We start from the raw sequence: 70,706 nt of genomic DNA, 5'->3' as shown, positions 1-70,706 counted from the left end.
ACGCGGGCCGCACTTTGTTAATATTTATGACTTTATCAGACATTGTCGTTTGTCAATATTACATATAAAATAGCCAGGGAGGCTCGCGGGCCGCAAGTGACAGGTTCACGGGCCGCATGCGGCCCGCGGGCCGCATGCGGCCCGCGGGCCGCGGGTTGCCGACCGCTGGTTCAGGTGATGAAGTGAAAAGAAAGTAATATAAAACTATATCACATAGATCATAAAATGGAGAATAAGTACCTATGTACACAAAAACATTAATATGGTACTGAATTATACAGAAATGGTATAGTTTCTTGACTTTCTTAGAAAATACATCATCCCATAATGAGGGCGCCACTGGACGGTCGGCGCCCTCTTAATGTGTAGGTATTAGGTATGGAATTTGAGGCTACTCAAAAAATAGGTTGCGGGTCGACCTAGACGCTTTTTGTAGGGGCTGGTCATACACCAAACCATCAGTATCGCCGAAAGATAAGTTAAAGTTAGACCAAGCTCTGCAGCGATCAGTATACAGGTGATTCCTGTAGGTAACAGGAGCAATAAATTAAACAGTATGCTATACCTACTCCTGAAACTGACGAACATTTGTTCAGCAACTTTTAAAAATAACTTGTTATGATTTTAATAACAAAACTTCCGTGAGACAAAGACATATTAAATATATTAAAAACGGGTTACTCACGTATTATACGTAAAATACGTGAGTGACCCGTTTTTAATATATTTAATATAACTTGTTATGATTTTTATAACACTTTAAAAGTTTATTCTAAGACGCAATGTATTGCACATTTTTTATGTTTAAAGCGTAACAGGCAACGTCAAACACACTGATGTCAGCGTACATTGAAGGCAATATTTATTTTGTATGAAAAAGAGGGAAGTCTAAACGATTCGTAATTCTTAAAAGTTGTTTATACAAGTTTTATATAATTTTAATTTTTTACAAGCAGAAATGTCTGCGACCGATGCTATTCCACTCCCACTTTTTTCCACTTTTAAATTTATTCTAAAAGTTTTATACTTTGAGGAGTATAATATATGTTTTATTATTTGCTCGTGTTACAGGCAACACCCTGTATAAGTAGTTTTTTAAAATCAGTATGTGAGAACACCACAGAAAAAAGTATTAAGCAATATTTTCAATTTTTGCAACGTGCGGCGCGCAGCACGAGGTTAAATTTTATTTATTTTTTACCTAATACTCATCTTTTTAGGGTTCCGTACCCAAAGGGTAAAAACGAGACCCTATTACTAAGACTCCGCTGTCCGTCCGTCCGTCTGTCACCAGGTTGTATCTCACGAACCGTGATAGCTACGCTAGCCTAGCCACGAACAGTTGATATTTTCACAGATGATGTCTTTCTGTTGCCGCTATAACAACAAATACTAAAAACAGAATAAAATAAAGTTAAGTGGGGCTCCCATACAAATGGAATTTGAGGCTACTCAAAAAATAGGTTGCGGGTCGACCTAGACGCTTTTTGTAGGGGCTGGTCATACACCAAACCATCAGTATCGCCGAAAGATAAGTTAAAGTTAGACCAAGCTCTGCAGCGATCAGTATACAGGTGATTCCTGTAGGTAACAGGAGCAATAAATTAAACAGTATGCTATACCTACTCCTGAAACTGACGAACATTTGTTCAGCAACTTTTAAAAATAACTTGTTATGATTTTAATAACAAAACTTCCGTGAGACAAAGACATATTAAATATATTAAAAACGGGTTACTCACGTATTATACGTAAAATACGTGAGTGACCCGTTTTTAATATATTTAATATAACTTGTTATGATTTTTATAACACTTTAAAAGTTTATTCTAAGACGCAATGTATTGCACATTTTTTATGTTTAAAGCGTAACAGGCAACGTCAAACACACTGATGTCAGCGTACATTGAAGGCAATATTTATTTTGTATGAAAAAGAGGGAAGTCTAAACGATTCGTAATTCTTAAAAGTTGTTTATACAAGTTTTATATAATTTTAATTTTTTACAAGCAGAAATGTCTGCGACCGATGCTATTCCACTCCCACTTTTTTCCACTTTTAAATTTATTCTAAAAGTTTTATACTTTGAGGAGTATAATATATGTTTTATTATTTGCTCGTGTTACAGGCAACACCCTGTATAAGTAGTTTTTTAAAATCAGTATGTGAGAACACCACAGAAAAAAGTATTAAGCAATATTTTCAATTTTTGCAACGTGCGGCGCGCAGCACGAGGTTAAATTTTATTTATTTTTTACCTAATACTCATCTTTTTAGGGTTCCGTACCCAAAGGGTAAAAACGAGACCCTATTACTAAGACTCCGCTGTCCGTCCGTCCGTCTGTCACCAGGTTGTATCTCACGAACCGTGATAGCTACGCTAGCCTAGCCACGAACAGTTGATATTTTCACAGATGATGTCTTTCTGTTGCCGCTATAACAACAAATACTAAAAACAGAATAAAATAAAGTTAAGTGGGGCTCCCATACAACAAACGTGATTTTTGACCGAAGTTAAGCAACGTCGGGCGGGGTCAGTACTTGGATGGGTGACCGTTTGTTTGCTTGTTTTGCTCTATTTTTTGTTCATGGTGCGGAACCCTCCGTGCGCGAGTCCGACTCGCACTTGGCCGGTTTTTTTGTATTTGCTCAAGATTTGACGTTTGAACGATATTCCCGGTGGTCGCTAGACAGATCGTCAAATGGCGGTGTTTTATTATATGCCTAGGAATTTTATGATGTCAAGTATGCTGTTAGTTTGGAATGCATGTAGAGGTACGAAAACTATACTCGCTCTCTATTCTTTTCTATTCTAAAGCTGGTCAACCAAATCTTGTCAGTAAAAAAAGGCGCGAAATTCAAATTTTCTATGGGACGATATACCTTCGCGCCTACATTTTTCAAATTTGCCGCCTTTTTCTACTGTCAAGATTTGGTTGACCAAGTATAATTGATATGTATAAAAAAATTGTTAATAACTAAATTAATTGTGTATAAATTAATTATGTACATTTAACAATGCATTGAAGAAACTATGCATAATCTAAGAGTCTGACCAGCGAATCGTGTCAGAAGCTATACTGGGTGCTAGTACTAGTATAAGACAAAGATATAGTAACGGCACCAGTCATGGGACATTTAAGGGGAAATTTGGAGTATTTGTGATATTTCCCTGATACATGTAAAAGTTCTACCGCTTAGCTTGTTAAAAGATGAATATCCTATCCTTCTTTCATGTTTCAGGCGTGTTGTATCAAAGATACTGCAGTCAGTTTCCACATAATTAATAAATTAAAAGTATGTGTTTTTTCTCCAGTCATGGACACCAAAGCTCCAGTAATGGAACCCCGGTAATGGACGTGGATCCAGTAATGGGCCCCCTATAATGGGCATACCCTATCAGTATAAGATATTGGAATAGGGAATAAGTTTTTGGCAAAAAACTAGTTATTAGTCATTTTTGTCATCCGATTTGCATACGTATCCAAAATTTCAACTCAAAGAAACTATTGATACTAGATAGGAATGGAATCAATTGGCATAGAAAAATAGCATGTGAAAAATAAAAGTTTTCATTTTCATACAAATTGTATGGGAAAAGTTTTCCTCGATTTGTGGCTTTTCTAGCCGGAAATTTTTTTTTAGTTCCATAGCAGCTTTTGATTCTCAATAGGAATGGGATCGATTGGCATCAAAAAAAAGTTTGTCAAAAATTACCTTTTTCTCGCACCCTGTATGTTTTTTTCCAAAATCTGTAAAAGCCAATCTTCATTAATTTGAAATCGAGGGAAGGTTTTCTAAGAACGTTTTCTCGTCGCAGCACAGGATCTGTTGGCTGCCCTCACTGACCCAAAAAGAAAATCCATCCTGTATAGAAACTACAGGGCAAGTTAAATAAAATTTTGTAAAAACGATATTAATTTATCCGAAGTCCGAGGAGACCTCCTGACATAGTTCGTACGAGTAACTACATTATACTTCTGTATTGTTTAAACATGAAATTACGCCATGGCAAGCATCATTATGTAAATTATCCCATCATAGGAGGTATGCAGTTTTACAGCTCCTATAATGGGATTAGGCAAAATACCACTATTTTTTATACATCTCTAGAGTCACAACATAATGTGTTGTATACCTTATCTCATGGTAGATGCAATTAACAAAACACATTCTAGTTTACACCAAGTAATAATTAATTACAATTTAATATATGAACTCACCTCTCTTAGCGAAGTTGTTAAGAATTCTTACTGGTTATTTTTTCCAGTGACACGACAACTTTTGGGTTGGCGCCAATTTCTTAAAAAGTAACCGAAATTAATAAAAAGTCAAACTTAAACAGCTCTATGACTCTTATTTATGGTAAAATATTGCCAGTGTTTATAAACTACTTTTACATACTTATTTTAGAGGATTTGTGGTTTTATGTCCCATTACCGGTTCCACGTCCATTATAGGGTCCATTACTATAGTATGATTCTCTCTGTCTATGTTTGAAATCAAACAGACCTTTGACACTATATTTTTTTAAATGCTTTATAGTGCAACTTTTTTTCCTATCAAATAAGCTGTCAGTTTCAAGCTGTCATTTAATTTCATCTCATTCAAGCAAATCTTGTCAGTAGAAAAAGGCGGCAGATTTGAAAAATCGCGGGTTAGCAACACTACGTTTGAATTATTCGAAAATCGCGTGTCATTTATATCTTATCTGTGGAACTGTTTTGTTTACATTTCATCGTTGTTCGATGTACATTGCTGCTTTTTGTTAGTTTCCTAGGGATACCATACTTTAGTTTGCTTTACATTGCTACTGACATATCCGGCTTGACAGACTATAGTAATTTTATTGCCAGGTGCGGTTTGTACTGAAATTCCCGCGTTTTTTTTGTGACACGACTCACTGGTCGGACTCTACCTATGTATTTCTTTTTTTATCAATGAGAGAGAAAGAGAGAGAATTATTTATTTTATGATGTTTTGATGATTCATTTGAGAACGGATCTCGTTTTGCGAAAGTACAATCTAATTTGAACCTTAAATCTGATTGCTAAGGATGAAATTATATTACCATGTATGTGTTCGATAAATCGTACAATGTTACCTGGAAAAGGGTTAAACCAAAATTATGATATGACCTTAGTTTAAAACATAAGAGAATCTGTGATCATAGACGACTGTCGACTGGTCTGGCCTAGTGGGTAGTGACCTTGCCTGTTAAGCCGCGGTCCTGGGTTCGAATCCTGGTAAGGGCATTTATTTGTGTGATTAACACAGATATTTGTTCCTGAGTCTTGGGTGTTTTCTATGTATTTGTATATTATATATATCGTTGTCTAAGTACCCACAACACAAGCCTTCTTGAGCTTGGGACTATCTTGATGTGGGACTTAATCAATCTGTGTAAGAACAAGAACGTGCTATAATATTTATTTATTTATAGAGGAATTGAGTATCATATTGTTGTACAGTCGCCATCAGATATATCGGAGCGGCCGAGGTGCTCATAAATATCTGAACACGCACTCTAACGCCTTGACAATATTCATATTCATATTCCTTTATTGATAAAATTACAAACTTTACATGTCAATAGAGGCGTGTTCAGATATTTGTGAGCACCTGGCCGCCCCGATATATCTGATGGCGACTGTACACGTAAAGTCGAATATTATAAAAATATATTCACACGCCTCTAAAAACAATAGGTACACAACTCTGTCAAAAAGGTCGTGTAAATATATTTAGTATTTAGAGTAGGTACATGTAACATATGATGTTACTTTACTGCACTAGAGCGGTAATTAGCACTTTACATGCCTTTGTCGAAATCATGTAAACTAAGTACTGCAGTAGAACGTTGTACGATACACTACTACGATGTACAACTTTTTTTATTTTAAGAATTCATGTTTAGTATTATGTACAGTAAGCTACAGAGATAACTGACCCCGCTGCATAGAAACTTGTTTATAGGGGGTCATTTATCTGAGTTATCTCTGCAGCTTACTCTAACTAGTCAAAATCATGACGCCGAGACTGATATATCGAAATTCTAATTTTATAACGGTTGTGTTAGTTCCTACAATAGGGTTGGCAACTGTCAAAGGTTTGTATAGATGGCGCCAGCATAGGTTTTTACCTGTCCCTAGTTTGGTTCTATGAGATTTGGGTTAAAGGCCAAAAAAATCTTAAAAAGGAACTAGAATTTGACACTATTCTTAGGACTGACAGATAAAACCTATGCTGGCGCCATCTGTAAAATACTTCGACCAGCTAACCCTATTCTGCCCTGCTAATAGTAAGTGCAGTACTTGCATGAAAATCATTGTTTAAATAAAGAACTTATTCAAAGAGAACAAGATAAACAATTGCACGGCAGTATTGGGCCGTATCTTTTGTCTAAGATTGGTCTAAAGCAGCGGTCGGCAACCCGCGGCCCGTGAACCTGTCACTTGCGGCCCGCGAGCCTCCCTGGCTATTTTGTATGTAATATTAACAAACGACAATGTCTGATAAAGTCATAAATATTAACAAAGTGCGGCCCGCGTCAACTTCGTTAACTACTATGTGGCCCTTGGCTGCTAAACGGTTGCCGACCGCTGGTCTAAAGTAACCCTTTAGGGCGTCCTATGGTTATCGCTGCCGCCATCGCAAGTCACTCAATGTCTTAGCCGGTGCTTAGCCGTAACGGCTCATAATCCTTCGTATGTCTAAGCACTGATCAGTGCGCACGAATTTAAATCCATTGTTTAATCTTTTAGACGCCAATGACCGATATATCCGCACCGTTGGTTCAACGCCAAAGACCGATTAATCGGTCACAGACCACAGAGCAACATCGACCTACGTGCATATACATAAAGTTCAACTTCAGTTTTGACACTTCAATGATGTGGCGTCTGAGTGACAGCTTTTGTGTTTGACACGGCGTCGAAAAGGTTAATAGAATAGGTTTACATACGAAGAGTTAATATCCAAGTACCCAATTCTAGGTATTTATAAGTCTATGACTGATTTTTGTATTGTGGTGGTGGGCACTTATTGTTATAATTTTTTATTAATGTCAATAATTTAACCGAATTCTGTTTGGAATATACTTTCAATAAAACACCGTATTAAATAATGTATTTTTATTTTGGTACTGTGATTATTAAGTTTACATAGACATTATAAATATTTACAATAACATTTTACCTAATTCCGTATCCCTATAAAATCACTGATTATTTTTACATTTCTTCAAAATGTTACACTATTTTTTTTCCACTTTTAGTGGTAAAATGCATGTGATAACGCAATCTACGAAGATAGTGTCATTATATGGAACTTGCTAACTATGTAAACAAAAGTCACTAGTAAATTCATAATTCTGAGACAATTTCAATACGGCGGTTTGTTTACATAGTCAGCAAGTTGCGTAGAATGACACTAGGAAATTTCAGAATTTCGTAGATTACGGTAGGAGAAAATGCTTAACGTTTTGGACGCCAATGACCGATATAATCGCACCGTAGGTTCAACGCCAAAGACCGATTAATCGGTCACAGACCACAGAGCAACATTGACCTACGTGCATATACATAAAGTTCAACTTCAGTTTTGACACTTCAATGATGTGGCGTCTGAGTGACAGCTTTTGTGTTTGACACGGCGTGGAAAAGGTTAAACATGTATGTAATACATTGTATTATTTTATTACTAAAGTGTCATTCAATAGCATTTGCTAACTATGTAAACAAAAGTTACTAATAAATTGACATTCAGTGTCAATTTTAGTATGACGGTTTGTTTACATAGTTAGCAAGTTCTATTGAATGACAGTTTACACGTACATATAATATTATAACTGAACAATCTATACATCTCATAAAACAAACTAAACAAAGTTCCCGTCGCGTCCGTCTGTTTGTATGTATTTAATGTTGGTTATAAGCTCAAAAACTACTGAACGGATTTTCATGCAGTTATCACCTATAAATAGAGTGATTCTTTAGGAAGGTTTAGGTGAATAATTTGTTAGTATACCCGTGCGAAGCCGGGGCGGGTCGCTAGTGAACTATTATAACATTTTTATAGATAATTTATATGGTAAGAGTTCCTCCTAATTGCACTTTTAATAATGAGCTACAATAGGGAGTATTACTGCAAAGTTTTGCCGCCAGAGTGCAGTACTAGCGACGTAAGTGTACCATAGAGTAACTTACCTTAAACTGTTTTTTGACAAGTTTTCATAGACAATCAAATATGACATCGATACATCAAGGCGGTTTGTTTAAAAAGGGCCTACTGGGAAACGCGAAATCGAAACTCAGCTATCTGCCTCTTTATCGCTCGAATATGCTAGAGTGATAGAGAGGTTAGATAACAAAATTTCGACTCTCGTTTGCGGTAGACCTTAGATTGTGACTTGTTGTGGGAGTGGCGCCACCTACGCAGAGTTTTGTGTAATATTCCCTATTATTTTAGAGCCTTGAAGATATCACAGAAAATTGAAGTCAAATTAAAAAGTAAAAGACGAGTCGTTAATTATTTAACTAGAATCTGTCTAAGTCCCGTCTGCAGCGACTAAATGTGACCTAGCCACCATAAATGTGATATTTTCAATTACAATTTTTCCGATTAAACTGTGTAAAAGAGAGTGCAATTCATGGAAGTAGAAATAGCCATTTAAGTGTAAGAGATACACCACACTAGCGTCTTCTTAGCTTTGGCGTCTAGTTAACTCTATGGCTCTCGACGCAAGGTTGACGCAATCGTGCGTTTTTTTTTTTTAAAGTTGTCCCTACACTTTTTTTTCAAATTTGGGATTTTTTATGTTATTTCTACTCAGAATCACGAGCTCTTTCTATCCTAATAGGAGAAAAAAAGTGTCCCAAAATTTCCATACATTTTTCGATCTTTCCATTCCGCGACCGCCATACAAAGTCTATGAAAAATGGTGACGGAATGGAAATAAAAACCTAAGGACACTTTTTTTCTCCTATTAGGATAGAAAGAGCTCGTGATTCCGAGTAGAAATAACATATAAAATCCCAAATTTAAAAAAAACGCCCTTCACGCAGCGACGCCACTTTCCATAGCGCTGACAAGACGCCCTCAAAAGACGCTATGGAAAAGTCTAGTCAGCGCTATGGAAAATAGCGTCATTACGCAGTTGCGCCAAAGCACAGAATAAATAATTGTACTAGGTACAGAAGATTCACTCTGTAACAAAACGCGTCTAAAACGACAGATATGACCGCTAGGTGTCGCTCGCGCGAGCTGACGTCCGTGCGCGGCAACTACTATGGCTAGACACCAAAATTGGTGTGGGCCGCATGTACTTGTAGCACAGAATAAATAATAGTACCAAGTACAGAAGACTCACTCTAACAAAACGCGTCTGTTACGATCAGCACAGATATGGCCGCTAGGTGGCGACAGCGCCACGCGCGGCTTATGGCTTTCCCCAAAATTGGGGCCGAAACGGATGTACTTTTAGCTACCTGTAGCAAAGCTACGAAATCGCGGAGTGAGACACGCCTGGCCAAAGCCATAGACACAAAATAGATACAGTACAGAAGTCAATCACATGTATGTACTTCACTTTTCATACCTACGCTCGGCGATCGCTCTAGGGTTGTCAACTATGATTTATGCACAAAAAACTATCGTGGTAGTGGCACTCGTATCTAGTAGTGGCCGGGGCGGGGTGCATAGGTACCTACCTACCTAACTGTTCTGTTTAACGTTAAAACGAACCATCGAAATACAAGCAGACACCTACTTACCTCTCTGAAACCACTGGTTGTTTAAAAAACGACAATTCACCTTTTATTGTTGAATTTAAACAACCGTCCATTGAACAGTTATAATAACATCTTTTTTGTTTCTCCATTATTGCACAAAAAAGTTCACAGACGCGTGTCTCAAGCGGTTGACACTCGCGCTCGCACTGGTCCCAACCGGTCCGAGATATCGTGTCCGTGAGCAGTGTCTATGTGTGCGTTGCTCGAGCGCACTTTGTATGTAGATTGATTTCTGTACTGTATCTGTTTTGTGACGCTAGTGTGACGCTTAACAACACTGCCTGTAGACAGTAAAGTCAGTGGAACGCGTAGAAAAGCATCAGGAATGTGCAAACTGCGACCACGATGCCCACTATGAGGGAATCGCGCCGCTTCCGGGCGTTTATTCGGTATATTAGGCTGTTCAGCATTGGGAACCTGAAAACAGAGGTTAATGTCATTTTAAACTATATTCTGCGGGGTAAATACGAGTAAAATCAAAACTAGCGCGGTTAGAAGATGCTGATGACTTAAGTACTTAAGTAGATGTGTTTTTAAGTGCCTATTGTATATTTAATTATTTAAGTACTGCGGAATGGAGTATCGAGACAAACCACTGTGGTTTAACGATGCTTTTGGATCTAAATATTATGTAATTGTGATTTATCTCTAATAAATAAATAAATAAATAAGCCAGTCTTCCCCGAGACCACGGGGACAACGCCGTCCTCGAAACGTCGGAGGTAAATCTTGAAACTTAGATATGCGATTAAGTCCCGTTGTACAATTTAATAACGTGTAAAAAACGTGAAAGTTTAAATCAGTGTTGAGTGAAATCAATGTGGTGAACACGGGCATTTGAAATGTATTGCAGGGAAGACAGACATACAACAAGAAATCCCGTATTTGTAATGTCTGCCGCTGCGAGGTGAGGTGCTCCCCCGCCCCGTATATGTTGATCTGTTTCCACCATAGAGAAAAAAATACATAGAGTGCTCACTCCATACATCAGTTTTAGTACCAAAAAGACTATTAGCATCTAGCATCGAGTAGCGGAACTATCAGTACTGCTACTTGACAATAGATGTAGCACCGACCGGAAAGTCTTATGCTGTTGAGATAAGACTTTCCGGTCGGTGCTACATCTATTGTCAAGTAGCAGTACTGATAGTTCCGCTACTCGATGCTAGATGTAGACACTGAAATTAATAGTCTGAACTGATGTACGGAGTGAGCACTCTATGTATTTTTTTCTCTATGGTTTCCACTAGTATGTGGGAACTGGATGAAAGTATGTTGTTGTATTATCCGATACCTGTTGGTGATGTCGTTGAACCTGGTCCGCATCCTCTTGAAGGTCTGCCGCTGCGAGGTGAGGTGCTCTCGTGCCTCCATTGCTATGTTGATCTGTTTCCACTAGTATGTGGGAACTGGATGAAAGTATGTTGTTGTATTATCCGATACCTGTTGGTGATGTCGTTGAACCTGGTCTGCATCCTCTTGAAGGTCTGCCGCTGCGAGGTGAGGTGCTCCCGAGCCTCCATCGCTATGTTGATCTGCTCGTCTACTAGTATATGAGAACTGGAACAAGGGAGACGCACATTTTATAGTATGGTCAGGGACTGTCTCATTTCAAACATAGACAGAATCATTCTGTCTTTGTCTAACGCTAGTACCCAAAAGAAAGGGATGAGTATAGTTTTTTTGCTCTTATTTACTGACAAATTGGGTTTGCCAAACTATATTTCTCTGAGGCCGGTGGCGGGAGGCGGACTCGAGCCTCGCAGTAATTCTTCACGTTCCCGCCTCGCGCTCACTCGCGCTGAGGTTTAGATAACTCTTGCTGGTAGTAAAGAGACAGGTATATTAATCTGCAGCTACCTGTGCAGATGGTTGGCCTCCTTGGTGTACTGGTCGCGGCGGCTGAGGCCGGCGGCGGGAGGCGGACTCGAGCCTCGCAGTAATTCTTCACGTTCCCGCCTCGCGCTCACTCGCGCTGAGGTTTAGATAACTCTTGCTGGTAGTAAAGAGACAGGTATATTAATCTGCAGCTACCTGTGCAGATGGTTGGCCTCCTTGGTGTACTGGTCGCGGCGGCTGAGGCCGGCAGCGGGAGGCGGACTCGAGCCTCGCAGTAATTCTTCACGTTCCCGCCTCGCGCTCACTCGCGCTGAGGTTTAGATAACTCTTGCTGGTAGTAAAGAGACAGGTATATTAATCTGCAGATACCTGTGCAGATGGTTGGCCTCCTTGGTGTACTGGTCGCGGCGGCTGAGGCCGGCGGCGGGAGGCGGACTCGAGCCTCGCAGTAATTCTTCACGTTCCCGCCACGCGCTCACTCTCACTAAGGTTTTAGATAACTCTTGCTGGTAGTAAAGAGACAGGTATATTAATCTGCAGATACCTGTGCAGATGGTTGGCCTCCTTGGTGTACTGGTCGCGGCGGCTGAGGCCGGCAGCGGGAGGCGGACTCGAGCCTCGCAGTAATTCTTCACGTTCCCGCCTCGCGCTCACTCGCGCTGAGGTTTAGATAACTCTTGCTGGTAGTAAAGAGACAGGTATATTAATCTGCAGATACCTGTGCAGATGGTTGGCCTCCTTGGTGTACTGGTCGCGGCGGCTGAGGCCGGCGGCGGGAGGCGGACTCGAGCCTCGCAGTAATTCTTCACGTTCCCGCCACGCGCTCACTCTCACTAAGGTTTTAGATAACTCTTGCTGGTAGTAAAGAGACAGGTATATTAATCTGCAGATACCTGTGCAGATGGTTGGCCTCCTTGGTGTACTGGTCGCGGCGGCTGAGGCCGGCGGCGGGAGGCGGACTCGAGCCTCGCAGTAATTCTTCACGTTCCCGCCACGCGCTCACTCTCACTAAGGTTTTAGATAACTCTTGCTGGTAGTAAAGAGACAGGTATATTAATCTGCAGATACCTGTGCAGATGGTTGGCCTCCTTGGTGTACTGGTCGCGGCGGCTGAGGCCGGCAGCGGGAGGCGGACTCGAGCCTCGCAGTAATTCTTCACGTTCCCGCCTCGCGCTCACTCGCGCTGAGGTTTTAGAGAACTCTTGCTGGTAATCCTGAAGAGATAATTATAATTTTTTTACTGGCCTTTTTCTTTCTATTCTGATAATAAGTAAGTATATGCCTAGTTTATAGGATTTTAACCATTATTGCCTTATAACACTTTAGCTTTTTTTGTACACATCAATAATAAATATTATAGGACATTCTTATACAGATTGACAAAGTCCCACAGTAATCTCAAGAGGGCTTGTGTGGTGGGTACTCAGACAACGATATATATAATATACAAATACATAGAAAACACCCAAGACTTAGGGACAAATATCTGTGCTCATCACACAAATAAATGCCCTTACCGGGAGGCGTAGGACCGTAGGTAACATACATACCATATGAATATGTAGGTAGGTAAAATACATACCATAAGGATTTCCCTATGTCTCTTTATAGTGTGCATTGTTGCCGTGCTGTTTGGGGCTATTTCACCCATTTTGTCGTTTATTGATGATAGCTGAAATATATAACACAAAATTAACTTGTGAAAAGTACATGTGGATTCAGAAATCATTAAGATGCGAGTTCAGGTCTTTCTCCAAACTCGCCGAGTACTGAGCGGACGGCGTGCGTGCTCGGGATCGAGAGTATAATTGTTATTTTTAACAAACAATATAGGTAATTTTTATAGAAGTAATTTTATGCCAGGGTTTTTTAGCTTAATATTGTGCGTTTAAGTCACATTCCCTCATTCATTCAATACTCATTTTGAGATTAGTACTCTGTGTAGCTGTGTGTGTAATCATTCACCTGAGCTCTCCTGATGATACATGAATCTAGTATAACTGGATCAGGCACAGTCTCTAATTTTTTTTCATTCCCCACTGTAAATTTAGTATGGATTATGGTGAGCAACAAATAAATTCGACCAATCATAGTGTCACATTGCGTATGTTTTGTCTCTCACGGATGCACGGGTATATAAAAAAAAGACGTTTATTCAAGAGTTTGAACAGGTACATAATAAAAGTACACAATAATGCTTACAAACTAATTGAAAGGGAATCACTAATTATCAATCTATTAGGATCCTACCATCTATGTGGCGATACCTATTATAGGTATTACAGGGATTATTTATTATAGGGATTAGGCATTGTTTTTATTTAACAATTGCAGCGCCATCTGCGTCAGTCGAGATTTACTGTCAGTATATACCTTATTCAACAACTGTTGTAGCTCCATAGACATGGTATCAAACATGTCCTCACTGTTGATGAGCGGCACCGACTCGGAGCTCAGACTTGAGGTCACCGGGCTGATGCCCAGCTTGCTGAACGCCACCAGTTTCATGTCTATGTCATTTTCTAGCGTCCGAGCTTGTTTACGGAGCTCTGAAACGTGTGAATAATATTAGATAATTGTCAATAACTTTTGTACTACGATCATTATATTTATAATTAGAGATGCCACGAATATTCGGCGCGAATGTTGCCTACTATTCGGCCGAATACCGAATATCTGTTGCACCTACTTAGATAGAAAACTTGCACAATAAAAATAAGCAAAAACTATGTAGGTATATTTAGAATGTGTCCTTGGAAAGTTCTTAAATACGAAGACCCTCTTTTGAGCATTTGTTGATTAAAAAACATTTTATTTTTATCATGAGTCTGTTTTGTTTGACTCTATTCATTAATGCTGTTCAACAAAAATATATCTTAGCTAACGTCATATTGTTGCGCTTTGTTAGCGATCAGTTTTCATAATAATTGTGATTCAAAATGTTCGCATGTCATGCCGAATATTCGGTAATCGGCCGATAGAGGGGCCGAATATTCGGTATTCGGTATTCGGCCAAAACCACTATTCGGGGCATCTCTAATTATAATCAACATAGAAAAATGTCCTCACCATAAGCAGATAGAATAAAGAAAATGCCACCTAAAGTTTCATAAACTTTTATAAAAACATACACCTACAAGTGGCAACCATAGGGTGAAGAGCGTCCTCAACAAAGTAGACCCAATATGCGTTGGGACAACATCAAAAGGACTGCGGGGAAGAAGTGGCTCCAGGTTGCACAGAACCGTGACGAGTGGCGTAAAATGAAAGAGGCCTATACCCTAAGGGTAGAAAAGGGTTTGAGAAAGAAAGAGACACAGACAAGTTAAAGGAAGAATTTGATTGATGCTAACCTCGTTTTTTAGCATTAGTAAAATAAATTTGGTATACAATTGGTAGAAGAATTATGATTTCATGCTAGTTAAGGCAAAGTTATGTACAGCATAGAGAGGTGACCCCATCTGCATAGACTGATTGTATGCAGGGGGGGTTACCTCTCTCTGCAGCTAACTGTACTAAGCCAATTTAGGGTATGTAATTTTGGCTACTCTTACTTTCGATCAACTGCAACATTGATAACGGGATTTGGTGATGACATACTTGGCAAGGGAGGTTACACCAGTGCAAAGAGTACAGTAAGTATATTAGCACCAGTGTCAACCCGTGGAGCGCCCCAGTATTACCGTAGTATGGAACTCCTATACTAACTACTAGTTTGTCAAAGGACTGTCTCATTTCAAACATAGACAGAGAAACTCATACTATCTTTGTCTTACACTAGTACCACAGATTATATAATAGTTCTGCTAGTACTAGCACCCAAAAGAAAAGGATGAGTAGTTTTTTTGTTCTTATTTACTGACAAATTGGTTTGACCAACTATATCACATGTGTGACAGTAGGGGACACGGGTTAAGAGAATGAAACCTTTTTGATGGCCATTACTTTGACAAGTGTTAATGTTTACTCTTTGCTATAAAATCAAAACAAATAAATAAACCATACGGTGCCTAAATATAACTACAAAACTGTTCTGGTTTGTAATATTTGTGCTGAATGTTCTTATAAAATTATTTGAACCGGTAAGATTTCATCAAACGACCAAGTGATTCATGCAACGTCATAAGATAATGTCAACTTATTGCTGTTTACAATAAATTTACACTAAAGAACAACGGTATGTACCTTCCCACGACGAGCCTCCGAGAGTAGCCATTTTTCCTTTTTAATAACACTATTATCACTTTTTATTTGACTTATCTTAAACGCTACTTTAAAATCCAATTTCAGGAGAAAATTTATTCATTTGCAGCTGTAATTGAAGAAAGTACTCGTATGTTTTTTTAATTTTTTGACAGACACGAAGTGCAAGATGACGTTTCGTAAATTAGTGTTGCCTTATGTGAAATAAATCGTAATTTTAGCAAAACAAATTGTTGACTTTCCTTAATTTTATTTGTATTTTATTATTACTCTACTTTTAGGAAGAAAAAAAATTAAAAGTCAATATTAATAAAAGTTTAATAATTTTAGCGAGTGCTATTTTTGTACGTGTGATATACCTAGTGATATCTCTCTCGTACCATAGGGTACAATCATGGTAGTGCGAAAGAGATAACAACATCTTCTTACATTAAAATTAACTGAGGAATACGGATCCTTACCTATTTACGTTTTGAACTACGAAACAAAATGCTTCTGATTTAATTAACGACAGTTGATGAACTTAACCAAACATTGATAAAACGCCGATTTTCACAATCTTTTTAGGGTTAAAAAATGTATAGTACCATTGACCCCCTGCCATCTTGTATTGAACTGATTCAGCTTGTCATTGTCTATCTCTTTTCTTCGTTAAATTTTTAGCATGTTTTTGTTGGGTTTTGTTACGAAAAATGCATATTTTTTATACAGGCACTTTATATGATCTCGATTTAGTAAACAGTCGGTTATAATATTTGGAAAAGCACCATTACTGCAGATATTTTTTCAATATTGCGAAACTATCGTTTTCCCTTTCACTCGTCATCTCCCCCACCCACCCGTTTGTTCTTTGTTTTCGATTCGTCGACGTCGATTTCCCCTTGGCTGTTTCGCAAGCAGTGCACTGCGGTGTAGTGCGATACATAGTGAGGTGTGTGTTCAATTTTAAAGTGTAATTATTACGATTAACTTTATTCTGTATAGTGTATAACTTTTGAGCTAAGATTTGGCATTTTAATATTTCGTCATACATAATGTTCCTGACTTTTTCAGTACAATTTTAGTGGCGAGGACGAAATCAGCGCAATAGCCAGCCAAAATGGCTGCTGCTAACAAACCTTTGCAATTTGATAAGATATGTCGGGCTTGCTTGCAAATCAAGAAAGACATGAGGCCTTTATTCGAGCAACTTACTGCAACGATGCTGATGGGCATTTCTAAAGTGCAGGTGAGATAACGAATTGTGATACTGATATTTTGGGAATGCGTTGCTCTCTTTCGCACCCGTAGGGAAAGTGTATAACGTTGGTTGACCGACAGAAGTCCACGCATCGCGTCATCTTTGTTTAGAATTCAACCAATTTGTACTACTGTGGCAGCATTGCTCATTCTCCAAATTCGATTGAGAAATATCTTTCTGTCACTCTCTGGCGCGAGCGTGGACATAGGTGCGAGTGAGATGGTGTAACGTCGATGTATGATAACATAAGTATTTTCTGGGAGATGGGGGACCGAGACGGGTATTTAATTGAATAACTTATCTCGTGTTGTCATCCTTATCACAACTGAGTGATAAGTTGATAACGAGAATGGCGGGAATTAATTTGTTTGAAACTTTTGGAAGGTAAAACCATTTTAAATGAAGTTATGTATATTATAATTGTAAAATATCCTGTTTTCGATGCAGTTTTTAGGTAAAGTTTGTCTTATATTTGATATGTTACGTTAAAATGTACTTATGGAAAATGGAAGTTGGTACAAAACCTAAACTCAGCTTTAGAAATAAAATGTCGCATGATAGTTCCATTAAAAAATAAAAATAAAATGGTCTGCAAACAGGGAAATATCACGAGTTTTGCGTATTATTTTAATTTTACATGGCAATTAAAAAAATAAAAAAAGTATACAAATCGAGACTAAAGAGGTTTATTTGCTAAGTGCATGTTGGACCTTGACATCCTTGACCATAAATACAGGGTGTTTCATTTAAATCGGTCAGTATAGGAAAGTCTGAAACTATAAGACATACGAAGATCTCTTCTTAGGAACCATGTCATCGATTTTAATAACATGAAAAACTGCATTCATACTTAAAAAAATACCTGTACTCAGCTCGGGAATCGAACCCGAGCATAAAACTAAAACTATTTTTATTTGGATATCGATTGTGTAGGTCTTAAGCAGTACATTTTATTATGAAACATGATGTCTAAAATGAATATAAAATGCATGGTTTTCATATTGTTTAATTTATTTTAGCAAGTGTTCGAAATGACCACCGCCTTTTTATTATTTTGAGTACAGGTTTTATTTAAATACAGTTTTTCTTCTTGGGGCATTTCATATGAAGCGGACAGGAAAAAAAAAGTGAGGTTCCCGAATTTGTTTATATTTGGTTTAGTTCTTCTTCTAGTAAGTATAAAACCGGACGCCAAATATTTTTTATATATGACGTTTATTTTAAAAATTATGAGCTTTTCAAAAATTACCGTAATTGAAATTCCGATTTTTTGAAACTCGAATATCGAATAATTAAAATATATAACTTATTATTAAACCAAGCGTTTTGTATAGAATTTTTAATGATCTTTTCAGCGAAGAACTCAAATTTGAAAATTTAAAAAAAAATAATGATTAAAACCGGAAGTAAACTTTTAAAAACCATTTTTCTAAAACTTTGACCAGTTTTTTTTATTATTTTTTTATCTCAAAATATAGCCCTAAGTATGTACAAAATACACTAGAAGTTGTAGAATGGGATCTCCATTGGTTAAGACAATAGGTCAATAAATGTACATACATGTCGCCCTGAGTGCGACGTACCGTACTGGTATACATACATATAGCAGCTGTTTAGCTTATAAGAACATGTATTCAGTAAGACTGCTGGTAAATTCTAATCATAACATAATGAAATAAGAAAGTCAACAATTCTAACCAGTTTATTTCATAATTTTTATTATTTTACAATAAGAATCTATGCTAGAGCTCGTTCTTTTTACAAGAAGACCGACAGTTTTCGGAATAAACGCATGAAACTTTTTTGTTCCTGGAATCGTGACTGCGGAATCAAACCTGGCCTGCAAAAATATCCTCTGACGTTGAATATCGTCTTTAGAGCAATAGTAGATTGCCGTTTGCTTCAAAGATGATTTTGCCCAGTCATACAATCGCATTGGTGAAATTATTGATCTACTTGGAGGTAACTGCAAACTTGCACGCGTCGCCAAACGTTTCAGGTTCCCTCCGAGACCGTCGCAGGGCCCTTTACCGTGAGATGTTGCGTGAAAATGTGCCTCTGCATTCGTATTAAAATCATCCTTGTAATGAATAAGATTAACAAAGTTAAACCTATTTTTAAAATGTTGTGAGGCACCATCGGTTATGTATATGATTTTAGATGCAACTATTCCTTTTTCTGAAAGGTGCTTGTGCAGTAATATTTGGTAAGCATAATAGGTAGCTGTGTCATGTTTTAAGTCATCGGAAATCATGACAATGCTGCCGTGTTTTATTTCAGTGCCATCTCTATAGTAATAAACCGAAGTTAGGAGTGTAGCTTGGTCGTTATTCCAATGAAACGATTGGGCAGAATCTTGGACTACGAAACTGTAATTTTCTGCAAAATCACACTGTACGATGATTTCCCCTTCATTGATAGTCTCTTTCAGCTCTTTAAAATAAAGTGCTTGTTGGTCTGCAATATATGCATGCGGCTTTAAAGTCTCTAGGGCCTGACACAAGCTATCAACAAAATCATCGGAAGTCAATATTTGTGTCGATATTGTAAAACGATCTGTGCCAAGCCATTTTTCAAACCGTACTTCTGTTACTTGATTGTTGTCGAATACGATGTTTAGATGTTCTCGAAGTGCATTCAAGCCAGGACAAGATTGGCAACATTCATTAGGTGGTGTTTTTGTAGTCATTAAATGACACTTCTGTGTTGGATTAGGACACATCATTTGGCGAAGGCAATCTTTATATGTTGATAGTTCCATGGCAGTTCCCGCTGTGAGATTAGCAATAGCTCCTCCTTCCAACATTAACTTCACATTTTGATGATAAGTACAAACGCACACCATATGTGTTCCAGGGTCGCCAGCGAGGATACATTGTTTCGGTCTTAAGGTAAAAAACTTTGTTAAACCTACTCGAATGTTTGGATACTCTTCTTTGAACTTCTGGTATAGTTCGTTAATATTGCACATCAGGAGTTGTTTCTGCACGTGTGTTCGTTTGCCGTCATCTAATTTAATAGATATAAAATCTTTTTTCCCTGGCATGATCCGACTTATATCTTCTCGGAGATAAAAACATTTTACCATATTTTCGACCTCAGCTGACAGTTTACGGCTGCTACCACGCGGGTTGGGAGACGAAAATATACCGAACTGGTCTACAAGTAGTTTTGCTTTTCTTGACTGTCGCCTAGATGTTCCAAACTCTTCCGCTAGTTTATTCTCTGTCCACGATTTTGGTGCTACTGTCAAAATCATAGTTTTCATGGAAATAGACGTCGACGGATCATTAAATTTCTCCTTTAATTGCTGTAAAATTTCTTCACTTTCTATGTTTGTATCAGTTTGAGTGGAATTATGTTTGAATTTGTCTTCAGGAATAAAAGGTTCATCTTGGTTGTTCTGCGAAAGTTCACTCGATGTTTGACTGCATTGCACAACGTCTTCAATAGCTACTGGAGGCACTGGAGGTGATTCATTTAAAAGTCGTTTCCTACAAGATGCACACACATACTCATTTGGTGGACAGCCCCACTTTTGCACTAAGCACATAGAAACTTTTCTTAAATTTTTAGTCTTTCGATGATTTACTAAACGAAACGGATTATTACATCGATATCCGTACGGAGCCATAATTAAATTGTTAAGTGTCGTAAAATGTGCACAATTCACAGCAAGGTCACAGTAACAACTAAAACAATAACGGAAAATCAAAATGGCGTGGCGTCATACTGCCATCTCTTTCTTGCATACGTAACTAGTTCTTCTCACTGCTAAAAGATGGCAGACGTCTTATCTTCATATATCGCCTAACAGCTGCTATATACCAGTACCGGTACGTCGCACTCAGGGCGACATGTATGTACATTTATTGACATATTGTCTTAACCAATGGAGATCCCATTCTACAACTTCTAGTGTATTTTGTACATACTTAGGGCTATATTTTGAGATAAAAAAAAATAAAAAAAAACTGGTCAAAGTTTTCGAAAAATGGTTTCGAAAAGTTTACTTCCGGTTTTAATCATTATTTTTTTTTTAATTTTCAAATTTGATTTCTTCGCTGAAAAGATCATTAAAAATTCTATACAAAACGCTTGGTTTAATAATAAGTTATATATTTTAATTATTCGATATTCGAGTTTCAAAAAATCGGAATTTCAATTACGGTAATTTTTGAAAAGCTCATAATTTTTAAAATAAACGTCATATATAAAAAATATTTGGCGTCCGGTTTTATACTTACTAGAAGAAGAACTAAACCAAATATAAACAAATTCGGGAACCTCACTTTTTTTTTCCTGTCCGCTTCATATGAAATGCCCCTCTTGTAAAAAAAGGTAAGGTAAAAAAAGGCGCGAAATTCAAATTTTCTATGGGACGATATCCCTTCGCGCCTACATTTTTTAAACTTGCCGCCTTTTTCTGCTGACAAGATCTGCTTGACCAAGTATATTTCTAAACCTAATTCTATGATTACTTTAAAGAAACCCTGACATAGAACAACTTTACTTACTTTTTACAGTGAAACCTGGATAAGTGAGATCTCAAGGGACGAGCAGATTTGTCTCACTTAAAGAGGTATTCCACTTACCCAGGCTCTCAGTTAGCCAGGTACAAATAAATTTCTGTCTCATTTACAGAGGGTCCCACTAATAGAGGTGAGAATAGAGGATATATTTCAGTTATAGAGGTGGTTAATAAGGTATTTTGTAATTATCTTTAAAACTAAATAAGGTAAAATAATCCTTGTCCCTAAATATTTTTTAAGTCTGTTTAAATATTTCTTTGAATTTATTATGAATGATTCTCCAAAGGATATATTTTTTCAATTAAATTTGATACGGACTTCATTGCGTCTTAGAAATCTATTCAATCAAAATTTGTTTATTCGTGTTACTATCAAGATTTCAGCTTTCGTTTCGATAGTTTTAACTACATAAAGTACCTAAATGAAACTTGAAGTCGTTTAGACACAATTATTAAGCAAATGCGGAATTTGTGGATAGACTAAGATTTAGTAAGAATACGGAAATTGGTCAATAAAGTCCAAGTTAGAGAGGTCATAGATTGACGTTATCTCAGATACAGAGGTCAATTCCTAATAAATTCTAAAAAAACAATTAGGAAAATGTGATCTTATAAATATAGTCGCGGTAAAAGAGGTAAAATACACTCTCTGTCTCAAATATAGAAGTAAATGTGACTTTAAAATCACAACAACTAATCCCAGTTATAGAGGTTCATTTTTTCTCACTAACAGAGGTAATTCAGTGCTAAAGTGTCGGGACCGCACCATGAGTCCCAGCAATAGAGGTTTCTCACTTATCCAGGTCCCACTTAACCAAGTTTCACTGTACTTAAGTTAAAAAGTTAAAACCTTTCAACTTCCATGCTGCCAGGCGTGGCTCACTCTGCGATTTCGTCGCTTTGCTACAGGTAGCTAAAAGTACATCCGTTCCGGCCCCAATTTTGGGGAAAGCCATAAGCCGCGCGTGGCGCTGTCGCCACCTAGCGGCCATATCTGTGCTAATCGTAACAGACGCGTTTTGTTAGAGAGTGAGTCTTCTGTACTTAGTACTATTATTTATTCTGTGATGCTGCCTAATAAAGCCCTCCAGACTATGTGTGAATCGCGGCGCGACGCCGCGAACGCGAGTATGGAGTCGACTTCACCGTCTGTGAAAATCGACTCCACAATCGCGTTCGCGGCTTCGCGCACTAGTGTAGAGGGGGCTTAAAGATTTTTTTTAAACAGGTATCCGTCGGCGACGGCCTGCCCTCCCAGCTGTGCCTACAGTGCGTGCATCAGATCTCGCGCTGCCACGCCTTCAAGGAGCTCGTGGAACGGAACGACGTGACGCTGCGCGAGCACGCCAAGAATGCTGCTGAGGAGGCACGGAATAATGAGGTTGGTACGAGTATAGCTACTTATTTTAAATGGGGCTCTGAGGGCAGCTGCCTGAGGGGCTACCGCGAAAATCGAAATTCGCAAATTGCGGGGATCTTTTTCTTTTACTCACTAATTAGAGTGAAAGAAAAATATTCCCGCAATTTGCGAACTTCGATTTTCGCGGTTATAGCCCAGATCCCGTGCTGCTACGAGAAAATAGGTATTACCTTTCCTAATTCCTATTAAGCTCCCTCCATACTCGTGCGCGAAGCCGCGAACGCGAGTATGGAGTCGATTTTCACAGACAGCGAAATCGACTCCACATTCGCGTTCGCGGCTTCGCCCGCGATTCACGCACATAGGGAGCGTTCAAGTATTACGTAACGCAATTTTTGGACATTTTTGACCCCCCCTCCCCCCCATGTAACGCGCCGTAACGTTTTTCTGTACCCCCCCCCCCCCTCCCCCTAATAAAACGTTACGTAACCACCAAGTGACCATTTTTTTACCTAAAGGCCACAATTATGTGGCGTAAAGTACCTGCCGGCCTAGCCAAGGTGACAATCGCTATCGCTTCGACAACGAAACGCTTTGTGTCTCTCTATCACTCACTCTTCCATATTAGTGCGACAGTCACAGTTGCGTTTCGATCGCTACGGAGCGATAGTGATTGTCACTTTGGCTAGGCCGGCTGAAGGGTTAAAATCAATGTTACGTAACGCGTAGTTCAAACCCTCCCCTCCCGCCCCTGTAACGCATCGTAACGTTTTACATACCCCCGCAATTCGCAAATTGCGGGGATCTTTTTCTTTTACTCACTAATTAGAGTGAAAGAAAAATATTCCCGCAATTTGCGAACTTCGATTTTCGCGGTTATAGCCCAGATCCCGTGCTGCTACGAGAAAATAGGTATTACCTTTCCTAATTCCTATTAAGCTCCCTCCATACTCGTGCGCGAAGCCGCGAACGCGAGTATGGAGTCGATTTTCACAGACAGCGAAATCGACTCCACATTCGCGTTCGCGGCTTCGCCCGCGATTCACGCACATAGGGAGCGTTCAAGTATTACGTAACGCAATTTTTGGACATTTTTGACCCCCCCTCCCCCCCATGTAACGCGCCGTAACGTTTTTCTGTACCCCCCCCCCCCTCCCCCTAATAAAACGTTACGTAACCACCAAGTGACCATTTTTTTACCTAAAGGCCACAATTATGTGGCGTAAAGTACCTGCCGGCCTAGCCAAGGTGACAATCGCTATCGCTTCGACAACGAAACGCATTGTGTTTCTCTATCACTCACTCTTCCATATTAGTGCGACAGTCACAGTTGCGTTTCGATCGCTACGGAGCGATAGTGATTGTCACTTTGGCTAGGCCGGCTGAAGGGTTAAAATCAATGTTACGTAACGCGTAGTTCAAACCCTCCCCTCCCGCCCCTGTAACGCATCGTAACGTTTTACATACCCCCTGTTTTCTATTTCAACTTTGTTTTTATCTGAAACCTCGTTCAGTATTTTTATGCCGGTTACATAAAGGACTACTAATATTAGCAATCTATGTAAATATGTTTGTGTCATATGTCCCAATGGAGCCTTAAAGCTACTAAATTACACCTATTTAGATGAATAAGGTGTCTATCTATACATTTTGACCAGGGTGACTTAAGCTATAATCTTTAAACAACTTTTAAATCACAAGTAGGATATTATTTATTTATTATATTCGAATATTCTTCTTCTAGGTTTGGTTTTATATGAAAATATTTCGTTCTCGGGTTGAATTTTTAACTCCTGTAACCCGTGCCGTCATAGTGCTGAGGCTGAGTGCATCGACTACGGCCGTGTTGCTCGTATACCTTTAAGCCCAGGCGGAGGCAAAGTCTGCCGGTTAATTTCGTAAAATAGGTGGGAACGCTAAAAGTGCTTTTTTATATAAAATAAGTCGTTTATTAATCCTTATAAAATTGTTCATATGAAAATAAGTAATTCATAAAGATAGTACGCTAACACAAACAATTTCTTTAAAAAAAAAACATAAGATGCCTTGAGATTCTTGAGAACCGGGAAGAACCGGGAATCCCGGTTCCGGCCATGTTCAGAACCGGGAAATAAAATTCTTGGTACCGGGACCGGTACTGCATGCCCTAGGTTTGAGTCACGTCGAATTACTTCGCAGTGCTGATTAGATGACGCTCAAAAGACGCTAGTGTGGGGTGATGGATATGAAAAAAAGCCACAAATGAAAACGTTTTTCATACGTTCACATGGTTGCAGGAGAAAGTGCTGGGCCTGGTGCCGGACACCACCCAGTACATACAGTACATCGAGCTGCCGATGAACAACGCGCCGCTGCTGGAAGGACTGTTTGAACCGCTGCAAGACAATAAGGAGTTCGTTGATCCCAACAAGCAGGTACTCATTTGTAGTTCTTAGAGCGTTTTCACATTGTACGATCCGATAACGGATGTAGGATCCTACATCCCCGTAGTCAGGCGAGTATACGCGCTCGGGCGCTGTCTTTAGCGGTCAGCGGTCACTCACATTACAATAAACATTATTGGGCCTGGTGCCCAACAAGCAGGTATTCATCTGTTTTTAGGGTTCCGCACCCAAAGGGTAAAAACGGGACCCTATTGCTAAGACTCCTCTGTCCGTCCGTCTGTCATAAGGCTGTATAAACACTGAGTCTGACTCCCACCGAGGGTTCCGTACTTTTTAATATTTGTTGTTAGCGGCAACAGAAAGACATCATCTGTGAATATATTTCAACTGTCACGCTATCACGGTTCATGAGATACAGCCTGGTGACAGACAGACAGACAGAGGAGCCTTAGTAATAGGGTCCCGTATCTACCCTTTGGGTACGGAACCTTAAAAATGAAGACCTATTCCTTATACATTGCGCTTGACCAAATGTACGAACGGCCTTGATTGGCCGCTCGCCGCTTCCGTCCAGTCCGCGGCCTTAGAGATAAAGCATTTACAAACAGCCTAGAAAAACGATATCCCAAAAGATTGTATCCAAAATTAAAATATTTATTACTAGCTTTTGCCCGCTTCTTCGTCTGCGTGGAATCAGTAACAGCAGCTAGTGTAAGCATAGCGCCTAGGGTTTGCACGACGGATCCGAAATGTATGGGAAGATCCGCGGATCCGGATCCAGATCCGGATAATTTCATACATTTCGGATCCGGATTGCAAACCCTAATAGCGCCTGAATAAAGTGTAATAGCAATCATTCAATTTGAGCATAAGTTTCAATCAGTGATCAGGCAATTCATTAACTATCTCAATTCCACCCCTCCTTTTCACTCTAAGGATGATTCCCGACATAAAAACTATCCCCTATGTCCTTCCCCGTGACTCAAAATATCTCTATGCCAAATTTCAACTAAATCGGTTCAGCGGTTTAACCGTGAAGAGGTATCAGGCACACTTTCGCATTTATAATATTAGTATGGATTATTTTCTCAGATTGACACATCCCAGCCCAACAAGGAAGAGTCCGGCCTCAACTCCGACGAAGAGAACTACCTCCAGCTAGTCGTCTTCCAAACCTCCTCCGTGGCACCAGGCCGCCACGTGTGCAACCTGTGCCACAAGGAGTTCAAACACGCGCGCTGGCTGAAACTGCACATGCGGTCTCACTCTAACTGGATCAAGGCCAACTGCAAGAAGCCGCCGATGTGCCCCATCTGCGAGAGGACATTCAAGGTACGTGCAGATTGTAAGAGATAGAGATAGTCATAGAGAGAGAGAGAGAGAACCTGTGCCACAAGGAGTTCAAACACGCGCGCTGGCTGAAACTGCACATGCGGTCTCACTCTAACTGGATCAAGGCCAACTGCAAGAAGCCGCCTATGTGCCCCATCTGCGAGAGGACATTCAAGGTATGTGCAGATTGTAAGAGAGAGAGACAGTCATAGAGAAAGAGACAACTGTGCCACAAGGAGTTCAAACACGCGCGCTGGCTGAAACTGCACATGCGGTCTCACTCTAACTGGATCGAGGCCAACTGCAAGAAGCCGCCGATGTGCCCCATCTGCGAGAGGACATTCAAGGTACGTGCAGATTGTAAGAGAGAGACAGTCATAGAGAAAGAGAGACAACCTGTGCCACAAGGAGTTCAAACACGCACGCTGGCTGAAACTGCACATGCGGTCTCACTCTAACTGGATCAAGGCCAACTGCAAGAAGCCGCCGATGTGCCCCATCTGCGAGAGGACATTCAAGGTACGTGCAGATTGTAAGAGAGAGAGACAGTCATAAAGAAAGAGAGACAACTGTGCCACAAGGAGTTCAAACACGCGCGCTGGCTGAAACTACACATGCGGTCTCACTCTAACTGGATCAAGGCCAACTGCAAGAAGCCGCCGATGTGCCCCATCTGCGAAAGGACATTCAAGGTACGTGCAGATTGTAAGAGAGAGAGACAGTCATAGAGAAAGAGAGACAACTGTGCCACAAGGAGTTCAAACACGCGCGCTGGCTGAAACTGCACATGCGGTCTCACTCTAACTGGATCAAGGCCAACTGCAAGAAGCCGCCGATGTGCCCCATCTGCGAGAGGACATTCAAGGTATGTGCAGATTGTAAGAGAGAGACAGACAACCTGTGCCACAAGGAGTTCAAACACGCGCGCTGGCTGAAACTGCACATGCGGTCTCACTCTAACTGGATCAAGGCCAACTGCAAGAAGCCGCCGATGTGCCCCATCTGCGAGAGGACATTCAAGGTATGTGCAGATTGTAAGAGAGAGAGACAGTCATAGAGAAAGAGAGACAACTGTGCCACAAGGAGTTCAAACACGCACGCTGGTTGAAACTACACATGCGATCTCACTCCAACTGACTGATATGACTAAATAAATAAAACTAGCTCAGTGTTAGCTGTGGACCTTGCGAATCCCCATGTCTCCGCCATTTTGATAAAAAAAACTGAAAATTTAATCAATAATAAAATTATATTTATTTCTTGAACCTGCTCACAAAATTTCACGAGAATCAGTTGAGAAATGCGACATGTAGAAAATACGAAAGCATAAAAAAAAATTGTTAATGGTACCTACTCACAAAACTTCACTCTTAAATTTGACCTGTAGAAAGTGTAGAATCATTAATGTGACGTTTTCAACCAAAAGGTACCACATTGTCGGTTGTCGATAAGGTTGATTTCATATTAAAGCTAAATGGAAATAGCGCCTTATTGACAACCGAGAATAAGTTCCCTTTTGGTTCAAAATGGCACATTTTGGCTCAAGCTGGAACGAAGATCTTTCAACTGACGTACCTAATCATTTGTTCACAGGGTCCAGGGATGTTAAAAATGCACATGCGAACACACGAGCAGCGGCCGCCCAAACAGCCAACATGCTCGGTCTGCCAACGGAACTTCCCCACCAAAACCCTGCTGTACCGACACAGGCAGACCCACTTCGAGCAGAAAACACACCAGTGCTCAGTTTGTGAGAAGAGGTTGGTACTATACGAAACACAAGTAGCAAGTAGCTCGGTCTGACTACGCTACTTCCCCACCAAAACTGTGCTGTACCGACACAGGCAGACCCACTTCGAGCAGAAAACACACCAGTGCTCAGTTTGTGAGAAGAGGTTGGTACTATACGAAACACAAGTAGCAAGTAGCTCGGTCTGACTACGCTACTTCCCCACCAAAACTGTGCTGTACCGACACAGGCAGACCCACTTCGAGCAGAAAACACACCAGTGCTCAGTTTGTGAGAAGAGGTTGGTACTATACGAAACACAAGTAGCAAGTAGCTCGGTCTGACTACGCTACTTCCCCACCAAAACTGTGCTGTACCGACACAGGCAGACCCACTTCGAGCAGAAAACACACCAGTGCTCAGTTTGTGAGAAGAGGTTGGTACTATACGAAACACAAGTAGCAAGTAGCTCGGTCTGACTACGCTACTTCCCCACCAAAACTGTGCTGTACCGACACAGGCAGACCCACTTCGAGCAGAAAACACACCAGTGCTCAGTTTGTGAGAAGAGGTTGGTACTATACGAAACACAAGTAGCAAGTAGCTCGGTCTGACTACGCTACTTCCCCACCAAAACTGTGCTGTACCGACACAGGCAGACCCACTTCGAGCAGAAAACACACCAATGCTCAGTTTGTGAAAAAAGGTTGTTACTATTTACACTAAACACAAGTAGCAAGCATGCTCGGTCTGCCAACGGAACTTCCCCACCAAAACCCTGCTGTATCGACACAGGCAGACCCACTTCGAGCAGAAAACACACCAATGCTCAGTTTGTGAAAAAAGGTTGGTACTATTTACACTAAACACAAGTAGCAAGCATGCTCGGTCTGCCAACGGAACTTCCCCACCAAAACCCTGCTGTACCGACACAGGCAGACCCACTTCGAGCAGAAAACACACCAATGCTCAGTTTGTGAAAAAAGGTTGGTACTATTTACACTAAACACAAGTAGCAAGCATGCTCGGTCTGCCAACGGAACTTCCCCACCAAAACCCTGCTGTACCGACACAGGCAGACCCACTTCGAGCAGAAAACACACCAGTGCTCAGTTTGTGAGAAGAGGTTGGTACTATACGAAACACAAGTAGCAAGTAGCTCGGTCTGACTACGCTACTTCCCCACCAAAACTGTGCTGTACCGACACAGGCAGACCCACTTCGAGCAGAAAACACACCAGTGCTCAGTTTGTGAGAAGAGGTTGGTACTATACGAAACACAAGTAGCAAGTAGCTCGGTCTGACTACGCTACTTCCCCACCAAAACTGTGCTGTACCGACACAGGCAGACCCACTTCGAGCAGAAAACACACCAGTGCTCAGTTTGTGAGAAGAGGTTGGTACTATACGAAACACAAGTAGCAAGTAGCTCGGTCTGACTACGCTACTTCCCCACCAAAACTGTGCTGTACCGACACAGGCAGACCCACTTCGAGCAGAAAACACACCAGTGCTCAGTTTGTGAGAAGAGGTTGGTACTATACGAAACACAAGTAGCAAGTAGCTCGGTCTGACTACGCTACTTCCCCACCAAAACTGTGCTGTACCGACACAGGCAGACCCACTTCGAGCAGAAAACACACCAGTGCTCAGTTTGTGAGAAGAGGTTGGTACTATACGAAACACAAGTAGCAAGTAGCTCGGTCTGACTACGCTACTTCCCCACCAAAACTGTGCTGTACCGACACAGGCAGACCCACTTCGAGCAGAAAACACACCAATGCTCAGTTTGTGAAAAAAGGTTGTTACTATTTACACTAAACACAAGTAGCAAGCATGCTCGGTCTGCCAACGGAACTTCCCCACCAAAACCCTGCTGTATCGACACAGGCAGACCCACTTCGAGCAGAAAACACACCAATGCTCAGTTTGTGAAAAAAGGTTGGTACTATTTACACTAAACACAAGTAGCAAGCATGCTCGGTCTGCCAACGGAACTTCCCCACCAAAACCCTGCTGTACCGACACAGGCAGACCCACTTCGAGCAGAAAACACACCAATGCTCAGTTTGTGAAAAAAGGTTGGTACTATTTACACTAAACACAAGTAGCAAGCATGCTCGGTCTGCCAACGGAACTTCCCCACCAAAACCCTGCTGTACCGACACAGGCAGACCCACTTCGAGCAGAAAACACACCAGTGCTCAGTTTGTGAGAAGAGGTTGGTACTATACGAAACACAAGTAGCAAGTAGCTCGGTCTGACTACGCTACTTCCCCACCAAAACTGTGCTGTACCGACACAGGCAGACCCACTTCGAGCAGAAAACACACCAGTGCTCAGTTTGTGAGAAGAGGTTGGTACTATACGAAACACAAGTAGCAAGTAGCTCGGTCTGACTACGCTACTTCCCCACCAAAACTGTGCTGTACCGACACAGGCAGACCCACTTCGAGCAGAAAACACACCAGTGCTCAGTTTATGAGAAGAGGTTGGTACTATACGAAACACAAGTAGCAAGTAGCTCGGTCTGACTACGCTACTTCCCCACCAAAACTGTGCTGTACCGACACAGGCAGACCCACTTCGAGCAGAAAACACACCAATGCTCAGTTTGTGAAAAAAGGTTGGTACTATTTACACTAAACACAAGTAGCAAGCAGGCTCGGTCTGCCAACGGAACTTCCCCACCAAAACCCTGCTGTACCGACACAGGCAGACCCACTTCGAGCAGAAAACACACCAGTGCTCAGTTTGTGAGAAGAGGTTGGTACTATACGAAACACAAGTAGCAAGCATGCTCGGTCTGCCAACGGAACTTGCCCACCAAACCTGCTGTACCGACACAGGCAGACCCACTTCGAACAGAAAACACACCAATGCTCAGTTTGTGAAAAAAGGTTGGTACTATTTACACTAAACACAAGTAGCAAGCATGCTCGGTCTGCCAACGGAACTTCCCCACCAAAACCCTGCTGTACCGACACAGGCAGACCCACTTCGAGCAGAAAACACACCAATGCTCAGTTTGTGAAAAAAGGTTGGTACTATTTACACTAAACACAAGTAGCAAGCATGCTCGGTCTGCCAACGGAACTTCCCCACCAAAACCCTGCTGTACCGACACAGGCAGACCCACTTCGAGCAGAAAACACACCAATGCTCAGTTTGTGAAAAAAGGTTGGTACTATTTACACTAAACACAAGTAGCAAGCATGCTCGGTCTGCCAACGGAACTTCCCCACCAAAACCCTGCTGTACCGACACAGGCAGACCCACTTCGAGCAGAAAACACACCAGTGCTCAGTTTGTGAGAAGAGGTTGGTACTATACGAAACACAAGTAGCAAGTAGCTCGGTCTGACTACGCTACTTCCCCACCAAAACTGTGCTGTACCGACACAGGCAGACCCACTTCGAGCAGAAAACACACCAGTGCTCAGTTTGTGAGAAGAGGTTGGTACTATACGAAACACAAGTAGCAAGTAGCTCGGTCTGACTACGCTACTTCCCCACCAAAACTGTGCTGTACCGACACAGGCAGACCCACTTCGAGCAGAAAACACACCAGTGCTCAGTTTGTGAGAAGAGGTTGGTACTATACGAAACACAAGTAGCAAGTAGCTCGGTCTGACTACGCTACTTCCCCACCAAAACTGTGCTGTACCGACACAGGCAGACCCACTTCGAGCAGAAAACACACCAATGCTCAGTTTGTGAAAAAAGGTTGGTACTATTTACACTAAACACAAGTAGCAAGCAGGCTCGGTCTGCCAACGGAACTTCCCCACCAAAACCCTGCTGTACCGACACAGGCAGACCCACTTCGAGCAGAAAACACACCAGTGCTCAGTTTGTGAGAAGAGGTTGGTACTATACGAAACACAAGTAGCAAGCATGCTCGGTCTGCCAACGGAACTTGCCCACCAAACCTGCTGTACCGACACAGGCAGACCCACTTCGAACAGAAAACACACCAATGCTCAGTTTGTGAAAAAAGGTTGGTACTATTTACACTAAACACAAGTAGCAAGCATGCTCGGTCTGCCAACGGAACTTCCCCACCAAAACCCTGCTGTACCGACACAGGCAGACCCACTTCGAGCAGAAAACACACCAATGCTCAGTTTGTGAAAAAAGGTTGGTACTATTTACACTAAACACAAGTAGCAAGCATGCTCGGTCTGCCAACGGAACTTCCCCACCAAAACCCTGCTGTACCGACACAGGCAGACCCACTTCGAGCAGAAAACACACCAATGCTCAGTTTGTGAAAAAAGGTTGGTACTATTTACACTAAACACAAGTAGCAAGCATGCTCGGTCTGCCAACGGAACTTCCCCACCAAAACCCTGCTGTACCGACACAGGCAGACCCACTTCGAGCAGAAAACACACCAGTGCTCAGTTTGTGAGAAGAGGTTGGTACTATACGAAACACAAGTAGCAAGTAGCTCGGTCTGACTACGCTACTTCCCCACCAAAACTGTGCTGTACCGACACAGGCAGACCCACTTCGAGCAGAAAACACACCAGTGCTCAGTTTGTGAGAAGAGGTTGGTACTATACGAAACACAAGTAGCAAGTAGCTCGGTCTGACTACGCTACTTCCCCACCAAAACTGTGCTGTACCGACACAGGCAGACCCACTTCGAGCAGAAAACACACCAATGCTCAGTTTGTGAAAAAAGGTTGTTACTATTTACACTAAACACAAGTAGCAAGCATGCTCGGTCTGCCAACGGAACTTCCCCACCAAAACCCTGCTGTATCGACACAGGCAGACCCACTTCGAGCAGAAAACACACCAATGCTCAGTTTGTGAAAAAAGGTTGGTACTATTTACACTAAACACAAGTAGCAAGCATGCTCGGTCTGCCAACGGAACTTCCCCACCAAAACCCTGCTGTACCGACACAGGCAGACCCACTTCGAGCAGAAAACACACCAATGCTCAGTTTGTGAAAAAAGGTTGGTACTATTTACACTAAACACAAGTAGCAAGCATGCTCGGTCTGCCAACGGAACTTCCCCACCAAAACCCTGCTGTACCGACACAGGCAGACCCACTTCGAGCAGAAAACACACCAGTGCTCAGTTTGTGAGAAGAGGTTGGTACTATACGAAACACAAGTAGCAAGTAGCTCGGTCTGACTACGCTACTTCCCCACCAAAACTGTGCTGTACCGACACAGGCAGACCCACTTCGAGCAGAAAACACACCAGTGCTCAGTTTGTGAGAAGAGGTTGGTACTATACGAAACACAAGTAGCAAGTAGCTCGGTCTGACTACGCTACTTCCCCACCAAAACTGTGCTGTACCGACACAGGCAGACCCACTTCGAGCAAAAAACACACCAGTGCTCAGTTTGTGAGAAGAGGTTGGTACTATACGAAACACAAGTAGCAAGTAGCTCGGTCTGACTACGCTACTTCCCCACCAAAACTGTGCTGTACCGACACAGGCAGACCCACTTCGAGCAGAAAACACACCAATGCTCAGTTTGTGAAAAAAGGTTGTTACTATTTACACTAAACACAAGTAGCAAGCATGCTCGGTCTGCCAACGGAACTTCCCCACCAAAACCCTGCTGTATCGACACAGGCAGACCCACTTCGAGCAGAAAACACACCAATGCTCAGTTTGTGAAAAAAGGTTGGTACTATTTACACTAAACACAAGTAGCAAGCATGCTCGGTCTGCCAACGGAACTTCCCCACCAAAACCCTGCTGTACCGACACAGGCAGACCCACTTCGAGCAGAAAACACACCAATGCTCAGTTTGTGAAAAAAGGTTGGTACTATTTACACTAAACACAAGTAGCAAGCATGCTCGGTCTGCCAACGGAACTTCCCCACCAAAACCCTGCTGTACCGACACAGGCAGACCCACTTCGAGCAGAAAACACACCAGTGCTCAGTTTGTGAGAAGAGGTTGGTACTATACGAAACACAAGTAGCAAGTAGCTCGGTCTGACTACGCTACTTCCCCACCAAAACTGTGCTGTACCGACACAGGCAGACCCACTTCGAGCAGAAAACACACCAGTGCTCAGTTTGTGAGAAGAGGTTGGTACTATACGAAACACAAGTAGCAAGTAGCTCGGTCTGACTACGCTACTTCCCCACCAAAACTGTGCTGTACCGACACAGGCAGACCCACTTCGAGCAGAAAACACACCAGTGCTCAGTTTGTGAGAAGAGGTTGGTACTATACGAAACACAAGTAGCAAGTAGCTCGGTCTGACTACGCTACATCCCCACCAAAACTGTGCTGTACCGACACAGGCAGACCCACTTCGAGCAGAAAACACACCAGTGCTCAGTTTGTGAGAAGAGGTTGGTACTATACGAAACACAAGTAGCAAGTAGCTCGGTCTGACTACGCTACTTCCCCACCAAAACTGTGCTGTACCGACACAGGCAGACCCACTTCGAGCAGAAAACACACCAATGCTCAGTTTGTGAAAAAAGGTTGTTACTATTTACACTAAACACAAGTAGCAAGCATGCTCGGTCTGCCAACGGAACTTCCCCACCAAAACCCTGCTGTATCGACACAGGCAGACCCACTTCGAGCAGAAAACACACCAATGCTCAGTTTGTGAAAAAAGGTTGGTACTATTTACACTAAACACAAGTAGCAAGCATGCTCGGTCTGCCAACGGAACTTCCCCACCAAAACCCTGCTGTACCGACACAGGCAGACCCACTTCGAGCAGAAAACACACCAATGCTCAGTTTGTGAAAAAAGGTTGGTACTATTTACACTAAACACAAGTAGCAAGCATGCTCGGTCTGCCAACGGAACTTCCCCACCAAAACCCTGCTGTACCGACACAGGCAGACCCACTTCGAGCAGAAAACACACCAGTGCTCAGTTTGTGAGAAGAGGTTGGTACTATACGAAACACAAGTAGCAAGTAGCTCGGTCTGACTACGCTACTTCCCCACCAAAACTGTGCTGTACCGACACAGGCAGACCCACTTCGAGCAGAAAACACACCAGTGCTCAGTTTGTGAGAAGAGGTTGGTACTATACGAAACACAAGTAGCAAGTAGCTCGGTCTGACTACGCTACTTCCCCACCTAAACTGTGCTGTACCGACACAGGCAGACCCACTTCGAGCAGAAAACACACCAGTGCTCAGTTTGTGAGAAGAGGTTGGTACTATACGAAACACAAGTAGCAAGTAGCTCGGTCTGACTACGCTACTTCCCCACCAAAACTGTGCTGTACCGACACAGGCAGACCCACTTCGAGCAGAAAACACACCAATGCTCAGTTTGTGAAAAAAGGTTGGTACTATTTACACTAAACACAAGTAGCAAGCAGGCTCGGTCTGCCAACGGAACTTCCCCACCAAAACCCTGCTGTACCGACACAGGCAGACCCACTTCGAGCAGAAAACACACCAGTGCTCAGTTTGTGAGAAGAGGTTGGTACTATACGAAACACAAGTAGCAAGCATGCTCGGTCTGCCAACGGAACTTGCCCACCAAACCTGCTGTACCGACACAGGCAGACCCACTTCGAACAGAAAACACACCAATGCTCAGTTTGTGAAAAAAGGTTGGTACTATTTACACTAAACACAAGTAGCAAGCATGCTCGGTCTGCCAACGGAACTTCCCCACCAAAACTGCTGTACCGACACAGGCAGACCCACTTCGAGCAGAAAACACACCAGTGCTCAGTTTGTGAGAAGAGGTTGGTACTATACGAAACACAAGTAGCAAGCATGCTCGGTCTGCCAACGGAACTTGCCCACCAAACCTGCTGTACCGACACAGGCAGACCCACTTCGAACAGAAAACACACCAATGCTCAGTTTGTGAAAAAAGGTTGGTACTATTTACACTAAACACAAGTAGCAAGCATGCTCGGTCTGCAAACGGAACTTCCCCACCAAAACTGCTGTACCGACACAGGCAGACCCACTTCGAGCAGAAAACACACCAATGCTCAGTTTGTGAAAAAAGGTTGGTACTATTTACACTAAACACAAGTAGCAAGCATGCTCGGTCTGCAAACGGAACTTCCCCACCAAAACTGCTGTACCGACACAGGCAGACCCACTTCGAGCAGAAAACACACCAATGCTCAGTTTGTGAAAAAAGGTTGGTACTATTTACACTAAACACAAGTAGCAAGCATGCTCGGTCTGCCAACGGAACTTCCCCACAAACTGCTGTACCGACACAGGCAGACCCACTTCGAGCAGAAAACACACCAGTGCTCAGTTTGTGAAAAAAGGTTGGTACTATTTACACTAAACACAAGTAGCAAGCATGCTCGGTCTGCAAACGGAACTTCCCCACCAAAACTGCTGTACCGACACAGGCAGACCCACTTCGAGCAGAAAACACACCAATGCTCAGTTTGTGAAAAAAGGTTGGTACTATTTACACTAAACACAAGTAGCAAGCATGCTCGGTCTGCCAACGGAACTTCCCCACCAAAACTGCTGTACCGACACAGGCAGACCCACTTCGAGCAGAAAACACACCAGTGCTCAGTTTGTGAGAAGAGGTACCCCCCTTAAAATATCGTCCAAACAGACCACACTCGCCACTTCGATCCTAGCAAAAAAGCGTAGACCTTTTTTGTATTTTTTTTACAGCAGAGTACTCATGTTTAAGAATTATTTTTGCTATCTATAACCCACCGTTTAGGAACGTTTATTCAATAAAAGTCAAAATACAAATATACAAAAAACAGTAACAATTTAAGACTAGCTTAAGCCACAGAATAAATATTAGTACTAAGTACAGAAGACTCACTCTCTAACAAAACGCGTCTGTTACGATCAGATATGGCCGCTAGGTGGCGACAGCGCCACGCGCGGCTTATGTCTTTCCCCAAAATTGGGGCCGAACGGATGTACTTTTAGCTACCTGTAGCAGAGCGACGAAATCGCGGAGTGAGCCACGCCTGCTTAAGCCTAGTTTAGGAGGTACCGTTTAGGAGGTATTTACGAAAAACTAAAACAAGATACCTTTACACCCCTACCCTTTAGCTTCACCCCAATCAATCAGTACTTTTAGTATGTTGTTTAAAGCACCTTTACCTACAACTATACCAAAATTCGCGTAGTTCCCCTAGTTTTCCTTCCTTGGGTTGGCTATAAGGAAGCCTTTATGCATACTTATTTTAAATTTGCTTGTTTTTCTTAGGTTCTACAGCGGCTATGCGCTACGTTCCCACATGGCGCGGCACCGAGGCGAGCGGCCCTATGTGTGCTCCATGTGTTCAAAGAGTTTCTACAACCCGACTGACTTGAAGGTGAGTCCTCGTAGGTTCTACAGTGGCTACGCGCTACGTTCCCACATGGCGCGACACCGAGGCGAGCGGCCCTATGTGTGCTCCATGTGCTAGAGATTCTACAACCTGACTGACTTGAAGGTGGGTTTATCCTCGTAGGTTCTACAGCGGCTAGACGCTACGTTCCCACATGGCGCGGCACCGAGGCGAGCGGCCCTATGTGTGCTCCATGTGTTCAAAGAGCTTCTACAACCCGACTGACTTGAAGGTGGGTTTGCCCTCGTAGGTTCTACAGCGGCTACGCGCTACGTTCCCACATGGCGCGCCACCGAGGCGAGCGGCCCTATGTGTGCTCCATGTGCTCAAAGAGCTTCTACAACCCGACTGACTTGAAGGTGGGTTTGCCCTCGTAGGTTCTACAGCGACTACGCGCCACGTTCCCACATGGCGCGTCACCGGGGCGAGCGGCCCTATGTGTGCTCCATGTGCTAGAGATTCTACAACCTGACTGACTTGAAGGTGGGTTTGCCCTCGTAGGTTCTACAGCGACTACGCGCCAAGTTCCCACATGGCGCGCCACCGAGGCGAGCGGCCCTATGTGTGCTCCATGTGCAAGAGCTTCTACAACCCGACTGACTTAACCTCCTGACTCCTGGAGACTAAATAATGTACATATTCGTGCAATCTAATTTGAACCTTTCATGAACCAAATAAAGTAGCATTTCTTTTGTTTCATTGCTTTTTAAAACAAACGAGATTCGTTCTAATTTACTTATAGAATAAGGTTCAAATTAAAAATTTGAAAACTTTATATAGTGGGTCTTACGAGATTAAAGGTGGGTTTGTCCTTTTATAAAACAGCCACGAAACGCCAAACGAAACTTAAATAATGTATGGAAATAGGGAAATAGTCACGTGACTTATCGTAGAATCTGAGGGCCTTTTACTCCAATAATTAAAGCGTAATTAGAGTGACAGAAAGATGCCCGCACTTTGCGAACTTCAGTGTTCCCGGTAGGCCCTCTGTTTTCCCGATCCCGATACATACTTTCTTTTTGTTGTGCGTTTGACGATGTCATATGTAAAGACGCTATTAGATATATCGGAGCGGCTAAGGCGCTCACAAATATCTGAACACGCCTCTATTGTCAAGTTTAGTGCGTGTTCAGATATTGTGAACACCTTGGCCGCTCCGATATATCTGATGGCGACTGTACAATTTGTCTTCGCTAAAGATCGCTTTTCCTAGGATAGCGGTGCCGTCATATATTAGCGGCCGTCTCCATACTAAATAATACGGCTAAATATGGATGTCGTAGTATTTGTATGGAGACGCCCGCTATATGACGGCACCGCTTTCGGAGGAAACCAAAGCTTAAGCCCTCGAAAGCGTCTTGAGTGCTCTTGAGTCTAGTCTAGAGAAATAATGCGTAAAGAAACTTTTTTTATTAATACAGTTAATAGGTAATTAGGTATAATTGATAAAAATACTTATTTCAAATGGAAACTTCCGAAGAAGGAAGGGCGCCGCAAGGTATGTCGTCAAACTTCTTATTCTCATCCTCATTCAGCCTGAACGCTTCCGCAAACTTTTTCTTCGCTTTTGGCGCCAAATAAATCGGAAAATCGATCTTAAAGCGTATCACCAAATTACCTTTAGCCTTTTTAGGACACGCTGGTACCGGGAGTCCTTCGTCGTCTATCACTTTTTCGTAAGTAGGTGTGATGACGTCAGAAATTTTAGTTCTCACCACTCTGTCGTCTAAGGTCTTTAAGGTTATATCTAGACCGCATAGAGCTTCTTCTAAACTCACTTGTTTGACTATGAGTAAGTCGCTCAAGCCACATCGTACGTACGTATCGTGTGGACGGTCCTCCGTAACGAATATTACGTCAGCTGGTATCCTGGTAGGTCCTTGGTCGCCTTCCGATTTAAAAAGTATTTCTGTATTAGGGTAGATACCGGGCGCGAAAGGGATAGAAAGCACTTTCTCTCGCAGTTTCAGCTCCGAGCAAGTCTCATCGGTGAACACTAAGCGCTGGATTTTCATTTTTTTTAATCCCCCTTTGTAAATTTCTTCTAAAGACAAAGACAGCGGTCTGAAGATAGTGACGTCCTTTTCTTTATAGCCTCTGCCTAGAGGAGACTCGAACATTGGAAGCGGGTTTTCATAGTAGTCCAATAAGTTGGCGTATGGGTTGGACGTGCCGAAGAAATCGCGGAAGGTCTTAAGCGGTTCCCCGTGGTAGGCGTAAGGCTGTATGTATTCTGTAATATTAAAGTTTATTATATTAAATAAAAAGGCGCGTATAAGCTATGTACCGACTTGAACAGGACAAAGTGAGGGAGTGACGTAATAACCGTCATTTCATAGGAATGTACAGGTTTTTAAAAGGTCGGCAACGCGCATGTTACGCCTCTGGAGTTGCAGGCGTCCATAGGCTACGGTGACTGCTTACCATCAGGCAGGCCGTATGCTTGTTTTCCACCGATGTGGTATAAAATAAGATTCGACATTGCTGCACTTTTTCATTTCATAACTAGGTATTTACTAAACCAGAAAGTTGAAAACAATACCAAAAAATTATCTGCTTAAATATTTCGGTCTCCTCAAACAAAGGTTTCCAATAATCAAGCAATGTTATATATACATACATACATATAATCACGCCTATTTCCCGGAGGGGTAGGCAGAGACCACGGATTTCCACTTGCTACGATCTTGACATATACCTCTTTCACTTCCGTTACTTTCATAACATTCCTCATGTGTATGTAGAGATGGGCGGCGGGTAAATACCCGGGGTAGATATCGGGTATTTATCGGGTATTTACCCAATCTACCCGGTATTTACCTTTTCTACCCAAATGAGTGGGTATAAATAAAAGTTGGAAACGGAGTAATAAATTGAATTGAGATAATGTAAATAACAGTTTTTTTGATACTCATGTAGTTCTATAAAATGTATAATATTTGTATTGACTAAGGAATTTGTCAAATGTTTAATATCTTAATACATACATTCTACAATACGTGTGTTTGTCACTCTACTCCTCTTAAACGGCTGGAACGATTGGGATGAAATTTTGTGTGTATATTTCAATGGGCTCCTGAAGGGTTGGGAAAAACAAATGAACCCGGTAGGTGGCGCTGCTATCGGTATATAGCCAAATTCGATTTACTGAAACCGATTGGGTGAAATTTTGTGTATATCTATATTTCAACGGATACCTGGATTGTTTGAAAAAACTATTGGACCCGGTAGGTGGCGCTGCTGTCGGTATATCACCTAATTTTATTTAATGAAACCGATTTGGATGAAATTTTGTGCATATATTTCAACCGGTACCTGGATTGTTTGAAAACACTATTGGCTATAGATATGAGCGCCGCGCCGGCGCGCCGCCGCCGCCGACAAAATGTTCGCGCCGCCGCGGCCGACAAAATTTTGTCGGCGGCGGCGGCGCCGTCAGTCATTTACATTTACCGCGAATTTAACCATTGCAAGCATGGTTAAACGTCTTTAAAAGGTATAAAATGGGGTTAGTTTTGAGATATTAAGCGTTTCCACGTCCAAATGTCCGGCCGTTGGTTTCGGCCTGCTCAACTTTCGGCCTGTTTTAAAACGCTTGAGCATTGGTCCTTATCCGATCTTAGCTCCATTGCAGCTCGGCCTTTGGCGTCGCACGAATGCGCCCGCAGGAAAGCTCCAGATCTTTAACACTATGGCTTCAGTCTTTATCGGCCTGCGCCCTCGCTCTGCTCTCTTGCAGCTCGGCCTCGCACAGAAGCGCGCCGCAATCGGCGCTCCAGGCGTTCGGCCGTCAGCCAAGCTTACACTTGGCGTTCGATTCTTAGCTGTATGCTTACCTGCAGCTCATCCTCTGGCCTCGCATTGGGAGGCGTCGAAATCAAGTCTTCGGTGTTACATGGAGCTCGGCGTTGGGCCTCACTTTTTGACATAAATCGGTTTTGTTGAATCGATATTGGTTAATGACGGATCTCGATTTTCTTTGGACTGTCGACAAGACGTTTCCCTGATACTGTCAATCCGCAATTTTTAACTAGCACTAAAGATAAGGGCCTCGCTAAGATCTTCCGGAGAGCCTCGCCAAGATTAAGACCGCCTCTGATGCCGCGCGATACCGCTTATCCACAGTTTATACGATATCAATTTTTTTCGTACCATTATTCAATAAATTATCCTTGAAAATAAAAGATGCATTTATTTCATGACTTTCTTACAGCAAAGACATGTTTATTCGGTAAAATTTTGGTTTGAATTCTTTTTTCATTATTCGAAGGTGTTTCAAGGCCACGCCGCCGTTTCGCCGCCGCCGCCGACCAATTTTGACCGGAGCGCCGCCGCCGGCTAAATGCCTATCGGCGCTCATATCTAATTGGCTATATACCTATAGCAGTGCCACCTACTGGATCATATTGTGTTTTCAAACAATCTAGATACAGACAAAATTTCATCCAAACCGGTTTCAGTAAATCAAATTTGGCCATATACCTAACGATAAAATTACTGTATTAAACAATAAATAAAATAAAATGTAGAAATATCAAAACCAAATTATGAAAATAATTTAAAAATAGTAGGTAAAATAAAAATAAATGAAAAAAAAGGAAAAATATAAATACATAAAATAATAATAGGTACACAAATTAACAAAGAAATGTAAATAATACGGTATACAAAAGCTTAATTAAATTAACATTCCTACAACACAAATTACACAAATTAGTGAACAAAATGCACTCATAGAAAAAAAATTTTTTTATTTATTTTTTTCCACACTTACATTAATTGTGTACAAAAAAGTTGTGTGATTGTGATTTGTGTACTTTATTTTAACTTATTTTCATATTTATACGATAATAATGTTGATATATCTTATTTATATAATGAATTTCTTCAATTATACGAACAAATTTTAAATACCCAACAATTTGGGTAGATACGGGTAAATATCGGGTAGATTGGGTAGTTTTGGGTATTTTCCCGGTATTTACCCGCCGGCGCCCATCTCTATGTGTATGTTATTATAATATATCAGTGTGGAAAGATAAGTCGGGCCCTGGAGGGAAACTACCTTAAATCCTTAAGCTGGCTCATTTTACTTAATGGAGACATTCCTTTATTTTTAAAAAGAAACAAAACTGCATTCAAAGTATTTTTCTTTTTTTCTTCGACTTGGCTTGTCTAAAAAAATCTTGAGTACTAAATATTACATTTTATGGATATTTTGTACGACAGACGAGTTTAAGACCTAATGTTTCTTGGAGAAATGTTATCATTAACATTAACTGTATCGACTAGTAGAATAAAATTGCGAGTTTTTATTTTTTGGAATTTTTAGTCGGTTCGAGTCCCGGGCGAGGCAAGCGAGTTTTAGAAAATCTTTGAATGCAGTTTTGTTTCTTTTTAAAAATAAAGGAATGTCTCCTTTAAGTAAAATGAGCCAGCTTAAGGATTTAAGGTAGTTTCCCCCCAGGGCCCGACTTATCTTTCCACACTGTATACGTGTATAATACAACTGCCAAATACCTGTAGGGCCCGGTACCCCTCGTTTAAGCCCTTCTTCACCATACTGGTCATAGACTGCCCTGTGCTTATGATCGACCAGCACTTCGTAGGCCTCTCCGATCAGCGCGAAGATTCGCTTCATGCTCTCATCGCCTTCATACCTCTCTGGGTTATACTTTAGTGCCAAGCGACGATACGCCTTTTTAATCTCGTACTGAGTACACGATCGTTTCACACCTAGAATACCGTAGTAGTCGAAACCCATTGTGATGTGCTGATGTGTTAAAAATTACGGAAAATAAAATTGTTAGTCAATGTCAAACGTGTTGTGATGTGAATCTGACGTAAATGTCAAATGTGAAGCAAATGTCTAGTGGTGACGGCCAGCTGTATGCAACTTAACATGAAGGTTTTTTAATTTTAAACAGATAATCACGTCGAAAGAATACAACACCCAACTAGGATTCCGACTTGATTCCGACCGACACTTTCTCGGTGATAAAGTGCTTCACGTAGCTGCCTATATTAAATATTCGTATTTGATAAAAAAAGGCTGATTACATAGTGAAAGTACGGGTAAATAAAAAAAATTGAGAGCTAAAACAGCATGTGCACTACGCGTCTTTTTAAGTTTTACCGTCAAATTTGACTATAATATATTTACAAGCTTATTAACCATTTGACTATAGGTAGTTAATAAGCTTGTAAATATTACAGAGCTCAGTTAGTTTAGTGTCAATGTAACTTGATTGAGTTTGGGCTCGTTATAATCATCTCCATTACTAGTTCATATCGTCAGGTAACAACCAAAACTCGCTAATTTCTATCACAAGTGAAGAGCTATAGTGAACCATGCTAGTACAGTCAGCAGCAGAAGTTGCTAAGCGGGCCAGGTGTTCAAGATGAGCTTGACGCTACTTTATTGTTAAGAGAATAAGAGCGTGTCAAGGTAATTTTAAACACCACGCCCGCTTAGCAACTTCTGCCGCTGACTGTCCCCAAATAAGGTTCAGTTGTGAGATTTTGTTGTCACCTGGCGATATATACCATATACCTGATTCAAAAGTACAGTCGGCGATAAAAACTTGTACCTATTTTTTTTTTTACAAAAGCGTACTCTTCTCAGGTACACTTCCGCCTCCATACCGGCGAGAAGCCCCTAAAGTGCTCCGAATGCAACAAGACCTTCCGCCGCCACTCCACGCTCTGCCAACACATGAAGAAGCACAGAGGCATCCGTAACCACGTGTGCAATGTGTGCAACAAGGCATTCTACGAGGTGTCGAAGCTTAACGCGCACATGAGGGTTCATACTGGTAAGCAAGTGATCCTATAGCGCTCTTAAAAAAAATATTTAAAAGGTTTCTACCCACACATGAAACAAGAGGCATCCGCAACCACGTGTGCAATGTGTGCAACAAGGCCTTCTACGAAGTGTCGAAGCTTAATGCGCACATGAGGGTTCATACTGGTAAAAAAGAGATCCTATAGCGCTCTGAATGTACCTAACAATACTGCTGTCAATGTCTAACACATGAAGAAACACAGAGGCATCCGCAACCACGTCTGCAATGTGTGCAACAAGGCCTTCTACGAGGTGTCCAAGCTTAACGCGCACATGAGGGTTCATACTGGTAAGCAAGAGATTCACTAGACTTATATGAACCGTGATTACCTTTTGTATTGTTTTCGAGCTCCCGATATTTCGACGCAGTTACATGCATCTTGTTCACGGGTAACTGAAGATAGCGGGCGGGTGTCAAAGTTGTGTAGACCGCGCTCGCGCTCGCGTTCACACTTGTTGGTCTATCCAAGCACACTACACTCATAGTGTCACTACGCGTGTTTGATTCGGATGTCACTGATGTGTGGTCGATATAAGTCTAGTGAAACTAACCGTGAATCATTCAAAGCAAGAGATAAAAATTGTAAAAAAATGGGTCATGCAGTATGGACATGTTCTCTATTTATATCTTATCAGGTGAACGTCCCTTCGAATGCCAATACTGCGAGCGCCGCTTCGCCCAACAATCCGCGCTGATCTACCACCGGCGCACGCACACTGGTGAAAAACCTTACAGCTGCAAGCTCTGCGCCGCTCGGTTTACCACCTCGTCGGCTAGAAACAATCATATGGTCACACACACTGGCAACAAGAGGTCAGTATACAGACAAGACATCCTCCAGACTGAGCAAGTGTCTTTGTGTGACGTCCGCGTCTTTGAACGGACCAATCAGGCACGGGACTCGCTCACCTCGTCCCCCGCACCCCAGTAGTTTTGGTAGCATGGGTTTCATGAAATAATTGCTTTTCCTTTGTTTATGACATTTGTTTCGTGCAAGAGGTCAGTATGACAAGTAAACGTTTTATCTATCTATCATGCAATTCAAGCTGGATGATATAGCAACAGGGGGTCAGTTACAATTTGTTATCCTGTAACCAGGATACTTATGTAGTTTAATATAATTATAGAATTATAATTCTACATATACGTAGTTACATTACATATATGTAGTTACATTTTATTTAACTATATTTTTATCTAACTACCTAAATCTAGTATTTTTCGGTATTTTCACAAGCAAATGAATCATCAATTGCATTCATTTCTATTTGAAAATCTACTTTATTTGTCTCATTTTTTCATATCATTTAACGTTTTGGAAAAAATAAATTTAATGTTGTGTTTTGAAGTACATAATTGAACGAATATTCAATTTCATTATCACAATGTAGTCTAATCTTTATTATTATAAACTACTCTTTCTCCATATGTGAACGCATTTATTTATTTTCAGGTTCGTGTGCCCCGTGTGCTTCAAGGGCTGCACGTCGCGCGCGGAGCTGCGCGTGCACTCGAGCAAACACACAGGGGAGAAACTGTTCGGCTGCACGCTCTGCTCGGCTCGCTTCAGCTCGGCTTCGTACCTCGCGGTACATAGGCGGCATCACAGTGGCGAACGGAAATATAGCTGCAACGTTTGTGGTCGAGGTTAGTGCCATGGACACACAGGGGAGAAACTGTTCGGCTGCACGCTCTGCTCGGCTCGCTTCAGCTCGGCGTCGTACCTCGCGGTACATAGGCGGCATCACAGTGGCGAACGGAAATATAGCTGCAACGTTTGTGGTCGAGGTTAGTGCCATGGACACACAGGGGAGAAACTGTTCGGCTGCACGCTCTGCTCGGCTCGCTTCAGCTCGGCGTCGTACCTCGCGGTACATAGGCGGCATCACAGTGGCGAACGGAAATATAGCTGCAACGTTTGTGGTCGAGGTTAGTGCCATGGACACACAGGGGAGAAACTGTTCGGCTGCACGCTCTGCTCGGCTCGCTTCAGCTCGGCGTCGTACCTCGCGGTACATAGGCGGCATCACAGTGGCGAACGGAAATATAGCTGCAACGTTTGTGGTCGAGGTTAGTGCCATGGACACACAGGGGAGAAACTGTTCGGCTGCACGCTCTGCTCGGCTCGCTTCAGCTCGGCGTCGTACCTCGCGGTACATAGGCGGCATCACAGTGGCGAACGGAAATATAGCTGCAACGTTTGTGGGCGAGGTTAGTACCATGGACACACAGGGGAGAAACCATTCGGCTGCACGCTCTGCTCGGCTCGCTTCAGCTCGGCGTCGTACCTCGCGGTTCACAGGCGACATCACAGTGGTAGCTGCAACGTTTGTGGTCGAGGTTAGTACTATAGATCTTAGAGGATATAACCTAACGGAGACGCCTTGTCTGTAATTTTCTGTACAAAACAGTCTGCCGATTTTTGCGGGGGAGGGGCACATCAAATGTAACGTAAAAATAGCCATGTCAGATAAACGTCAGTCCATACATTGTGTATGACCATTGGCCGCCTATTTTCGACAGAGGGGAATGCCTGTAAATGGCTACTCCGTTTGGTTGTATCCTCTAAGCCATAGATAGTATAGATACATAGGGGAGAAACTTCAGCGGCACGTTGTGAGCACGTTTCACTCTATGACAAAATTTGTTTAACCCTCGTGCCTTGAAATCCTCGCAACGCTCAAGATTCCACTTTTCGAACAGATACTAAAAAGTACGGACTCGTTGGTGGGTGGGTCCGACTCGCACTGTTAGTCCGGTTTTTTTAGTTTAAAACCATACAAATAAAAACCATTTACAGGTTTCATGGAATCCGGTTCATACAAGAAGCATATGAAAACCCACGAAGTTAAGCCCGAAGATTCTTCAGAGTCCACGGAAATAGATAAGGGGGAAGAGGAAGACAGTCAAACAGGGGAAGAGCAGGATAGTCCTCAGTCCGAGGTCAGTATTAATTTTTTAATATTTTTTAAATTATGTATATCATATAGTCTGTTCGGAAAGAGAACAGTCGTGGAATGTATTGGCATAGAGAAATATAGTAAGACAAGAGTGCTCACTCCATACATCAGTTCAGACTATTAATTTCAGTATCTACATCAGGGATGTTGCGAACATCCGCATCCGCATCCGCAACCGCGGAACTTCCGCATTATTTTCAACATCCGCATCCGCATCCGCATAAAATCGATGCGGAGCTTATGCGGATGCGGATGTCGAACAAGTCGGTACAGGAACGTCTTAGCGGCGGCGTAAGTGCCAGGTAATTTCGTCATTACCTATAACGAAATCGTCTAGATCCAGAAAAGTCGGCCAAGTTACTGTTTATTAAATATAACGCACCTATATTCTTGCTCAAATACTAAACGTTTCGTTTTTTTTTAAATAAAACAATACTAAAGTACCTTTTCTAAGTACCTAACCTTGACATCCGCATCCGCATCCGCATCCGCGGATGTGAGCCTTTAAATATCCGCATCCACATCCGCATCCGCGGATGTCAAAAAATCTGCATCCGCAACATCCCTGATCTACATCTAGCATCGAGTAGCGGAACTATCAGTACTGCTACTTGACAATAGATGTAGCAGCGACCGGAAAGTCTTATGCTGTTGAGATAAGACTTTCCGGTCGGTGCTACGTCTATTGTCAAGTAGCAGTACTGATAGTTCCGCTACTCGATGCTAGATGCTAATAGTCTTTTTAAAACTGATGTATGGAGTGAGCACTCTATGTATTTTTTTCTCTATGGTATTGGGCTCCATACATTCCACGACTCTTCTATTTCCGCACAGACTCTACCTAAGTTCCTAAAAACACTCATATTCAGCATATTATGTACAACTATTTAGAAATAAATAAACAATGGCTGGTGACAGAGTGTGAAAGTGGCACCATAACTCCAATTCCTACAGCTGCGGCAGCGAAAAAGTGTTACAGGGCCACCTAAAACGTCATACCAAAGAGAATTGATTGTAATAGAGAGGTAAAGTCTAAGTCTCTAAGAAAATAACGTGCCCCTTTGTTTGACAACCAAAACAGATGGCGCTGTACTGCACCATATGTTTTGCGGTCACTGAATTGTCAAACGTCAACTTTTGACAATCAGAGTTACCGCAAAATGTATAGAGCTGTACGGTCGAAAGTATTAATTTAGGACCCATTTCATACCTTGTCACAGTGACAATCAATATACTATTGTCACTGTGACAAAGGTACAAAAGGGTCATAATTAACTTCCGACTGTACAACGCCATCTCGTTTACCTGTCTGTGAAACACGAAATTGTCTTAGATTTTACACATCTTCGGATGGTATTCCACCTGCCCAATGTGCATTGCGTCTCACTCTCTCATTAAGCAAAATGTGAGACGCAAATACACATTGGACCAAGATATTGGACAGATGGAATACCATCATTACTCAATATATCTTTGGTCATACTTTCATAAGGATTATATCGTTTATGGAATTTTTGCGAGTCTGTTCAAACAAACTATTTTAATGTTAAAGGTTCCGTAGGCGCGTTTTCCGGGCTGGGCGTGTGCGTTTTATATGTAAAAGCGGCGCGCCCCGCTCGGAAAACGCCGCCTGTGTGACGGAACCTTAATATAACCTATCTACTAAATTGTACAGGTTCAAGAGCAGATCGAAGTGGAAGTGCCGCCTGCGCAGAGAAGATACAAGTGCGGTATCTGCGTGAAAACGTACATGTACCTGCACAGTTTGAAGAAACACATGGCCACACATGTACAGGTGAGGTCTACTTATATAGTGGAGTCCAGACGAGACAATTTTTCGTCAAACTGATGAAATTGTCCGATCAAATCAGCAGGTGCGGACACAAAAATGCCAATTTTTGAAGTTAGTATCTATGGAATGCAAATTGGTGATTAAATTTGTGTACGTGTGGACGCTAGATGAGATTGGCGCCAATTATTTTCCTGATCAAATCGGTCGATTTGCCCAGCTCGTCTGGACTTTACATATTTCTCCACACTGGGATTCTATAAGCGCTCCTACTAACCCGGGGTTAACCTGTTAAACCGTTAACCCAGAAAAAATTGTACGGGTGACCATGTTAACTCCAGGTTTAACCGGTTAACCCCGGGTTAGTGGGATGGTGCAAGTGGCCCTTAGACTTATATCGACCGGGATATGAACCGTGATTACCTTTTGTATTGTTTTCGAGGTCCCGATATTTCGACGCAGTTACATGCATCTTGTTCACGGTTACAATACGAAAGGTAATCACGGTTCATGTCCCGGACAATATAAATCTAGTGAAACTAACCGTGAATCATTCAAAACTGTGGGATCTTATTGTGATATTTATGCCGCAGCCAACTGGTCTAATTAGCCAGCTAAATTAGTCGCCTAGCCCTTTTGTCAAAAAAATCACGAACTTAGGTCTACACCGCACCTTTGTAATAATTTCTACACAAAAGCTAAGCATATGAAAATTGCTTCTAAAAATGCGAAAGGACTTTTTTTGTTAAAACTTGCAAAATAATTAGAACTCAATATCATAAAATCCGCGACCCCAAGCAAGCACAGCCATCTCGCTTGAGAGTGACATAAGAACTCGTGGGTTCAGACCCACGGGGCCTTAACGCAAACTTACAAAATACAGTCAGCAGCAATAGTTGCTAAGCGGGCCAGGTGTTCAAAATGATCTTAACGCGACTTTATTGTTAAGAGAATAGAGCGCGTCAAGGTAATTTTGAACACCTCGCCTGCTTAGCAACTTCTGCTGCTGACTGTACAGCAATTCCAATGAAATATGATCCAATCTAGTCCGGAGTGGATCCAAATATTGGATCTTCCATCTCATTTACGTTTATTTTTCCATAGCCACAACAGCAGCAGCAACAACAACAACAGCAACAACAGCAGCAACAGCAACAACAAGTGCACCAAGTCCAACAGATCCAAGTGCAGCAACAGCAAGTCCAGCAGCAGCAGCAAGTGTCGGTGCAGCAAGTTGGCGCGCAGCTGCAGCAGCAGGTGCTGCAGGTCGGCGGCGTGCAGCAGCTGACGATGCCGCAGCAGCCGTCATTCGTACAGGTAACAACAACAACTAGTGCAGCAACAGCAAGTCCAGTAGCAGCAGCAAGTGTCGGTGCAGCAAGTCGGCGCGCAGCTGCAGCAACAAGTGCTGCAGGTCGGCGGCGTGCAGCAGCTGACGATGCCGCAGCAGCCGTCATTCGTACAGGTAACAACAACAACTAGTGCAGCAACAGCAAGTCCAGCAGCAGCAGCAGGTGTCGGTGCAGCAAGCTGCGCGCAGCTGCAGCAGCTGACGATGCCGCAGCAGCCGTCATTCGTACAGGTAACAACAACAACTAGTGCAGCAACAGCAAGTCCAGTAGCAGCAGCAAGTGTCGGTGCAGCAAGTCGGCGCGCAGCTGCAGCAGCAAGTGCTGCAGGTCGGCGGCGTGCAGCAGCTGACGATGCCGCAGCAGCCGTCATTCGTACAGGTAACAACAACAACTAGTGCAGCAACAGCAAGTCCAGCAGCAGCAAGTGTCGGTGCAGCAAGTCGGCGCGCAGCTGCAGCAGCAAGTGCTGCAGGTCGGCGGCGTGCAGCAGCTGACGATGCCGCAGCAGCCGTCATTCGTACAGGTAACAACAACAACTAGTGCAGCAACAGCAAGTCCAGCAGCAGCAAGTGTCGGTGCAGCAAGTCGGCGCGCAGCTGCAGCAGCAAGTGCTGCAGGTCGGCGGCGTGCAGCAGCTGACGATGCCGCAGCAGCCGTCATTCGTACAGGTAACAACAACAACTAGTGCAGCAACAGCAAGTCCAGCAGCAGCAAGTGTCGGTGCAGCAAGTCGGCGCGCAGCTGCAGCAGCAAGTGCTGCAGGTCGGCGGCGTGCAGCAGCTGACGATGCCGCAGCAGCCGTCATTCGTACAGGTAACAACAACAACTAGTGCAGCAACAGCAAGTCCAGCAGCAGCAAGTGTCGGTGCAGCAAGTCGGCGCGCAGCTGCAGCAGCAAGTGCTGCAGGTCGGCGGCGTGCAGCAGCTGACGATGCCGCAGCAGCCGTCATTCGTACAGGTAACAACAACAACTAGTGCAGCAACAGCAAGTCCAGCAGCAGCAAGTGTCGGTGCAGCAAGTCGGCGCGCAGCTGCAGCAGCAGGTGCTGCAGGTCGGCGGCGTGCAGCAGCTGACGATGCCGCAGCAGCCGTCATTCGTACAGGTAACAACAACAACTAGTGCAGCAACAGCAAGTCCAGCAGCAGCAAGTGTCGGTGCAGCAAGCTGCGCGCAGCTGCAGCAGCAAGTGCTGCAGGTCGGCGGCGTGCAGCAGCTGACGATGCCGCAGCAGCCGTCATTCGTACAGGTAACAACAACAACTAGTGCAGCAACAGCAAGTCCAGCAGCAGCAAGTGTCGGTGCAGCAAGTCGGCGCGCAGCTGCAGCAGCAGGTGCTGCAGGTCGGCGGCGTGCAGCAGCTGACGATGCCGCAGCAGCCGTCATTCGTACAGGTAACAACAACAACTAGTGCAGCAACAGCAAGTCCAGCAGCAGCAAGTGTCGGTGCAGCAAGTCGGCGCGCAGCTGCAGCAGCAAGTGCTGCAGGTCGGCGGCGTGCAGCAGCTGACGATGCCGCAGCAGCCGTCATTCGTACAGGTAACAACAACAACTAGTGCAGCAACAGCAAGTCCAGCAGCAGCAAGTGTCGGTGCAGCAAGTCGGCGCGCAGCTGCAGCAGCAAGTGCTGCAGGTCGGCGGCGTGCAGCAGCTGACGATGCCGCAGCAGCCGTCATTCGTACAGGTAACAACATCAAGAGATGACTGAGAGAGAAAGAGAATAAGTTTTAAATACATCAACACGTGATTGGCGCAACAGTATCTCGCGGCGAGATAGACTACGCGTCTTTTTCTAACTGTATTAATAAAAGAGGGACTGTTAAATCAACCAAACAACTTGCTGATTTTGTGAAACAAGTCTGAGGTGCTATAGGGTATTTGACTGTATTTAAAATAAATTATTTCACACCATGCATGAAATAAAGCACCAGAATATTAATAGAGAAACGTAAACTGCAGTTATTTTTAGACACAATTTTGTGTTTTAAAACCCGTATAAAACTATAAAGAGTAGGTAATTTGATTGTGACGTCACATGCTAGCGTTTCATATAAATTCCATAGCAGCAAAATGGTTTTGACAGTTCGAAAAAATAAACTGATTTGACTAGTAGTCAAATACCGTATTATGATTTATGTAACACATGTAAATAGTTTGAATCTTTCTTACATAGTCAGTTAATCACATATAAACAGAACTAGAGAAAGTTACCTAAGATTAAAGTCGTGCATTCATATCAAGTTTCTTAATAATTTTTTTTGTATTCTCTTTTCTTAATTATTCCTTTTGTGTATCTTTGTAGTGTTTTAGTATATTGCTTTATGTGTTATCTGTCGTGGCATTACCGACGCCCCTACGAAAGACCAGCGCTGGCTTTATAGCTAGCATTATGCTGAGTTGGGTCCATTTTAATTTCTTTTTAGGGTTCCGTAGCCAAATGGCAAAAAACGGAACCCTTATAGATTCGTCATGTCTGTCTGTCCGTCTGTCTGTCCGTCTGTCTGTCCGTCCGTATGTCACAGCCACTTTTCTCCGAAACTATAAGAACTATACTGTTGAAACTTGGTAAGTAGATGTATTCTGTGAACCGCATTAAGATTTTCACACAAAAATAGAAAAAAAACAATAAATTTTTGGGGTTCCCCATACTTCGAACTGAAACTCAAAAAATTTTTTTTCATCAAACCCATACGTGTGGGGTATCTATGGATAGGTCTTCAAAAATGATATTGAGGTTTCTAATATCATTTTTTTCTAAACTGAATAGTTTGCGCGAGAGACACTTCCAAAGTGGTAAAATGTGTGTCCCCCCCCCCCCCCCCGTAACTTCTAAAATAAGAGAATGATAAAACTAAAAAAAATATATGATGTACATTACCATGTAAACTTCCACCGAAAATTGGTTTGAACGAGATCTAGTAAGTAGTTTTTTTTTTATACGTCTTAAATCGCCTAAATACGGAACCCTTCATGGGCGAGTCCGACTCGCACTTGGCCGCTTTTTTTTCTTGCTGTTGTTGTTGTCTGTACATGTCCGTACATGTTTTGTGATCGTCACGAATCAACATATTTTATCTTATCTTTTTTATCTTAAGTATTAACCAATGATTTACTTCTCGTTGCTATCAGGCTGCACACTCCCCGTACCCTGTGATATCGTCAGTGCAATCGTTGCAGTTGCAGCAAACTCAGCAACATGTTAACACGGTAACCATTTTAAATATTTATCTTCTTTAAACGAGCAATTCTTGTTTATATATTTCAGGGCGGATGATTAAAAGTCATAATGTAATGATTGTCAGATTATCATTAGTCATAATTCCGAAACCGTTAACTTTCAGGATTTTTTTAAGGGTATCCTATAGATAGGTTATGGCTCCTCTACACGATGGGCCAACGCCACTCCGAGGGACGCATTTATGCGTTAGAGGGAGCAAGTGATATTGCTATCTCATTCTACCGCATGGCTGCGTCCCTTGGAGTGGCCGGCGTTGGCCCATCGTGTAGAGGAGCCTTTAGGTTAGGTTTGTTATATGGCAATCCTGAAAAGTTACGCGTTTCTGAGAAAAACCAAATTATGACTAACGAAAATGCGGACAAGCAATACATTATGACTTAAAACTTTATGGGAAACGATAGAGACCCATTTCAGGGATATCGGAAATGGCTCTAATTTCGATGAAATTTGTTATATGGGGGTTTTCGGGGGCGAAAAATTGTCTAGCATTTTCGAGACGGCTAATTTTTGAGATTTATATTTTCCGAGCAAACCTAAGTCTCCCAGATATTTAATATTGTAATGTGTTTCAGCAACAGCCGCAGCTGCAGGTGCAGACAATACAGATACATCCGCAGCACCAACCGATACAGATACATGTAAGTGCAACTTTCATCAAATACAATGTTAAGGGCCACCATACACCATACAGACCATACAGATACATCCCCAGCACCAACCGATACAGATCCATGTAAGTGCAACTTTCATCAAATACAATGTTACCACCATACACCATACAGACCATACAGATACATCCCCAGCACCAACCGATACAGATCCATGCGTAAGTGCAACTTTCATCAAATACAATGTTACCACCATACACCATACAGACCATACAGATACATCCCCAGCACCAACCGATACAGATCCATGTGTAAGTGCAACTTTCATCAAATACAATGTTAAGGGCCACCATACACCATACAGACCATACAGATACATCCCCAGCACCAACCGATACAGTTCCATGTAAGTGCAACTTTCATCAAATACAATGTTAAGGGCCACCATACACCATACAGACCATACAGATACATCCCCAGCACCAACCGATACAGATACATGTAAGTGCAACTTTCATCTAATACAACGTTAAGGGCCACCTCACACTAGCGTCTAGTCAGCGGAAAATACGTCACTGCGCAGTTGCGTCGAGCATCAGCCATAGAGTTGACTAAACGCCGGTAGCACCTGGCGGTCTGACATGAGTTGCGTTCACGCGCGTGACTCCATACTTTAAGGGCCAGTTGCACCAACCACATTTAAAAAAAATTAAATAAAATAAATAAAACGTTTATTCAGAGATCTTTCTTATAACTAATTACATATATTCTTCTGCCAAACCACAGAGTGGTTTGTTGGCAGACGAGGCTCGTTTATGTATTTGCAAGCTAGGTAGTTGATAGGTAACTTAAACTTAGGTATCTACTTAACCCTTTACCTCATGCCATGCTTTGACAGACTGATCAACATCACTCGGCAGAGAACTATGATAATTCCGATACAATAAAATTTAGCGAACGCTTTAACGGTGACAGGCGGTTTGGTGCAACCGACCCTAAGTCGCGCAAGATGTATGAAGTCCGCCGGTACCGTAAAGTAGCACCAGATGTACTGTAAACGTTTTACAGTTCCAAGGCACAGCCCTTACCATGTCAGGGAGTATTGGGATCCTTGGTGTTGACATCTCCAGTGACGTCCAATTCCGTAGCCACCTGGAAGGTAAGGCTAAGCTGGCATCGAAAAAACTCGGTGTGCTCAATAAAGCGAGGCGATACTTTACTCCGGGGCAAAGACTGCTGCTTTATAAATCGCAAGTCAGACCCCATATGGAGTACTGCTGTCACCTTTGGGCAGGAGCACCTGGATGCCAGCTTGGACCCTTCGACTCAATCCAAAGGCGCGCTGTACGAATCGTCGATGATCCCAAACTCACAAGCGGTATTGAACCTTTAAGTCTGAGGAGAGACCTTGCCTCCTTATGTGTGTTCTACCGCTTGTACAATGGGCTGTGCTCTGAAGAATTGTTTGACATGATGCCAACGGCAGCTTTCTATCACCGCACCGCTCGCCATCGGCAGGGTGTTCATCCACACACCCTAGAACCTAAATGGTCGCGTACTGTGCGGTTTAAGAGGAATTTCCTCCCGCGGACGCTCCGGCTGTGGAATGAGCTCCCTTCCGAGGTTTTCCCGAGGGTCTAAGATATGGGGTTCTTCAAAAAAGGAGTGTACAGGTTTTTAAAAAAAGGTCGGCAACGCGCATGTAACACCTCTGGAGTTGCAGGCGTCCATAGGCTACGGTGACTGCTTACCATCAGGCGGCCCGTATGCTTGTTTGCCACCTATGTAGTATAAAAAAAATATGACCTTTTACATTTTTGACATAGGCACGTAAACTGCGGTAATTAGCACTAGTGCAGTGAAATAGTAGTTTGTGTTACAGGGGATCAAAATTATATATTTCCGTCAAGGGCGTACATTGAATCCTGAATGAAGCGATGGATTCTATTGTAGAATCCTGAGCGTAATGAGGGATTCAAGTGTTAACGCCCAAGACGAAATAATTTTGATACCGTGTGACATACTGCTTTTCACATCAACTATGAGGAAAATAAAAAGTGTTGACACAATCTGATGCTTAAACAGATTATTTAAGCTAAAGAAATAATGTGCAAAGATATGTAAAAAATAGTGTGCTACAACAGAAAAGTGTTACTTTGATCCCTTCTAGCAGGGAGGAAAAGTGCCACTTTGATCCCTCCTAGTACGGAAGAAAAAGCTCTTTTCCGAATAGGTGTGAAATAGTTTGATATTTCTTAGAGTGCTTATTTTGAGTACTAGTACTATACTAGATTCACGAGCGTAGCGAGTGAATCTAATTTAGAATCTTGAGCGTAGTAAGGGTCTCAAAAGCGCACGAGATGTAAATAACTTTGATCTCGTGTAGTTCACAAAACTTTTCACCTCAGCAGTGAGAACATATTAGAGAACCCGAAAAATGTATTCCTTCTTCATCACTTACCTATTCACTCATGTTTTCTTAAGATATACCATGGACCTAGAATATTACGGACGGACTGTCACCTAAGACAAACTGTGACACTGCAATGGCGGACGGTTTGAATGTGTGCGTGTAGACGAGTGTTACCATGTAACACAAATTCTCCCCTAAAGGTGAAACAATTATTTTTAATATCGTCCTTGTTTTCAAATAAAAAAATTAGGACAGTTTTACGTTAGACCAGCGGTTCTCAATCTTTTTTTTTGACGGAACCCTTTTGGAAAACGAATTACTTGATGGAACCCTACAATAAAACAATAGTTTTTAGAAGTGTATTTTTTTATTAAATAAGCATAATTCTAAATTCTTGCGGAACCCCTGCAGGGGTGTCGCGGAACCCTAGGGTTCCGCGGAACACACTTTGAGAATGGCTGCGTTAGACAATAAAAAGCGGCCAAGTGCGAGTCGGACTCGCCCATGAAGTATTCCGTATTTAGGCGATTTATGACGTATAAAAAAAAACTACTTACTAGATCTCGTTCAAACCAATTTTCGGTGGAAGTTTACATGGTAATGTACATCATATATTTTTTTTAGTTTTATCATTCTCTTATTTTAGAAGTTACAGGGGGGGGGGGGACACACATTTTACCACTTTGGAAGTGTCTCTCGCGCAAACTATTCAGTTTAGAAAAAAATGATATTAGAAACCTCAATATCATTTTTGAAGACCTATCCATAGATACCCCACACGTATGGGTTTGATGAAAATGAAATTTTTGAGTTTCAGTTTGAAGTATGGGGAACCCCAAAAATTTATTGTTTTTTTTCTATTTTTGTGTGAAAATCTTAATGCGGTTCACAGAATACATCTACTTACCAAGTTTCAACAGTATAGTTCTTATAGTTTCGGAGAAAAGTGGCTGTGACATACGGACGGACAGACAGACGGACAGACAGACAGACATGACGAATCTATAAGGGTTCCGTTTTTTGCCATTTGGCTACGGAACCCTAAAAAGGTGTGTACGTATCTGATTTTATAGGTCTTGAAAATGCGCAATATTGCACAATTACTTTGTGCAAACATTATTTTCAATACCTAATAATATTTAGCATCGTAATGAAATCAGTTCGTCATGTTTTTTCAATTTATACATTTAACTTGAAACATATCTGGTTTTCAACAAAAAAATTATAATACATAACAAACAAACGTTAAATATCGCTCCTTAGTATCGGGAAATTACCATACCGACCTAGTTTGAAATGCACAATTAATAATTTAACCATTTACCTAAATGATTTCTTAATACATAATGATTTAATAAGAAGGGTATCAATTACCCTACTTTCGGGAAATTACCCTATTCATGTTACTGGTCACACTCCTGTTTTGAAGTTTGATAATTTATAAACAACAAATTATCGTGATTTTACGTACTAATTGATAAACTTAAGTATGAAAAGTTATTCCGTGACTTTTTTTCTTTCGATCGGTACAATTCTAGCAGGATTTAACTACGCATGCCGGCATATTTTATATTTTTCTTCGACATGTTTACTTCAATGACGTTTCGATTCGTCTGACGGCAAACTGGTGGATGTGGGCTGTCAATGTGTGTGTGTCACGCGTAAATACTTAGAAACTGGTGGATGTTGGAATCACAGTTGTGTTGTAAGCGAAACTCTGTCCGTAATATTATAGATTCATGAGATATACCAACAATTACGTTTTCACCTCAGCAGCTCGAACAAGGGTACTTTGCTACTTAAAAACAGTGAGCAAAATCGCATTTTGCTCACTGTTTTTAAGTAGTAGCAAAGTACCCTTGTTCGAGCTGCTGAGGTGAAAAATAATTTTCAGCATCACTTTTGAACAAACGATTTTTTTCTTTGCAGGCGGTGGGCGTGCAGCAGGTGCAGCAACAGCAGCTGCATGTGGCCACGTCCAGCTGTCAGACCATGCTGCCCAACATACTGCAGGTACAGTCGACAATACTATTATCATCATTATATCTGCCTTTTATCGCCCATTGCTGAGCATAGGCCTCTTTTCGAGTACCTACGCCATCCCGGTCCTGAGCCAATCTCATCCAGAAGTGACCCGCAATTTTCCGAATGTCGTCCACCCAACGAACCAACGGAGTACGGACGCCAGGCACTCCTTTCGTCTGAAAGCGGCCACCACTCCGTTAACATTTTGGCCCACCTGCCATCACTCTGCCTGGCAACATGTCCCGCCCAGCTCCATTTGAGTTTGGTAATGACGTATCCGACGTCTTGCACCTTGGTGCGGCGTCGGATCTCGACATTCCTCACTCGGTCTCGAAGTTTGATACCGAGCATGGCGCACTCCATGGCTGTGTCACTCGGATTTTTACACACTTCCATTTAGCTTCACCGCGTATATTCTTTGTACATATGTGTGCTTCAAATCTTGTAACTTAAATTTGAACCACTTCCCGGTGTCTGATTGAGCTGAAATTTGGTATACTTGCGTATTTCCGATGACAATGCAATATTATGCTAACATGGAGCTGATCTGATGATGCAGTCGGAATATAGCCAAAGGAACTATTCAATCTTAAAACATAAACACATTGAGTTTAGGCTTATTAGAAAGATCTCGGGAAACAATTTTTAGACATGTAAAGGTGAGAAAGTACAGTCAGCAATAAAAATGTGTATCAAAAAATATTTTTGACGGTCACTTGTATACAATTACTTTCTATGCAGGGGGGTACGCCCTTCTTTTTCGGTGCCCTCTCTCAGAGGACATAATCCACCAGAGTCCTGACCGTTGTCGTTTTCCAGCTGGGCGGCGGCACGGTGGCGGTGTCGGGGCTGGGCGGCGCGGACCTGGGCGGGGTCGCGCACCGCATCATTCTGCAGCCCCCGCAGCACCCCGCTGTCTACACGCTGCACCACTAGTGCATCATAATCAGTGATCGGGGATTTCTATGCCACACCGCGGGATATCAAGTCGAAATGGTAATATGGATACGCCACTTGGCCCGCGATAGGAACAAAACTGTTCGAAAAGTAAACGCTATTTCGGTGCTGGTAATTCGTTTATAAAATAAAGGACTGTAAAAAAACAGTGTTGGTTATGATTTAAAGAAAAAATATTATTCAAAAAATTATTAAGTTTTCAATTCTTCAATTTCAAATTTTCAATTATTAATATTAATAATATATGCAAAATGCATGATTAATTGATTAACAGTAACATGCCAAAACACTCTCCTATATCGCACACGAATCGCGGAATCCCGCGGCATATCCATACTAGCATAATGATTGAGGTCATTCACCCCAAGTGGCATAGAAATCCCCGATCACTGATCGTAATCATAATCATTTTATTGGTAATAAATAAATTACATGTCAATCAAATACAATTGTAAATCTAGTTATTTACTAGTTTAAGACTAGAAAACTAACTCTTATTGCTAAAGAATAATTCTTTATGATCATAGAACGCCTGCTCTATAAGCCATCTCTTAAGTTTGCATCATGCACTTATTATTACTTCATAGAGGAGCCATACCAAACAATGACATTGTCGCAATCGCAACCTGTAGGCAATAGTTATTTGTACAACAAGAGATCAAAGTTTGATATTTCTTCGAGTGCTTATTTTGAGTCCCGTGCAAGCGAAAGACTCTATACTAATTTAGAGTCTTGAGCGTAGTAAGAGACTCAAAAGCGCACGAGATGTAAATAACTTTGATCTCGTGTAGTTCACAAAACTTTCACCTCAGCAGTGAGAACATATTAGAGAACCCGAAAAATGTATTCCTTCTTCATCACTTACCTATTCACTCATGTTTTCTTAAGATATACCAACAATTAAGTTTTCACCTCAGCAGCTCGAACAAGGGTACTTTGCTACTTAAAAACAGTGAGCAAAATCACATTTTGCTCATTTTGTCTCACTCAGTGAGCAAAATGCGATTTTGCTCACTGTTTTTAAGTAGCAAAGTACCCTCGTTCGAGCTGCTGAGGTGAAAAGAGAATATACTGACTAGAGAGTTACTGTTATGGTAGGTATGGTATTTGACAAAAGATTAAAACTGCTAGAACGCCATTTGACTTTGAACCTTATTCTTTCACTGATACGAGTATGTGTATTAACTGCGATGGCGCCGTAACTTTTGGCGTACACTCGGATAGATGGCGTTAATTTCAATATTTAACAATAATTTGTTACCCGAGTGTAGGCCATGGCGCCATCGCTCGAAAAGATTGCACCATACCTTTGGCCTACTCTCGGGTAGATGGCGTTAATTTCAATATTTAACAAATTAACACATATCAGTGAAAGAATAAGGGTGAAAGTCAAATGGCGTTCTAACATTTTTGATCTTTTGTCAAAAGATGGCAGTGAATTTACTTTGACAGTCCGCCTCTATTTCAAATTCTCTTTGCTGTAGGCGAGGGGTGTGAATCACGCGACCAAAACGTCGTAAGCGCCGTGAGATTCATGGCGCTTACGCGTTTAGGTTGCGTGATTCACGCTCCACTTCTAGTTTTTTGACGGCTACAACTCAAAAAAAAGGACATCCGTTCGGCCCCAATTTTGGGGAAAGCCATAAGCCGCGCGTGGCGCTGTCGCCACCTAGCGGCCATATCTGTGCTGATCGTAACAGACGCGTTTTGTTAGAGAGTGAGTCTTCTGTACTTAGTACTATTATTTATTCTGTGTTTCTGTACCGGTTTTATACGTAGTAATAATAGTTCAGTGGATATCACAGTAGCACAAAATTATTAAATTATCACTGAAATTTAAGCCGAATATCGTTTGGCATATTTATTTCGATTAGTTGCTAGAATCGTCATCAGAAATAGTATAGGATTAACACTTTTTGATACACCATTTTACTTGGAATCAGTTTTGATATTATACAATTTAAAAATGCCATACGACAAAGCCGTTTGTCGAGTTTTTTGTGCAATAAGTAAAAGTAAAGTTTTTTTTTAAACCGCGTCAATATCACAAAATAGGGTGGTACCGGCATTACAATAGTTGTTATTCAATCAAGACTATTCTGTGCCTATTTACATCGAGTCCCTCTAAACTAACTTTGCACCGATTTTAATAGAGCAAAGTGATGCAGTGTCATATTTCCACATTAATGATGACTTTGCCGCACTTTGTCATTTGAATGAAAGAGCGTACTCCCATCTTAAACGCCGGCAACGCACTTACAACGTTTGCCTCCTATATCATAAAACAATGCAGAGTTAGATTGGTCCGCCTCTACAACATTTGTGTACACACACACACACACACTTTATTTACACGTGTTCAGTTATTGGCTATTGCGAAGTGCGTTGTAGAACTGAATGTAAATTTTTTTTTTGTCCATATTTTGATTTATTACTGATATACCACAGCCGTACATATACAGTATACATACAGACAATATACCGTTTACATTAGTATATACATAACTTTAGTAATAACTAGCCATAGCACATATTAGCCCATAGTCCACTGTAGCCTCGTTAGTCCCAATGTGCATTAAAATGTACACTCTGTTCTAATTCGAACCTTTCACAAACTACATAAAGTAGCATTTCTTTTCTTTCATTGTTTTCTAAAACAAACGAAAGTCACCCTAATCTGTTATGCAACAAGGTTCAAATTAAAAGTAGGGAAACTTTGTATGGTGGGCCTTACGAGGCTAGAGTAGACTTACCTACCTAATCAACTTCTATTTCAACAGCAACCGCAAGCGGTTCTATTACAAGCAGCGTTAAAAAATGTTTTGATTGACATACCTAAGGACGGGCCTTATGGAAAATAGGGATGTTGACAATTTTTTGGAACTGGTTTTATTTTGTAGATAGACACGTAATAATTACAGAAAAAAATATTAAAAAAATATATTCATTAATTTTGAATAAAAAAAACATGTATAATAAGTTTCGTGTTTAAATTTCGCGCCTAAACGCTCCAAACTGTCACGTGACCTTGGTGACGTAACGGCGTTTTAAACAAACTGCTGTCAGTAATTTTTTTAAATTCTTTATATGGCAACTGACAATTTTTTTTAAAGCCTTAACACACTACCGCATCGGACAGCGACCTTCTTTCTCGCTCTAACTTATAGCTGCGTCCTTAACGCACCACCTTACACACTATCGATTCGTGCGCCGCACCGCACCAAGATCACGTTTCGGTACGATAATCTGTAGACATTTAGGCAGGTTTTATAACTTGTCTTTGGTGATTCCACTGTGATTACGTCTCGCGCTCCGATTGGCGTTTGCAGTCACGTGATACTGGGCATTATTTTAAATACTATTGATTTTTAATTAATTTATTACGCATATTTACACTTGCAAAATATGATTTTCCGCGTTCTAATATTCCCTGCTATGGTAAAAACATAACATATATATTCGCGATTCATGTCAACATCCCTATAAGAATGGGGTCAGCACAGCGGTGTCACGTACACGAATTCGAGACAGTCTTGCAGTCTAACAACGCCGCAAGGCGATTGATGAGTTCGCATCACGCGCGCGATTGGTCGCAACTAGTTGCGTTAGACTGCACGATTGGCTCAAATTCGTGAGTGACACCGCTGAACTAGCACCATTCTTAGTGCCCGTAAGGCTCGTCCTTAGATGTATGTCAATGACTGTTTCTAATAATCTCCTGTTAAAAAAGCTAGTGGAAACTACCAAATTGTAGATATTTTTGTTTAGTTGTTTTGTAACCTAATAGACGAAGCTAAGCTGGCAGCCATTTTGATAGCCCAACCTGTACAAGTGTTATTTTAAACTTCAAACTTTTATGAAATTATGACTTTTCAATAACACTTGCACATTCTGGGATATCAAAATCACTTCCAACTAAGCTTATTCCAATATTTAATATATTTCTCAGTACAAGGAAACATTTTATTTAACGCGAGGTGAAGCCGTGATTAGTATAAGTTAGGAGCCTCTTAAGAGCAAATGCCCTGTTTACATAGTCATGTAGTATAACTTAACGTAGTGATCATTGAAGCAATAAATATATTTTATGATATGCAGTATGTTTTATTACGCACGGATATATTATATATTTTCTTTTATTAAAATTATACAGGATTTTCAAATTGGCAAAGAGTCTAGGTCACCACACAGGTATAATTTATTGTGTTTTGCTTAGACCAACACGGAAGGGACGCGGCATTCGCACTATTTCTCCTCTGCCTAGGTACAAGATCAACTGATCTAGCGCGGGTAACAAAACTAGATGCGCTCGGATTTTAAACTAGACCGAGTCCAGACTCGCTAGTGAACACAGCAGCAGAAAAAATGCCAATTGCTCGGTTTTTTGTTGTAAAAAGAGGTCGGGGACATCAAATTTACAAAAAGGTGTTACATTTCACATGTAATATTTTTTTTACGTATCATACGTTTAATTACATTTAAACACAATTATTATATTTTAGTTGCATGTAATTGTTAGATTTATCGATTTTTCTCGCCCAGTACAAATTGCGGATCGGTCGAGCGACAAATTCGACTTCTCATCTCTTGACGAAAATGTGTTAGTGTGCGTGTTGTGACACTTGTGACTCGTCCGTACACAAAAACAGATCGAGGTGTGCAAGATTTGTCTGTGTAGGGTGTCATTTTCTATGTATTTGTGTCGTCATTACAGACTGGATTTTGTATGTAAGTGTGTGAGAAGTGCGACTGTGTGCACGTTCCCCCCCGCGAAAAATGGCAGAATGATTTGAATGTCAAGATATCGCTTGGGCCTATCCCTTCCGACCTGTCGGAAGCCCGTGTTGATCGAAGGTGTTTTGTGTATACTGTTTTATGCCGGCTGTGCACACTCGGCGAGAGGCTCTCGACGAATGTGTACAGCCCGCATTATACTATAACAATTAACAGCCCATCGTGTGTGGACGGAATTGACTTTGGTGCTGACTATACATATGTACGTGATAGGTTTATAAATGAAAGAGCAGATTACTAAAAATATCAATTATTATTAAGTATATTTTACAAGTACCGACAAATTAAATCAATCTTATTTGTTTAAAAAATGCATTTCATTCCATAATTCCAATAATATAATTGATACAGCGACCGGATCTAATTATTTCGCATTACCAGTTTATTCTCGCATGAAAAAACTATTTGTTCCATAAATATGGAACTATCCCTTTCTTATATTAATCAAAATTAAATAATTTTGATTAATTCTAGGGACAAATTAAAAATAGAGACAATGTGAAAATATCCTTTAGATTAGTATAGTCCGTCCGTTTTTCCAAGATCAAGTACGCCATAGTAAACGTGTGACGAACTTGATTTAGAAATCGGACAGGGGGCCGATTTTTTAATCTCGACCGCTCGATTTCGTGTTTTTCGTTCAGTAATATCTTCACTACTAGGCATATAAATTCTACAAATAGAATTGAAAACGAGTGGTCAATACCACTCGATTCCAATTTCTATCACTCGTATTTCAAAAATTAGCATTTCGCCGTTTTCCACCGATTTTCGAGTGACGAAATCGAGCGATTGAAATTTTAAGTGTTAAAGCTGTAACAGACGGGCGTACCGAACGGCGACCTTGGTCCGATCTGAGGCCTGTTAGATCGTGTGGAAGGTCCGCCGTACGTCAAGGATAGTGATGTGCCGTTACCGTAAATTACGAGAACAGAGAGAATCGTCGGGTAACTTTCGCGGTAACGTTCTCCGTACGGGTAATTATCGAGAAAGTGGTCTAAGTTTAAATTTTTTTAAACTTTTTTTTACAGAATTGATTCTTATTTAGGTAATACAATCTGTATAGAAATTTTCAAAATAATCTGGCAAGAGGAACTAGTTTATTACCAAAATTACCGTAAATTACCGCCGTAAATTACGGGCAATCTTCCCCGCGAATGTTCTCGGGTAATTTTTCTAAGAGAAATTTTAACTTTTATCAATGAATTCAATGATGTATGTAATTAGATGTTAGACATTAAATACACAATAATATTACATTATTTTACTAATGTTTAATAAGTTTCATTTGATGTGCGAATTAAGTGTTTTTAATGAAAGTAGGTTGAATCAAACTTGCATAACGAAAAATAAAGTGAGTTCTTTATTATTTTAGCTTAAATGTATAAAATTCATCTCATAGTTATGACAGTGATTTTAAATACCTAATTCAAAATGTTGTGTAACCTAAAAACACATATCTTATACCTTTAAACGAGCAATTCTTATATATTTATTTATATATATTTCGGGGATCTCGGAAACGGTTCTAACGATTTCGATGAAATTTGCTATATGGGGGTTTTCAGGGGCGAAAAATCGATCTAGCTAGGTCTTATTTCTGGGAAAACGCTGATTTTTGAGCTTTTATATGTTTTCCGAGCAAAGCTGCTCGGTCTCCCAGATATTATATTTCAATGTCATATGTAAGCAAGCATTGATGTGTAAGGTAAAGTTTGATTTGCAATGACTTCCATTACAACAAGTGTGTTTTAAGATACAATTTTATTACGTCACGTGTTTATTTTAAGTAGGCTGTTATATTGTAAACAGGTAAACGCTTATCAGCTGGGTTTGCAATGTACCCAGTTACCGCAGTAAAAATAAAACACGTGGAAAGTGCATTTTTGTACTGTGTGGGTACTAACGGATTAAAATAGTTCCTGATGGCCCTCAAGATCCTGCATTTATAGCGCTCGACTTTTCTATGTCCTGTTACTTGTCTCGATAGCGCAATGAGCACGTAAGAGGATCTTTCAGAGTGGTCCTTTATTTATGACAAACTAAAAGAAGGCTTAGGATGGTCCGGTCCGGCCACATGAAACGTTTGATAGTTTGCCAGTTAAATCTCTTAAACATCCCTACAAAACACGAAGTCCTCACAGTCTGCAGCCATTCATGCCCTTCAGGGCATGCTAAACATTCCATCGCTTCACCTACACATACAGCAAGAGGCCATCCCCCTCAGCGGACATCCCCAAACAGACAGTGAGTCGGACTCTGGAACCTTCTCAGAAGACCTGAACGTGTCCATTACCACTCCGCTAGGAGCCCATAACTCATATTCCAAGCTGAGTGCATGGGCATCATCAATGCGGCGGCTGCCATCACTGCAAGGAGGGTAGTAGGATCCACACGCTATCCGACAGTAGAGCACTCTTAATCGCCCTGAGCCATATAATTACATCAAACCGCATTAGGTGCGGAGGCGATTGGCCCGGAAACGATTCTCCCGATCCACTTTAGCAAGGTACGCTCACTGCTGCTAGAACGTACAAAGAAACAGCACTGGCACTGGCTAAACCAGGCTGGAGGCCGAAAGGCCTTGCCTGGTATCAATGAAAGACTCACGAAGTCGCTCTTTCAGGATCCAGCAGGAGGAAGGGTGACCATTCCTCTTGAGGGGTTGGGTTGGCTGGACTAGCCCCCACCCCCCGTCATGAAAAAAAGGCGCCCGTCGTCGAGTTACGGAAATCTGCCCGTGCTACAATACAATATCCTCACAACATTCCTGGGACGACGAAGACCTCCCGGCACATGGTAGTTCAATATCAAGAGGGAGATGAAAGCCCAGAACCTAAACCCTATGGTAACATTGGTAACCCAGAATAAAGCGGTTTGTCTCCGCCGCTGTACATATAAGCCCAGATAGAGGTGGGACTAATATAAGGAGAAATAAGACTAGAAATTATTATACCAATCAACCACATGTCAGATAACATAAAAATAATAATAACACAGAATAATAATAATGTAAAAAACATTTAAATACTTTAAAACCACAAAACTTGTAAGCAAAATTCAATCCTAATTTAATATACTCCATGGGTAAGTTACCGTAAATTCTCGGTAATTTACGGTAATTTTCACTAATGAGAATTACGGTAAGTGCGTAATTTCTCGGCGGCACATCACTAGTCAAGGACGACGAGCGAGAGCGAGAAGAACACCGGACCAAGATCGCGGTCTGGTACGCCCGTGTGTTATAGGTTTTAGAGGGACATTAGCAGTAGAGATGCAACGGATAGTTGTTTGGCCGGATACCGGATATCCGGCCTGGACTCTGGCCGAATATCCGGTATCCGGCCGCCGGATATTCGGCCGGCGGAACTATACCTATATTTTGAGTTTTGCAGGTGCGCGTCGTGCAGGTTTCGGCCTGTTTCGTAGTGAACGTTCGCGCGGACACATTTTTAGAATCGTAACGAGTTTTATCATGTCATTACGTAGTAAGTTCGTTTATAGTTACAAGTGCGCGCTCGTATTTTTGTGTAAACAAATAAGTGTATTGTGTGACATTGGTTACGTATTCATTTCTATCTACTGTGTCGTTAGCATTATGACCGTGACTGGTTTTAGATTCCATTTTTTACCCCAAAATGTGTTAATTTTACTATCCGGTATCCGGCCGGATAGTAGGTCACTATCCGGTATCCGGCCAGATAGTAGGTCACTATCCGGTATCCGGCCGGATACTAAAATAACGGCCGGATAGGCCGGATACCGGATAGTAACCGGATATCCGGTGCATCTCTAATTAGCAGTCTTAATATTCGGTTCTCTAAATACGAATATCTTTATTTCCTGTCCTATGGAATAAAACATTATACAATATATTTTTGAAGGCAGTAACTGGCAAAAATTATACATTTACATTATACACTCAAGAGCACTTTTACAATTAAATTACAATTAAAACAGGGCACTTATTATGCCAATACCATACAAACTGATTAGTTTCATTTTCTCTCAAGTGTAGACGCTCGACCACGCTTTGGCACATAAGTATTAGATACAACATAAACTGAAATAGATATCATAAACTAAAGAAAAAGAGACCAAGTCCACTCACTTTTTGTTTAGTGTATGATATCTATTCCAGTTTATAATTTATTTAAAGTAGTGTGACTACTTAAGAGCCAACAGGAGTGGTCATTTCTCCATACAAACGTACTCGACTGTTTCCTCCGTGGGTTTTGAAGCTAGAGCAATGATTTTTTCAACACAGGTTAATATTGTCAATATCTGTGTCGGACCGTTTTGCTTTTTTTGATATTTTTGTTTTTTAAGGCGCTAGAGCCCTTCAAAAATGGCCAAAATGGCCTAATTGACTATGCCGCAATGAGAGGCGTGCTATTCAAAACTGACATCAATTAGTCAAAAAAGCAAAACGGTCCGACACAGATAATGTCATAATCATTTAGATTTCCAAATTTGGTTACGATTGGTTAAGTTTTGGAGGAGGAAACAGTCGAGTACGAAACCTCGATTTTTGATATTTTTACGCAGGATTTTTCGCCTTGTCCTTATCGCACTAGTTTTAGGAGCCGCTTCCATTAGCGATACGGGTATATTTACCTAAAATATTTAAATCTTAGCTCCTGTTGGCTCTTAACCTTTTCAACGCTTTTCGTCCCATGCTAAAATGTGGCTTATACGCCAAATGGTTGCAATATGAAGAGCGAAAATAAACCTTATCTGTCAGCAGGAAAATTGCTTTGACAGCGTCCGTCATAGCCTTTTTAGTGGCTGTTGGCGTCATGGGCACGACAGCACTCGACCACTTTAGTGGCTCTTGGCGTTGAAAAGGTTAAAACAACATATCATTAAATAATTTGATTTGTTTCCTAATTCGATATAGCATGTTGATGCCGGTCGCTACACACACGCCTGCGTACCAGACACGAGGCACCCATAAATAGAGCATACAGCTAACAAATTCACCCTAATTATAATTATAAATTAAGATTACAAAGGTTTTGGGCCGAACACATTTCCCAAGTCTTATAAAATGGTTGAGAGTACGCAGCAAGCTCGGTTCTCCATACGAACGTATTACGCTCTCATTTTAATAGTAGTTTATGCAACAGTGATATAATAAGGGTTCTTAAAATTCAAGGGTCGAAGTTACAAAACGAGACGTAGTCGAGTTTTGTAAAAAAAGACCCGAGAATTTTAAGAACCAATTATGAGCTGTTGCATACATTACTTTTTCTATGACAGCTGCAGCAAAAAAAAAAAAAGAGTTATTATTAAAAAAAAAGTTATTATTAAAAAAAAAGAGTTATTATTAAAAAAAAAGAGTTATTATTTAAAAAAGTTGAGTTATTATTAAAAAAAAAAAGAGTTATTATTGTAAATGAAAACATACCTCTTTCAATCAAGATGATCGGACTTGTATCTTTAAAAAAAATAAAGCAGTTGTATTATACTCATAAGATGACTGCTAGCAGTCATCTTATGAGCCTATAGACAAAGCATTCAAATGACATTGCTTTAGATATCACTGTCAGTCATTTAATTGACACATTTAAGTGCTGGAGTAGAAAAAACTACTAGACTACTCTGAACGCTCTGAAACTTTGTACTTACAATATGATAAGTTATATCTATGCCTGTAATTTAATAAGTTTATGTAGCTTCAGATACCATAGCTAAAAAGATACAGGGAACTTTTTTTTTTCATACCAAACTTGTTTATGCTCTATTTCGTTTGTTTTATAAGCAGCCCTAGTAGCACGGTCGCATTTTTATCATTTATCACCATGCCTGTCACGTTCTAACAAGTACGTAAGTGCGAAAGTGACGGGAATAGTGATAGTCGATAAAAATGGAACCGTGCTGAGCCCGCTGGAGCTATTACTACGAGGGGCGGCTAAAAATTTCGCGGCCCAGAAAAAAAATGAAAGAGTATAAAGTAAATGTTAATTATTACCTAATCGTTAATAATCGTTAGTAATGGCGGCAATATTTAAACT

At 41.6% G+C, this 70,706-nt stretch overlaps 6 protein-coding genes across 7 annotated transcripts; 4 read left to right on the top strand and 2 right to left on the bottom strand.

The window, feature by feature from the left end:
- Nucleotides 1-10,076: 10,076 nt before the first annotated feature.
- LOC134657057 (Golgi SNAP receptor complex member 1) lies at nt 10,077-15,851 on the bottom strand. The gene is made up of 7 exons (XM_063512611.1): nt 15,816-15,851; nt 14,004-14,179; nt 13,213-13,302; nt 12,766-12,844; nt 12,524-12,608; nt 11,235-11,351; nt 10,077-10,208 (listed from the first exon to the last, which is right to left on the bottom strand). Exons 1-7 carry the CDS (start codon nt 15,844-15,846, stop codon nt 10,088-10,090), a joined length of 699 nt encoding a protein of 232 aa, XP_063368681.1. The 5' UTR covers nt 15,847-15,851; the 3' UTR covers nt 10,077-10,087.
- A 690-nt stretch (nt 15,852-16,541) lies between these two features.
- On the top strand, nt 16,542-26,842 carry LOC134656760 (uncharacterized). 2 transcript variants are annotated; one of them, XM_063512281.1, is made up of 5 exons: nt 16,542-16,785; nt 16,887-17,061; nt 22,833-22,985; nt 25,241-25,378; nt 26,441-26,842. In XM_063512281.1, exons 2-5 carry the CDS (start codon nt 16,933-16,935, stop codon nt 26,702-26,704), a joined length of 684 nt encoding a protein of 227 aa, XP_063368351.1. In that variant the 5' UTR covers nt 16,542-16,785; nt 16,887-16,932; the 3' UTR covers nt 26,705-26,842. The 2 variants fall into 2 exon arrangements, with proteins under 2 accessions (XP_063368351.1, XP_063368350.1); XM_063512280.1 differs by having other exon boundaries at nt 16,542-16,764; nt 26,441-26,839.
- Nucleotides 26,779-28,483, top strand: LOC134657171 (zinc finger and SCAN domain-containing protein 5B-like). Its single transcript, XM_063512724.1, has 6 exons — nt 26,779-26,856; nt 26,917-27,027; nt 27,089-27,199; nt 27,262-27,372; nt 27,435-27,701; nt 28,274-28,483. Exons 1-6 carry the CDS (start codon nt 26,779-26,781, stop codon nt 28,481-28,483), a joined length of 888 nt encoding a protein of 295 aa, XP_063368794.1.
- A 9,481-nt stretch (nt 28,484-37,964) lies between these two features.
- On the top strand, nt 37,965-44,548 carry LOC134656975 (zinc finger protein 664-like). Its single transcript, XM_063512539.1, has 2 exons — nt 37,965-38,069; nt 44,336-44,548. Exons 1-2 carry the CDS (start codon nt 37,992-37,994, stop codon nt 44,543-44,545), a joined length of 288 nt encoding a protein of 95 aa, XP_063368609.1. The 5' UTR covers nt 37,965-37,991; the 3' UTR covers nt 44,546-44,548.
- Nucleotides 39,162-43,531, bottom strand: LOC134656913 (dnaJ homolog subfamily B member 13-like). Its single transcript, XM_063512464.1, has 2 exons — nt 43,231-43,531; nt 39,162-39,943 (listed from the first exon to the last, which is right to left on the bottom strand). The coding sequence occupies exons 1-2, from the start codon at nt 43,472-43,474 to the stop codon at nt 39,171-39,173; spliced, it is 1,017 nt and encodes a 338-aa protein (XP_063368534.1). The 5' UTR covers nt 43,475-43,531; the 3' UTR covers nt 39,162-39,170.
- A 195-nt stretch (nt 44,549-44,743) lies between the features above and the next one.
- LOC134657168 (transcription factor SPT20 homolog) lies at nt 44,744-59,879 on the top strand. Its single transcript, XM_063512722.1, has 22 exons — nt 44,744-44,843; nt 45,191-45,368; nt 46,009-46,202; nt 46,365-46,426; nt 46,490-46,625; nt 47,356-47,498; nt 49,191-49,310; nt 50,409-50,621; nt 50,683-50,886; nt 50,948-51,028; nt 51,063-51,173; nt 51,208-51,318; nt 51,353-51,463; nt 51,498-51,614; nt 51,673-51,897; nt 51,932-52,042; nt 52,077-52,187; nt 52,222-52,338; nt 53,784-53,861; nt 54,465-54,530; nt 58,843-58,926; nt 59,758-59,879. The coding sequence occupies exons 1-22, from the start codon at nt 44,744-44,746 to the stop codon at nt 59,872-59,874; spliced, it is 2,790 nt and encodes a 929-aa protein (XP_063368792.1). The 3' UTR covers nt 59,875-59,879.
- Nucleotides 59,880-70,706: the final 10,827 nt, after the last annotated feature.

The sequence above is a fragment of the Cydia amplana genome, chromosome 19, assembly GCF_948474715.1.
Source record: "Cydia amplana chromosome 19, ilCydAmpl1.1, whole genome shotgun sequence".
NCBI lineage: Eukaryota > Metazoa > Arthropoda > Insecta > Lepidoptera > Tortricidae > Cydia > Cydia amplana.
Note: the sequence above shows the minus strand (reverse complement) of the source record. Positions and strands in the feature narration are given on the sequence as shown.

Coding starts and splice junctions, on each gene's coding strand:
- LOC134657057 (XM_063512611.1), bottom strand. CDS start 15,846: ATGGCTACTCTCGGAGGCTCGTCGTGGGAAG. Junction 13,303..14,003: donor TACAACAGTTGTTGAATAAG/GTATATACTGAC, acceptor TATATATTTCAG/CTATCATCAATAAACGACAA. Junction 11,352..12,523: donor GAGGCCAACCATCTGCACAG/GTATCTGCAGAT, acceptor CCCTTGTTCCAG/TTCTCATATACTAGTAGACG.
- LOC134656760 (XM_063512281.1), top strand. CDS start 16,933: ATGGCTGCTGCTAACAAACCTTTGCAATTTGATAAGATATGTCGGGCT. Junction 17,062..22,832: donor TGGGCATTTCTAAAGTGCAG/GTGAGATAACGA, acceptor TTTTTTAAACAG/GTATCCGTCGGCGACGGCCT. Junction 25,379..26,440: donor TCGTTGATCCCAACAAGCAG/GTACTCATTTGT, acceptor TTATTTTCTCAG/ATTGACACATCCCAGCCCAA.
- LOC134657171 (XM_063512724.1), top strand. CDS start 26,779: ATGCGGTCTCACTCTAACTGGATCAAGGCCAACTGCAAGAAGCCGCCT. Junction 26,857..26,916: donor TCTGCGAGAGGACATTCAAG/GTATGTGCAGAT, acceptor CTGTGCCACAAG/GAGTTCAAACACGCGCGCTG. Junction 27,028..27,088: donor TCTGCGAGAGGACATTCAAG/GTACGTGCAGAT, acceptor CTGTGCCACAAG/GAGTTCAAACACGCACGCTG.
- LOC134656975 (XM_063512539.1), top strand. CDS start 37,992: ATGGCGCGCCACCGAGGCGAGCGGCCCTATGTGTGCTCCATGTGCTCA. Junction 38,070..44,335: donor ACAACCCGACTGACTTGAAG/GTGGGTTTGCCC, acceptor TACTCTTCTCAG/GTACACTTCCGCCTCCATAC.
- LOC134656913 (XM_063512464.1), bottom strand. CDS start 43,474: ATGGGTTTCGACTACTACGGTATTCTAGGTGTGAAACGATCGTGTACT. Junction 39,944..43,230: donor AGGGGTACCGGGCCCTACAG/GTATTTGGCAGT, acceptor TTAATATTACAG/AATACATACAGCCTTACGCC.
- LOC134657168 (XM_063512722.1), top strand. CDS start 44,744: ATGAAGAAACACAGAGGCATCCGCAACCACGTCTGCAATGTGTGCAAC. Junction 53,862..54,464: donor CTCAGCAACATGTTAACACG/GTAACCATTTTA, acceptor AATGTGTTTCAG/CAACAGCCGCAGCTGCAGGT. Junction 54,531..58,842: donor ACCAACCGATACAGATACAT/GTAAGTGCAACT, acceptor TTTTCTTTGCAG/GCGGTGGGCGTGCAGCAGGT.